At 59.2% G+C, this 67,758-nt stretch overlaps 3 protein-coding genes across 4 annotated transcripts in view; 2 read left to right on the forward strand and 1 right to left on the reverse strand.

The window, feature by feature from the left end:
- Window positions 1–16,515: 16,515 nt before the first annotated feature.
- Window positions 16,516–18,417, reverse strand: LOC122419650 (translation initiation factor IF-2-like). The gene is made up of 2 exons (XM_043434397.1): window positions 17,791–18,417; window positions 16,516–17,072 (listed from the first exon to the last, which is right to left on the reverse strand). The coding sequence occupies exons 1-2, from the start codon at window positions 18,294–18,296 to the stop codon at window positions 17,045–17,047; spliced, it is 534 nt and encodes a 177-aa protein (XP_043290332.1). The 5' UTR covers window positions 18,297–18,417; the 3' UTR covers window positions 16,516–17,044.
- Window positions 18,418–30,411: 11,994 nt separating this feature from the next.
- Window positions 30,412–54,637, forward strand: CEP170B (centrosomal protein 170B). Its single transcript, XM_043434609.1, has 20 exons — window positions 30,412–30,558; window positions 33,143–33,274; window positions 39,890–39,979; window positions 41,051–41,129; window positions 41,865–41,923; window positions 43,358–43,494; window positions 43,874–43,923; window positions 44,045–44,149; window positions 44,281–44,757; window positions 45,001–45,719; window positions 45,805–45,975; window positions 46,461–46,551; window positions 46,678–48,420; window positions 49,690–49,828; window positions 51,314–51,473; window positions 51,653–51,796; window positions 51,895–51,983; window positions 52,394–52,487; window positions 52,640–52,691; window positions 52,852–54,637. Exons 2-20 carry the CDS (start codon window positions 33,158–33,160, stop codon window positions 53,085–53,087), a joined length of 4,752 nt encoding a protein of 1,583 aa, XP_043290544.1. The 5' UTR covers window positions 30,412–30,558; window positions 33,143–33,157; the 3' UTR covers window positions 53,088–54,637.
- Window positions 54,638–65,241: 10,604 nt separating this feature from the next.
- Window positions 65,242–67,758, forward strand: part of PLD4 (phospholipase D family member 4) — a 6,982-nt gene continuing 4,465 nt past the window's right edge. For both annotated transcript variants that reach the window (XM_043489917.1, XM_043489918.1), the window contains exons 1-2: window positions 65,242–65,399; window positions 67,581–67,758. The exon at window positions 67,581–67,758 is cut by the window's right edge and continues 28 nt beyond it. In XM_043489917.1, the coding sequence (XP_043345852.1) occupies window positions 65,253–65,399; window positions 67,581–67,758 (325 nt within the window). In that variant the 5' untranslated portion in view covers window positions 65,242–65,252. The remainder of the gene's footprint in view (window positions 65,400–67,580) is intronic.

Consider the following 67,758-nt stretch of genomic DNA (forward strand, 5'->3'; position numbering starts at 1 on the left):
CACGATTTCGTGCCAGCCACCTCGGGGTCCAGCAGTTCCCCTGTTAGGGCTGCCGGAGGCTCCCCCCAGAGCCCCCTCTTCTCCGGCATCTCAGCAGCACCAGCCCCAGTGGGTCACGAGTCCCAAATGGCAGGGTGGCCTGGCCCCTGCCTGGCCCCACGGAAGAGCTCTCACTCCTCTTGATCCGGCCCCCCTCGAGCCTGGAAGCCACGTGTCACTCAGTTAACGTGGCTCCTGGGAAGCCAAGAGGGGCGCTGCAGGTTAAGCTCTGTGAACTCTCTAACAACACGATGTGATCAGTTTCTGGGTTGGGGACACATCCGGGTGCTGGGAGGGTTCGGTTCAGTTCAGTCGCTCAGTCGTGTCTGACTCTTTGTGACCCCATGGGCTGCAGCACACCAGGCTTCCCTGTCCATCTCCAACTCCTGGAGCTTGCTCAAACTCATCTCCATTGAGTCAGTGATGCCATCCAACCATCTTATCACCCCCTTCTCCTCCTGCCCTCAATCTTTCCCAGGATCAGGTCCTTTTCCAATGGGTTGGTTCTTGGCATCAAGTGGCCAAAGTATTGGAGCTTCGGCTTCAGCATCAGTCCTTCCAATGAATATTCAGGATTGATTTCCTTTCGGATTGACTGGTTTGATCTTTTTGCAGTCCAAGGGACTCTCAAGAGTCTTCTCCAGGACCACAATGCCAAAGCATCAGTTCTTTGGAGCTCAGCCTTCTTTGTGGTCCAGCTCTCACATCCACAGATGACTACTGGAAATTAGTAAAGGTAAGGAAACATCCCCCTCAGCTGTGTGAGCCAGTCTACCAATTACTGAACCTGAAGAGAGCACCATGGGGCCCCTGACAGAGAAGCCTCGGATTCAGAAGCACCGGTGACAAGCTGGACTTGGGCTTGGTACACAGGGGATGGGGCCGTCTGGCGAACTGAGCCCTCAAGCTGTGGGATCTGTGCCATTTTGGGCAGACAGTATCAGGATCAAGATGAACAGTGACACCCAGAGGGAGTCCGCCGAAACCCGGAGAGAACAGCTGGGGCCTGGAGTGCTGAGACAAGACCCGAGTTTCCCTAAAGTGGCTTCTCCGCTCTGCTTCCCGGGAGCAGGGCCCACCACTCCTGTGCCGAGTCTGCCTGAGCCCCGCACGCCCAGCAGCCGGAGGGGTGACCGCGGCCCGTTGGCCTCACCCTGAAATGGACTCGGGCCAGACTCTTCCATCACTTGAGCTCCCAAAGCCTCCTGTCTGACACGGCAGCACGTGGAGGCCCAAAAGGGCCAGCGTGTGGCCACCCCCAGGGCACGAGCCTGTTCTTCCCCAGCTCACGTGGTCGGTGGCCCCAGTCCTCTGGACAGGCCTGGGGAAAGCTCTGTGGTGGACACGTGTGGCCCTACAGCAGCAGCCTTCCTTGGGGGGACCCAGACCCTCCCCATCACGGAGCTTGGGTATCTACAGCCTGATTCAGGGCGGGGGGCTGGGTGAGGGTCTCAAATCCCCAGCCTGGTTCTGCTTTGGCCAACAAACTGTCAGAGCTTCCCCTGGCCACCCAGCCTCAAGGGCAGACCCCAGCCCTGCCTGCGTGCACCCACTGGGGGCACACGGCTCCAGCAGCGTCACATCCGGCCCTCTGCAGCCCCACCCCCGTGGTCTCATCCTTCCATGGACAGACTGATTCCTGCCCATGTGAGCTGGTGAGTTCTGGCGACTCGTCTGGTGTCCCGTTAGCTCCTCCTGGACCACGCCTGCAGGGGTCCCTCCGACGTCTGGGGTGACAGTCACAGTGGTGAAGCAGGGAAGTGGGGGACGGTTCCCCCGGGGACGCCATCGGAGGGACGTCACTGCAGAAGGGTGGCTCCGGCTGACACATCTCTGCTGACCGTCTGAGTGGCGGAGGTCGCTGTGCGCCGTGGAGTCTCGGCCTCTTCACGGGGCTCGGGCTTTCATCAGTGCTGAGACCCACCGGCAGGTCTGTTTCCTGGGGATACTCTTGTAGCCAGCACCGGTTACAGGATCAGTTGGGAAGCCGTGTTCATCCCAGACATTTTGGATACAGACTGTTTACCAAAGGCACTATTTATGGAGGAGTGGAGCTGCCTTGGGAAGCAAAGGGGAGGTGGAGGGGCACTGGAGGCTCGCAAACAGGAAACTGTCACCGTCTTATGAGCTGGAAGGATGAGGGTAGCAGCTAGTGTTTCTGGAACCCACGAGGAGCTGGGCCCATGGAGCAGGGCTCCCCCACGGCCGTGGTCTCGGCCGCGTGGCGGCTGCCAGAGGCTTGGCGCTAAAGCTGGGCGGGAGCTTGGAAAGATGACCTAAACTACCGAGGAGTTCCCCGCTCTGGTCACTCGTTCGTGTCTCCCTCGGGCTGATCCAGCCGGAAACTGGCTGGTGTGGGAGCCAGCCTCCGAGGGCACAGAGCAGGGTGGAGGCCTGTGAGGGTAAAGGGAGGCTGGAGATGAGAGCCTCGGGGGGTCAGGCTGTGACTGGGGGCTGCCACCTTGGAGAAGGGCCTGCAGCCAGGGACTGCTTCTGGGGGCTTAGCAGAGGAGGGGTCCAGCTGAGGCTGACCGCTGCCCCAGGACAGTCACCAATGGCCTCCACTGCCGCAGGGGCATCAGACTGCAGGGATGATGAGACCTGGCCAGAGCCGGGGAGCAGGACCAGGCCCCCACTACAGTGTTCCTTGCTTCCCCACCTCACCTTCTTGCCCCCAAACAAGAAGGCCAAGGCCCAGGAGAGGGAGGTGAAGGCCTGTCCGAGAGGCAGGTCACTGCTCTTCTCCTCGTGCCAGTGCTGGAGTGAGTGAGCAGACCCGACCCCACCCCAATTCAGTGCCTGTGGGTCACAGATGCGGTCAACAGTGAGATTCCCGAGGGAAAGTGGAGGGCTGAAACTGGCTATGAGATGGACATTTTAAACTGTCGGGGATGTTTTGATGCCTGAACGTTGTGGACCCTGCCTGAGCCTGAGATAAAGTTATGGGAGAGAAAGGGGGATTGGACAGAGCACAGGAACTGAGACAGCTCATTACACCCTAATGAGCTGAGATGCCTCAAAAAAAACCTAGTCCAGGTGGAGATTGGATGGATGGAGGATAGATGGATAAGTGGGATGGACAGATGTTTGGATGGTTGAATGGATCAGAATTGGATGGGTGAGTGGGTGGGTGGCTGGATGGATGTTTGGGATTGACGCATGGATGGGAAGATGATTGGATGGATGGAGGACAGATGGATGGACAGGAAGATGAGTGGATAGAAGGATGAATGAATGTGCAGGTGGACGAAAGGACAGGAAGATGACTGGATGGATGGATGGAAGGAAGGATGGATGGTTGGATGGATGGATAGAAGGATGGATGGATGGATGGTTGGATGGATGGATAGAAGGATGGACGGATGGATGGATGGTTGGATGGATGGATGGATAGAAGGATGAATGGATGGATGGATGGATGGATAGAAGGATGGATGGATGGATGGATGGATAGAAGGATGGATGGATGGATGGATGGATAGAAGGATGGATGGATGGATGGATGGATGGATGGATGGAAGGAAGGAAGGATGGATGGATGGATGGATGGATAGAAGGATGGAAGGATGGATGGATAGGATGGATGGATGGATGGGTAGAAGGATGGATGGATAGATAGAAGAATGGATGGATGGATGGATGGGTAGAAGGATGGATGGATGGGTAGAAGGATGGATGGATGGATGGATGGATGGATGGATGGATGGATGAATGACTGTGTGGCGTGGATGACTGGACAGCAAGATGGTTGGATGGAGGATCAGCAGGGGTGCCTCCTGAGAGCTCTGGGAGGCTCAGAAACCTGGACCAAATCCTCCAGTGGACTACTTTGCTGCTCCATCTGCTGCCCTCTACCCTCTGCCTCTGTTAGTGAAACCCTGACTCAGTGACGTGTTGGGGGGGTTGAGAAGGCAGGGGTGGGGCAGCTTTCTCCCAGCCAGGTTGGGGTAAAGGGGAGGCACAGATCAGAAAGAGGTGCAGGTAGGCGCTGAGGTTTGGTCTGGGCTCTGCCTGGGAAGCTCACCTGGGCCCTCCAGGTGTTTATGGAAGGCCCCAGGGCCCTTCTGGATGGGGCTCATGAGGGCAGGTGGCAGAATTCCGTGCCCCTGTCAGCAAATAATGAGGTAAATACTGTGGATGCCAGATCGGCATTTCAGTGGGTGGGGCAGGGCTGCTGGCTGACCGGGATGTGTGAGCAGAGAGAGATCCAGGCAGACATCGCTGGTGTGCTGGGGGCGCAGCAAGGCGGCCAGAGTGTCTGGAGATGAGGGGGGAGAGGCGGAGGGACGGGGCGGGGCGGGGGGCACACAGGCCTGGCGGCCATTGCAGCGATTTCGAGTTTGAGTGGATTCCATGCCCCGAGTGACAGGATGCGCCCTGGGTTCGGGCCCGTCTCTGGCCGCTGCGTGGACAGCACACAGCGCAGGGCAGGGGGAGCAGGGGTCAGCCACGAGGGCACCGCAGCGGTGCGGAGCAGGGCAGGGGCTGCCCAGCGGAGGGCTGGGCACCGGGGCTGGAGAGGCCGCGGACGGCCCTCGGGACGCTCGGGCCGGGGCGGGCACGCCCCCAGGCTGGGCCGCAGCTCGCTCAGTAAACTGAGCGCCTTGGTGTCTCCACAGGAGGGCTCCTGATCTGGGAGGCTGCGGGCACTGGGACGGTTGGGCGGCGCGTCCCAGCTACTCCTCTCGCTCCTCGCCCGGGAGCGCCGGCCTGGAGCCGGGTGTCCGCGTGGAGGGCGCCCTTGCTTCCCGCACCCTCGCGCTCCCCGCCCCCCGCGCGCTTCGTGGCGCAGCCCAGCCCGCGACCAGCGCGCCCCCTGGCGGCAGCGAGCCGTAACGGCGCCGCGTGCGGCCTGCCCGCTTTCCCCGCGGTAACCGGCTTCTCCCGCTTCACAGTCACAGCCCCGCCCTGGGCAAGGGGCTTGCGCACTCACTGAAGCTGTGAGCCACGGCGTCCGGAAAAAAAACCAAGATGCACGGGTTGTAGTGAAGAGTTCTTACAAAACGTGGTCCACTGGAAGAGGAAATGGCAACCCACTCCAGAGTTCTTGCCTGGAGAACCCCATGGACAGTATGAAAAGTCAAAAAGACACGACACTTGGAAGAGGAGCCTCCAGGTGGGAAGGTGTCCGGGATGCTACTGGGGAAGAGCAGGGGGCAATTGCTAATAGCTTCAGAAAGAATGAAGAGGCTGGGGAAAGCGGAGGTCCGTCAGTTGTGCATGTGACTGGTGATGGAAGTAAAGTCTGATGCTGTAAAGAACAATATTGCATAGGAACCTGGAATGTTAGGGCCATGAATCAGGGTAAATTGGAAGTGGTCCAGCAGGAGATGGCAAGAGTGAACATCATCATCTTAGGAATCAGTGAACGGAAATGGACTGGAATGGGTGAATTTAATTCAGATGACCATTTTATCTACTGTGGGCAGGAATCTCTCAGAAGAAATGGAGTAACCCTCATAGACAACAAGAGAGTCCGAAATGCAGTACTTGGATGCAATCTCAAAAACGACAGAATGATCTCTGTTCGTTTCCAAGGCAAATCATTCAATATCACAGTAAACCAAGTCCATGCCCCAACCACTGATGCCAAAGAAGCTGAAGTTGAATGGTTCTATGATGACCGACCTTCTAGAACTAACACTAAAAAAAGATGTCCCTTTCATCATAGGGGACTGGAACACAAAAGTTAGAAGTCAAGAGATACCTGGAGTAACAGGCAAGTTTGGCCTTGGAGTACAAAATGAAGCAGGGCAAAGGCTAATAGAGCTTTTGTCAAGAGAACATGCTGATCATAGCAAACACCCTTTTCCAATAACACAAGAGATGATTCTACACATGGACATCATCAGATAGTCAATACCAAAATCAGATTGATTATATTCTTTGCAGCTGAAGATAAAGAAGCTCCATACAGTCAGAAACGGTGTAGAAACAAGACCTGGAGCTAACTGTGGCTTAGATCATGAGCTCCTTATTGCAAAATTCAGGCTTAAATTGAAGAAAGTAGGGAAATCACTAGGTCATTCAGGCATGACCTAAATCAAATCCCTTATGATTATACAGTGGAAGTGACAAATAGATTCAAGGGATTAGATCTGGTAGACAGACGGCCTGGAGAACTATGGACGGAGGTTCAGAACACTGTACAGGAGATGGTGACCAAAACCAAACCAGTGAAAAAAAAAGCAAGAAGGCAAAGTGGTGTCTGAGGAGGCCTTGCAGACAGCTGAGGAAAGGAGAGAAGTCAAAGGCAAGGGAGAAACGGAAAGATAGACACCAACCGAATGCAGCGTTCCAGAGAATAGCACGGAGAGGTAAGAAGGCCTTCTTCAATGGACAGTACAAAGAGGTAGAGGAAAGCAATAGAATGGGAAAGACTAGAGATCTCTTGAAGAAAATTGGAGATATCTAGGGAACATTTCATGCAAGGGTGGGCACAACAGTGAATAGAAATGGTAAGGACCTAACAGAAGCAGAATAGATTAAGAAAAGGTGGCAAGAATACACAAAAGAACTATACAAAAAAGATCTTCATGATCCAGATAACCACGATGGTGTGATCACTTGCCTAGAGCCAGACATCCTGGAGTGTGAAGTCAAATGAGCCTTAGGAAGCATCACTATGAACAAAGCTAGTGGAGATAATGGAATTCCAGCTGTGTTATTCCAAACCCTAAAAGATGATGCTGTTAAAGTGATGCACTCTATATGCCAGCAAGTTTGGAGAACTGAGCAGTGGCCACAGGACTGGAAAAGGTCAGTTTCCATTCCAATCCCAAAGAAAGGCAGTGCCAAAGAGTATCTCAACTACCGTACAATTGCACTCATTTCACATACGAATAAGGTAATACTCAAAATCCTTCAAGCTAGACTTTAGTAGTAGGTGAACTGGGAGCTTCCAGATCTGAGTTTCAAAGAGGCAGAGAATCAGACGTCAGATTGCTAACATTCTTTGGATCATGGAGAAAGCAAGGGAATTCCACTTATACTTCATTGACTACACTAAAGCCTTTGGCTGTGGGGATCCCAACAAACTGTGGAAAATGCTTAAAGAAATTGGAATACCAGACCATCTTACCTGCCTCCTGAGAAACCTGTATGCAGGTCAAGAGGCAACAGTTAGAACCAGACATGAAACAACTGACTTTCAAAATTGGGAAAGGAGTATGACAAGGCTGGATATTGTCTCCCTGCTTATTTAATTTACATGCAGAGTACATCATGAAAAATGCCAGGCTGAAGGAATCACAAGCTGGAATCAGGGTTGCTGGGAGAAATATCAATAACCTCAGATATGCAGATGACACCACTCTACTGGCACAAAGTGAAGAGGAAACCAAAGAACCTCTTGATGACGGTGAAAGAGGAGAGTGGAAAAGTTGGCTTAAAACTCAATATTCAAAAAACTAAGATCATGGCATCTGGTCCCATCACTTCATGGCAAATAGATGAGGGAAAAGTGGAAACAGTGACTGATTTTATTTTCTTGAGCTCCCAAATCACTGTGGATGGTGGGTACAGTCACGAAATTAAAAGATGCTTGCTCCTTGGAAGAAAAGTTATGACAAACCTAGACGTGTATTAAAAAGCAGAGACATCACTTTGTTGACAAAGGTCTGTTTAGTCAAAGCTATGGTTTTTCCAGTAGTCATATCTGGATATGAGATTTGGACCATAAAAAAAGCTGAGCACCAAAGAATTGATGCTTTTGTTTTTTGTTTTTTAATTGATGCTTTTGAATTGCGGTGCTGATGAAGACACTTGAGAGACAGCAAGGAGATCAAAGGAGTCAATCCTAAAGGAAATCAACCCTGAATAGTCACTGGAAAAACTGATGCTGAAGCTCCAATATTTTGGCCACCTGATGTGAAGAGCTAATTCATTGGAAGAGACCCTGATGCTGGGAAGTTAGTTAAAGTTAAGTAGCTCAGTTGTGTCCGACTCTGCGACCCCATTGACAGTAGCCTGCCAGGCTCCTCAGTCCTTGAAATTTTCCAGGAAGGATACTGGAGTGGGTTGCCATTTCCTTCTCCAAATGCTGGGAAAGACTGAGGCAAAAGGAGAAGGGGCCCCAGAGGACGAGATGGTTAAATGGCATCACCTACTTAGTGGACACGAGTTGAGCAAAGTTGGGAAGATAATGAAGGACAGAGGAGCCTGGCTACAGTCCATGGGGTTGCAAAGAGTTGGATGCAACTTAGCGACTGAACAACAACAGTGGGCTTCTCTACAGAAGCCCTCATGGCCTCCAGAGTCCAAACTGTGGGCAAATGCAGCCCTTCGGACACACTCGACCCTGGTGGGACCAGAATCACCACCTGCCAGTGGGGAAGGGGTCCTCGCAGGATTAGAAGACCTGGGGCGCCTGGGGTCACCCTCACTGTGCTGTGAGGGTCCGCGGGGGCGGGGAGTGCTCAGAGGGGCACGGAAGGGCAGAGCTCAGCTCTCCGGGAAGGGCCAGGGCAGCTGGGGCCCTGGCCACAGCCGCTGAGGCCTGGCACCCTGGATGCCCAGTCCCTCCTGACCCGTGGGCAGCAGCAGCCCTGGGGTGGCAGGAGGCATGAGAGGAGCAGGGTGAACGGGGGCTTAACTGGAGGGTCTCAGGAGAGATGGAGGAGCACCGGGGATGTTGTAAGCAGGAGGACTGCTCAGTGTGTTGGGGGAGCTGAGAGCTGGGGGCGGGCTGCTGCCCAGATTCCCGTGAAGAGGCGGTCTGGACCCCTCCCAGGTGGTGAGGGCCTCCTCACCAGCGGGTGGAGGGAGGGAAGGGGCGGTGAGGCAGGTCCTGGGGGTGCTGCCCCCCCGGGGTCTCTGGGACCACTTGCGCCTCCCAGTGCCCCAGACCCTGTCTCAGGTGGCCCCAGGTGCTGTCGGAATCCCTCGGGGGTCCCTCTGCCCACTACTTCTCTGGGGGTTGGGTCCTCGGGGCAGGGGCGGGGGCCATGAGGATCACTTCCCCCTGCAGCCACGGGCGGGTGGAGTGGGCAGCAGGCTGGGGCCCGAGCCGGCGGAGGAGAGCTTGGGGACCAGGGCCCGGTGGGTGATGGGCCGGGCCAGCACGCGGAGCTGGTGATACCCCCAGGGCACCTCTGGGCTCCCAGCTCCGCGCCTCCCACTGTTTAACCGAACCCCAACCCTCCAGCCTCGGCAGCCCTCAGGATAAAGGGTGCATGGTGGTTAAAAAAGTGTTTAAGCTTGTTTCCTGTGTGCGTGTTTCAAACTTACAGGAGTAGCAGTATGCTAAAAAAAAAAATGCTGTTTCTTCATGTTACCTGGTTTTACAGAGGTATCCTGTGCCCTAAGTACCTGCCCACACCTTAACTGGATAGTTACTGTAAGTTTTACTTGTGAAGAGTCTGTCTGCGATGAAGGAGATGCAGATCTGACCTTCGGTCGGGAAGATCCCCTGGAGGAGGAAATGGCAACCCACTCCAGGATCACACAGACATCCCTGTAAACACCCACGGTCTCCATGTCCCTGCTGGCACAAAACCCTGGGCCTCCAGAGGCCCACAGCCTAGCAGGCAGAGCAGACCAGAGACAAGCAGCTGTCCTGACTTCCCAGGAGCTGGAAATGCAACCATACCCCAGTTAAAAATGAAATCTGGTCCTCATAAGGCTTGGGAAATAGAGCGCACACAGGAGACCCTTCAATAGATAGGTACACAGTGCAAGGCTTCTGGACGTGAGACGCTGTGTTCCTGATCACCTGAGTCATCTCCGTGAGCTCCTTGTATTTGAAACCAAATTGTATCCCTCCACCATAAGTCCCGGGATTTCTGTATTGAGCTTCTTCACGTGTTTTGGAAAAAAACTTGCAGGCCTTTCACTTACTTACAGCTGATTTGTCGGTCAGATGGAGAATTTTTTGTGCTTTGTACAGTTAAATTTCGGATATTAGGTATTCATGGAAAGGGCGTTTACAGTAGATATTCCTGTAACATTTCTCTCTTCTTTAACATTGATATTTACTTATTTGGTTGTACTGAACCACCAGGGAAGCCCCAGCATTCCTTCTTCAGGAGCCATCTTGCTGCTCATTCTTAGTGCTCGTGAGACGCTCACACCTGGGGGCCTGCAGCCTCTAGCCCCCCGCCGCGTCCGTGTGCCTCTCTAGCCCAGTGTTAAGAGCTCCCCATCCATGGAGTAATATCTGCCCTCAAACGTTGAATCTTTCACTTTTCTGCTTAGTTTTCATCTGTTTTCCCTTTGAGACCTGGTCTTAATCTGGATACAGATTCTAATAAGAGGCTAAAGTAACTTCTGAGCTTCTGTGTTTTAGAAGATAACTCGTGTGCTATGCTGTGAGTCACTCAGTCATGTGCAACTCTTTGCAACCCCATGGACTGTAGCCCGCCAGGCTCCTCTCTTCATGGGATTCTCCAGGCAAGAATACTGGAGTGGGTTGCCACTTCCTACTCCAGGGGACCTTCCCAACCCAGGAATCAAACCCAGGTCTCCTGCATTGCAGGCGGATTTGTTACAGTCTGAGCCACCAGGAAAGCCCTAAAAGATGACTCTACCCAAACTCCATTTTTTTTTACCCCATCTTTATTTGGTTGTAGTTCTAATTCCCAGTGTTGATGGATCACAGGTTTGATTTAAAACTTTTTTTTCCTTTCCTAGGTTACTATTATTCATTGGAAGGACTGATGTTGAAGCTGAAGCTCCAATACTTTGGCCACCTGATGTGAAGAACTGAGTCACTGGACAAGACCCTGATTCTGGGAAAGATTGAAGGCAGGAGGAGAAGGGGGTGGCAGAGGATGAGATGGTTGGATGGCATCGCTGACTCGATGGACATGAGTTTGAGCAAGCTCCGGGAGATGGTGAAGGACAGAGAGGTCTGGCGTGCTGCAGTCCGTGGGGTCGCAAAGAGTCGGACAGGACTGAGCGACTGAACAGCAGCAAAGGTTACTATTAAATGCAACCTTCTTGCACTTCATTCCATGCACCTGTTGTTGTTCTTATGTTTTTTTCCTTTATTTTTTTTTTGAGGTATAATTTACAAACAATGACAGGCACAGATCTCTGCTGCAAAACGCCCGTGGAATATTGGCTATAACACAATGCCTCAACCTCTTTTCATTCTTTCTTTTTAAGAACTTTAAACTGAGACATAATTCACATACCACAAAATCCTCCCATTTAAACCATATAATTCTGTGGTTTTCAGTATATTCAGAGTTGTGTGAGCGTCACCCATCAGCAAGACCTCATTTCAGAAGCTCTGCTCATTGGCCGTTTGTGTGTCTTCACTGGGGAAATGCCTCTTCAGACCCTTCGCCCTGTTTTAATCAGGCTTCTTATTGTTGCCGGGTCGTAAGAGTTCTCGATGTATTCTGGTTATCAGGCTTATCAGACACAAGACTTGCAGATACTTTTCTCTCATCTTGTGGGTTGTCTTTCAGTTTTCTTGGTAGTGTCCTCTGCAGGCAAACGTCCTAAATTTTTCGGAAGTTAAACTGATGTTTTCCTTTGTGGCTTGTGATTTTGGTGTCCTATTTAAGAAAACTCTGGCTGACCTCAGGTCATGCATATCCCCCTCCATGTTTTCTTAGAGGCCTAGCTCTTACACTGAGGTCTCTGATGCGTTTTGAGTTAATTTTTGTATATGGTGTAAGGTGAGGGTCCAGCTTCATTCATTTGCATGTAGCTATCTGATCTTCCCAGCACCATTTGTTGAAAAGTCTGTCCTTTCCCCAGTTAAATGGTCTGGGCAGTTTTGTCAAAAGTCACTTGACCTTATATGTGAGGGTTTGCTTCTGGGCTGTCCATGCTTGTATTCATTATCTGTTCCTGTGCCCGTACCAAACGGTTTTAATTACTGTAGCTTTGCAATAACTTTTTTTTTTTTTTTTTTAATAATTTTTAAGTCTTTATTGAATTTGTTACAATATCGCTTCTGTTTTCTGCTTTGGTTTTTTTTTTTTGGCTGTGAGGTGTGTGGAATCCTGGCTTCTCAACCAGGGACTGAACCTTCACCCCCTGCAGCGGAAGGCAAAGTCCCAACCGCTGGACGACAAGGGAAGTCCCCTGTGGTATGTTCTGAAATGTGGATCCTCCAACTTATTCTTCTTCAAGAGCGTTTTGGCTATTTGGAGCCCTTTGCAATTCCATATGAATTTGATGACTGGCTTTTCTACTGTGGGAAAGGGCTGTTGGACTTTTCAGAGATTGTGCTGAATTTGTAGATTGCTTTGGGCACTGTTGACATCTTAACAATGTTGAGTCTTCCTGTCTGTGAATAGGGGATGCCTTTGCATTTATATCGTTTCTTTTCAATTCTCTTCAGCAGTGTTTTGTAGTTTCTAGCATACAAGGCTTTCATGAAGCAGGTGCATTTATTCCTAAGTATTTAATTCTTTTAGGTGTTGTTTTAGATGGAACTGCTCTCTTAATTTCCTTTGAAATGTATTTATTTATCTATTCTTTTTGACTGTGCTGGGTCTCGGCTGCTGAATGTGAGCTTTTCTCCGGCTGCGGCGAGTGGGGGGTGCTCTCTGGCGTGTTCTAGGGGCCTCGCGCTGCGGTGATTTGTCTTGAGGCGGAGCACAGGCTCTAGGGCGCGCGGGCTTCAGGAGCTGTGGCTCCCGGCTCCAGAGCACAGGCTCAATAGCTGTGGGGCATCGGCTTAGCTGCTTCTTGGCATGTGGGACGCTTTTGATGCTTTTGAACTGTGGTGTTGGAGAACACTCTTGAGAGTCCCTTGGACTGCAAGGAGATCAAATCATCTCCATCCTAAAGGAGATCAGTCCTGCATATTCACTGGGAGGCCTGATGCTGAAGCTGAAGCTCCAATTCTTTGGCCACCTGGTGCGAAGAACTGACTCACTGGAAAAGACCCTGATGCTGGGAAAGATTGAAGGCAGGAGGAGAAGGGGATGACAGAGGATGAGATGGCTGGATGGCATCACTGACTCGATGGACATGAGTTTGAGCAAACTCCGGGATTTGGTGATGGACAGGGAGGCCTGGCGTGCTGCAGACCATGAGGTTGCAAAGAGTCAGACACGACTGAGCGAGTGAACTGAACTGATGTGGGGTCTTCCCCAATCAGGGGTCAAACCCGTGTTTCTTGCACTGGCAGATGCATTCTTTACCAGGGAAGCCCTTAATTTCCTTTTATCGCCTGAATTATTTGTGATCTTACTGCTTCCTACTACCTAACATTTTAATGTTATGTATTTGCTTGTCTTCTGTCTCCTTTACAAGAATTAAACTTCCATAAGGGCTGCAGCTTAGATTTTATTGTCATGGTATCTTAACAGTGTCAGGCACATAGTTCAGTACATAACTCTTGAGAGCATAGTAATGACAGAACCATTCACCTATATCAGCATTCGCTTCGTTTTCCATAGCTTTTGTCTTGGGCCACAACAAAGAATACTGCACAAGAGCTGTGACCATGAATTTCCTGCAGTGAAGGTTTTATTTTTATGGCAAAAATTCTTCATCAGGGAATTGACATCCACTTGTCTTTTTAATCATATCTGCAGTTTTCAGACTGCTTTCCAGGGTGATGCAATGATTCCCCTCTCTGCCATCAGCGTACAAAGTCCCCCACCCCTCATACTCCCGGGACCACCAGGCTCGTGTTCAGAGTCAGCAGCCTGGGGGTGGAGCCTGTGTCAGCATTTCCCCCCAGGCCTGCGAACTTAAACACCCTCACGTGTTTGTTGATGAACTGCTCTCCTGTGAATTGCTTATTTCCTTTGTCCACTTTCCTACTGGCTCTTAAAAATCTGTTTTTTGTCAATTTCCAGGAGCCTTTGGTCTATTATAGATATTTATCATTTGTCTGTCATCTGCTTTACAAATATTTATTTTTCCAAATTTATTATTTTCATATTGTTTGTTTACAGCTTCTTTTTCCACAGAAAATTTAATATTCTACAAAGTCACATAGATCTACCCCTCTCCTATAGCTCCAGGGTGTTCGGCTTGAGGCAAGACATTCTTGACTCTATATTACCTACGTGTTGATTATGTATGTGTTTTTTTTCAGTTCTTTGGTTTCTGCATTTAATTACTTAATCAGTCTGGCTCTAACACTGACACAGTATGTACATTTTTCTTCCAGATGGTTATCTATTGTAACAGCATCACTTAGTAACTAACCCATCCTTCCTACTGAATTTACCTGCCTCTTCTGTCACGAATGAAATTCTCCCCCAAATGGGAATGACTTCTAGCATTTCTATCCCGGTGCAGGGTCTGTTTGCTTATTCCTAAATCAATAGTGTATCCATCAGATCAGTGTTCAGAGACTGGCCTCATGTCTGGGGTGGCAGATCCTCCCTTGCTCCTTTTCAGCCTTTTCTTGCCTATTATTGGGTATTTATGCTCACATATCAGATCGTGCACTCCTTACTGCCAAATTCAGACTTAAATTGAAGAAAGTAGGGAAAACCACTAGACCATTCAGGTATGACCTAAATCAAATCCCTTACGATTATACAGTGGAAGTGAGAAATAGATTCAGGGGATTAGAGCTGATAGAGTGCCTGAAGAACAATGGACGGAGGTTCGTGACATTGTACAGGGGGCAGTGATTAAGACCATCCCCAAGAAAAAGAAATGCAAAAAGGCAAAATGGTTGTCTGAGGAGGCCTTACAAATAGCTGAGAAAAGAAGAGAAGCAAAAGGAAAAGGAAAAAGGAAACATATACCCATTTGAACGGAGAGTTCCAAAGAATAGCAAGGAGAGATAAGAAAGCCTTCCTCAGCGATCAATACAAAGAAATAGAGGAAAACAATGGAATGGGAAAGACTACAAGAAAATTGGAGATACCAAGGGAACATTTCATGCAAAGATGTGCTCAATAAAGGACAGAAATGGCATGGACCTAACAGAAGCAGAAGATATTAAGAAGAGGTGGCAAGAATACACAGAAGAACTATACAAAAAACATCTTCACGACCCAGAGAATCACGACGGTGTGATCACTCAACTATAACCAGTCATCCTGGAATTCGAAGTCAAGTGGGCCTTAGGAAGCATCACTATGAACAAAGTTAGTGGAGGTGATAGAATTCCAGTTCAGTTCAGTTCAGTTCAGTTGCTCAGTTGTGTCAGACTCCTTGCAACCCCATGGACTGCAGTACACCAGGCCTCCCTGTCCATCACCAACTCCCGGAGTTTACTGGGAGTACACTGGAATTCCAGTTGAGCTGTTTCAAATCCTAAAACATGATGCTGTGAAAGTGCTGCACTCAATATGCCAGCAAATTCGGAAAACTCAGCAGTGGCCACAGGAATGGAAAAGGTCGGTTTTCATTCCAATCCCAAAGAAAAGCAATGCCAAAGAATGCTCAAACTACCACACGATTGCACTCATCTCACACGCTAGTAAGGTAATGCTAAAATTCTCCAAGTCAGGCTTCAACAGTATGTGAACTGTGAACTTCCAGATGTTCAAGCTAGATTAAGATAAGGCAAAGGAACCAGAGGTCTAATTGCCAATATCCATTGGATCATCAAAAAAGCAAAAGAGTTCCAGAAAAGCATCTACTTCTGCTTTACTGCCTATGCCAAAGCCTTTAACTGTGTCGATCACAACAAACTGTGGGAAATTCTTCAAGAGATGGGAATACCAGACCACCTGACCGGCTTCCTGAGAAATCTGTTTGCAGGTCAAGAAGCAACAGTTAGAACTGGACATGGAACAACAGACTGGTTCCAAATCAGGAAAGGAGTATGTCAAGACTGTATATTGTCACCCTGCTTATTTAACTTATATGCAGAGTACATCATGAGAAATGCTGGGCTGGAGGAAGCACAAGCTGGAATCAAGATTGCTGGGAGAAATATCAGTAACCTCAGATATGCAGACAACACCACCCTAATGGCAGAAAGCGAAGAAGAACTAAAGAGCCTCTTGATGAAAGTGAAAGAGGGGAGTGAAAAAGCTGGCTTTAAGCTCAATATTAAAAAAACTAAGATCATGGCATCTGGTCCCATCACTTCATGGCCAATAGATAGGGGAACAATGGAAACAGTGACAGACTTCATTTTGGGGGCTCCAAAATCACTGCAGATGATGACTGCAGCCATGAAATTAAAAAACGCCTGCTGCTTGGAAGAAAAGTTATGACAGCGTATTACAAAGCAGAGACATCACTTTGCCAACAAAGGTCCATCCAGTCAAAGCGAGACTACTGGTTTTTCCAGTGGTCATGTATGGATGTGAGAGTTGGACTATAAAGAAAGCTGAGCGCTGAAGAATTGATGTTTTTGAACTGTGGTTTTGGAAAAGACTCCTGAGAGTCCCTTGGACTGCAAGGAGATCCAGTCAGTCAATCCTAAAAGAAATCAGTCCTGAACCTACATTGGAAGGACTGATGCTGAAGCTGAAACTCCAACACTTTGACAACCTGCTGCAAAGGACTGACTCATTGGAAAAGACCCTGATGCTGGGAAAGATTGAAGGTGGGAGGAGAAGGGGACGACAGAGGGTGAGATGGTTGGATGGCATCACTGGCTCAATGGACATGAGTGTGAGCAAGCTCCGGGAGTTGGCGATGGACAGGGTAGCCTGGTGTGCTGCAGTCCATGAGGTTGCAAAGAGTCGGACACGACTGAGCGAGTGAGCTGATTCTTACATACAAGTTTTAAGATTATTTTGGCCATTGAAAAGACCTGGGGCTCTCCCTGGTCCTCATTTCTTTTGTTCAGATCATGCTTTATATGGCTCTGTAGGAGTTTCCAGCTTTCTTCATATAGGTCGTGTGCCTTTCTTTGTGTACTTAAAGTTTTTGTTTTGTTTCCCATCACTGTAGGGAATGCAATAGATTCCCCATTTCTAGAAGCTCATTAGTGGAATAGAAAAAAAATGATGGATTATTCCATAGTCTCTCTTCCTGCCTATTCACCAGATTATTTTATTCACACCAGTGGTTTTTACTAGTTTTTCATTCTTCTTTTCCAGTGTTTATGCTGATCCTCTCAGTCTCATCTATATTCATAAGTGGGATGGCTATTTTTCTGTACCATCTGTTATCAGCTGGTGGGGGGGCTCCGCCTTTTCCTGTGGGATGGAATAGAGCCGCACTCAGACTGGTCTCTAAAGGCGGGCAGAGGGCTGCTCCTCCTGCGGCCTGCACCCCCACCCCGCCCCGCATCCTCCCCACCCCACCCCGCATCCTCCCCACCCCGCCCCGCAGCCTGCAGGACAAACCAGCTACGGCTGCCCTCCCCTCATGGGGGAGGTTTGAGGAGTCGGGGGCCTTTGGCTGACGGCACCTCTCAGCCTGGGGAGTAACTGCTCGGCCCCCAACTTGTAGGTCTGGGGGCGGGGGAGGAGAAGCCGGGTGACGGCCCACCAAGGCGGGCAGGGGGAGCCAGGCGGCCCGCTGCTGGGTGCCGGCATCCTCAGAGTCCCAGAGACCTCCCAGCAGGGCCCTCTGGGAAGAGACGACCGCCTGTGCAGGGCAGGCCTCCAGGGGCCGGCCCTCAGCACAGAGGCGCCCAGTCCTGGAGGGCTCCGCGTCCGCCTCTCCTCACCTCGACCCCAGGCCCCCGGCCTCCCCGCCACTTTCCTGCGGAGCCCGGGCTCCCATTCTCGGGGAGCGCCCACTCTGGGCACCTGCACCCTCTCCATGGATGCCCTTGACGGCTCCTCCATCCCTTAAAGGAAAGGAAGTTGACCCAAGCGTGCCCCCACCCGGCCTCCTCCATCCTCCCCTCCCCGCGGGGCTCCTCCTTAGTCGGGGTGGGGGTCGGGACGGGAGGGGACGCTCACGTACTTGACACCGGGGTCCTCCCGGCGCGCTGGCCGAGCGCAGGTCCCGGGATTGAGTCCTCGGGCTCTGAGTCCGGCGGGGACACGGCGGCCAGCGACCCAGCACGGAGCTTCCCGAGCCGCCTCCGGTGCCGCGTCCCCGCTCCCTGTGGTGACCCCAGGGCCTGTCCACCGTGGGCCGCCCAGGCCCGGCCCCTGAAGCGCAGAGCCGTGTGGCTCGATTTCAGAAGGCCCTTCCCTGTGGCCGCTGGAGAGGAGAAGCGCGGGGGCTCTGAGACGGGGGTCTCTGCCGGCCGGCCCCTCAGGACCAGGAGAGGGGCCGTCTCCCCGGGGCCCCTCCGCCGAACACGGGGCTGGATGGGCTGCGAGCCTCATAGTCCGGTTCCCTCCTTCTCCCGGGGCGGGAGCGGGGAGAGCCCACGCTGGAAAACTCGTCTGTCCGCTTCCTGCTCGGCTTCCGCGCGTCGTCCCCGGTCGTGGTCTCCCACGTCCCCTCCCTGCTCCGTGCATCCCGGCCCTGCTGCCCCGGGGCTCCCCTCCTCTGCCGCCGGTGCGGCCTTTTCCCGGGGTCCAACCCCCCTCCCCAGGGTCCCGGCCTTTTCTCGGGGTCCGCCCCCCACAGGGTCCCGGCCTTTTCTCGGGGCCCGCCCCTCCCGCTCGGGCCCACCCTCTCCTCACCCGGCCACGCCCACCTCCGGGGAAGAACCTGCTGGTTGACCACAGGGCGCCCCCTGGTGGGCTAGTGGAGCGAAGGGCAGGGTCCCCCAAGGGTCGGTCAGCAAGGCCTGGGGGACCAGCCTGGTAAGCTGGGGCAAACTCGGGGACACGGCCCTCCAAGGGGAGGGAACAGCCTGTGAGAAAGCTCAGAGCCGAGTGCCGGCGGGTCTCGCAGCTTAAAGCATGCAGGGGGCTGGCCCGGCAGCTCGCCCAAGGGGCTCAGGCGGCTGCTTGACCTGAGGGCCGGCAGAGCCTGCCTGTGCTGGGGGCGCCACCCTCTGTGGGGCAGAGACGGCGGCCAGAGCACAGGTCAAGGAGAAGGGGTGAAGGAGGCCAGGCCCCTGCCACCTCCTTACCCAGGGCCCCAGGATCTGGGAGCCGGAGGTGAGCTGCTGTCCTTGGAATGGCTTCAAGGGAGGCGGTGGGCTTGGATCTCAGGGAAGGGGAGGCAGTGGGGGGTTCTGGAGAAAACAGGAGCGGGGGCTCCTCCTCCACGCACTCCCCCTCCCCAGACAGCCCCCCTCCTGCCCGTCAGGCCCTTCAGACCCTGGGGTTCTCATCCTTACCCCGTCCACCCTACACAGTGATGCTGGGGACACCCCAGGGCTGTGGGGTGTCCCCGGAGCAGAAGCAGTGAGGACCAGAGTGCACACTGCGATAGGGGGTGGTGAGGGGGCTGGGGGTGGGAGCCCAGACCCCCAGGAGCCTGGGGAGGGAGCTTCCTGGGAGGGAGCGAGGCTGCTGGGGGAACACGGGCGGCCCCCTCCAGCTCACGGGTGAGAGCTCCCTGATGCATCTCCTGAAGCTACTGGGCTGGTAGGCTCATCTGTCATTGTCTTAATTTCAGTTATTTTTTTTCTTTTCCAGTTATTTTTTAAAAGATGTATTTATTTATTTATATCAGCTTCCCTGATAGCTCAGTTGGTAAAGAATCCGCCTGCAATGCAGGAGACCCCAGTTCTATTCCTGGGTTGGGAAGATCCCCTGGAAAAGGGAAAGGCTACCCTCTCCGGTATTCTTGGGCTTCCCTAGTGGTTTAGCTGGTAAAGAATCTGCCTGCAATGCAGGAGACCTGGGTTTGATCCCTGGGTTGGGAAGATCCACTGGAGAAGGGAAAGGCTACCCACTCCAGTGTTCTAGCCTGGAGAATTCCATGGACTGTATATGTCCATGGGGTCACAAAGAGTCGGACACAACCGACTGACTTTCACTTTATTTATTTTATCTTTGGCTGTGGTGGGTCTTTGTTGCAGTGTGTGGGCTTCTAATTGTGGTGGCTTCTCTTTGCTTCTCTTTGGATCTGGTGACTCTAGGCGCTAAGGCTTCAGTAGTTGCGGCCCATGGACTTAGTTGCACCACAGCATGTAGGATCTTCCTGGACCAGGGATCGAACCAGTGTCCCTGCATTGCAAGGCAGATTCTTAACCACTGGACAACCAGAAAAGCCCTTTTGGTTATTTTTAATTTTAGAATTTCCATCTGATTTTTTTTTCATGGACTCCGGGCCTCTGGTAAAATTCTCCATCTTGTCGTTTGTTTCTCGAATGTTCTAATAATAATTATTTAAAAAGCCAACTTGATAGCCCCAATATCTGGATCACCTGTGAGTCTGTTTCTTTTCTTTTCTAAAAGCTGTTCCAGGTCTTCGTTGCTGCACGCGGACTCCAATTTGTGGCATGTGGGATCTCGTTCCCTGGCCAGGCATGGAACCCGGGCCCTCTGCACTGGGTCTTAGCCACTGGACCACCAGGGAGGTCCCTGCTTCTTTCTTCTCTAGGTTATTTCACTCCTTCTTCCTTCCCTCTTTTGTCCCTGTGCCCTGGCATGCTCTGTAATTAGGGGGTGAATGTTGGACCTGCTCAGGATGGGGGTGGCGTACGTCTCATTGGCTGGAGACTCACTTGCAGGGGCCTCAGCTGAAGGCTTGGGTGTTTCCCACAGCTCTCTCCTCCATGCCGGGGTTCTGGTTTCTCTCTCCAACACCACCAGACTGCTAAGCATTTCGCTTAGCCTTCTAGGCTTTTAACTGCCATTTTCCGCGTGGCTTCTTAGTCCTTCACCCCAAACAGCATGAAGTGAAGTGAAGTGAAGTCACTCAGTCATGTCCGACTCTTTGCAACCTCAAGGACTGTAGCCCACAAGGCTCCTCTGTCCATGAGATTTTCCAGGCAAGAATACTGGAGTGGGTTGCCATTTCCTTCTCCAGGGGATCTTCCCGACCCAGGGATTGAACCCAGGTCTCCCACATTGCAGGCGGACGCTTTACCCTCTGAGCACCAGGGAAGCCACCAAACAGCATAGAAATGGGCAAATACCTCCAGGGGCAAGAGGCTCTTAGATGGGGTTTCATGCTGGCGTTTCTCTCCCTAGGCCATGAGGATGTGGAGAGCTCAGGCGCTGTGTTCTCCTTGGCCTCCAGGGACAGCATCTTCCACAGATCAACAGGCTCCCAAGGGGGAGAGTGGCCGAGGACGTGGCTCATCTCAAGGTGATCCTCTCTGGTAAGGGCCTCAGCCCCTCAAGTCTTGGCTGCCTCGGTTGCTCACCAATGCCTTCAAACAGTTGTGTATTTTTAAAAATCTTTCGGCCATACCATGCAGCACGTGGCAATCTTAGTTCCCTGACCAGGGATCAAACCTGTGCCCTCTGCATTGGCACTGTGCAGTCTTAATCACTAGGCCGCCAGGGAAGTCCCCAGCTGTGTATTTTTAAATGTGGCTTTTAAAGTTGCTTTTGATGCAAAGTTTTGTCTGATGTTTGCTATTCATCATAGTTGGAAGCATGATTAAAAATTAAATAGTCTTATAAACTATAATGAGTGCTATGGATTTGCTTGGTATATGGTCAGAACAATCTACTGGATGATTTAATTGACTCAGACATTATCAGGGCTTCCCAGGTGGTTCAGTGGTAAAGAGTCCGTCTGCCAGTGAAGGAGACATGGGTTCAATTCCTGGTCTGGTAAGATCCCACATGCCATGGAGCCATTAAGTCCATGTACCGCAGCTACAGAGCCGGTGTTCTAAAGCCTGGGGGCCGTGACTCCCAGTGAGGGAGTTTCGTAAGCCTGAGTGCACAGGCCACAACTGCTGGGGCCCGAGTGCCTGGAGCCTGTGCCCGGCAACGCGAGAAGCCGCAGAAATGAGAAGCCCTCGCACCGCAACTAGAGCAAAGCCCGAGCAGCAGCGAGGACCCAGTACAGCCATAAATAAATAAATTAAAAATTTTTTAAACTGTCGAAATTATGTGTTTTAAATTTTATAACAAAAATAAGAGAAATCAGGTTGCATTATTTTAGTAAGAACCACATTAAGGACACATATCAAGATAGAGTATGTGGTTTTCTTTTCTTTTCCTGCTCATGAAATCTGACACTAGAAACCACGAGAAACTTAAGCCTGTGTGACTCCCCTGGTGAGTGGTTTCTGTGTGGGAATCGTACACCTAACTTAGCCAGTTCCTCTTTAGAGGAACTAAAGAGCCTCTGGATGAAGGTCAAAGAGGAGACTGAAAAGCTGGCTTAAAACTCAACATTAAAAAAACTAAGATTATGGCATCTAGTCCCATCACTTCATGGCAAATAGATAGGGAAAATGTAGAAAGAGTCAGATTTTATTTTCTTGGGTTCCAAAATCACTGTGGACAATGACTGCAGTCACAAAATTGCTCCTTGGAAGGGAAGCTATGATGAACCTAGACAGTGTATTAAAAAGCAGAGATATCACTTTGCTGACAAATGTCTGTATAGTCAAAGCTATGGTTTTTCCAGTAGTCATGTACGAATGTGAGATTTGGACCGTAAAGAAGGCTGAGCACCCAAGAATTGATGCTTTCGAACTGTGGTGCTGGAAAAGACTCTTGAGAGTCCCTTGGACTGAAAGGAGATCAAACCAGTCAGTCCTAAAGGAAATCAACCCTGAATATTCATTGGAAGCACTGGTGCTGAAGCTCCAATACTTTGGCCACCTGATGTGAAGAGTTGACTCACTGGAAAACACCCTGATGCTGGGAAAGATTAGGGGCAGGAGGAGAAGGGGACGACAGAGGATGAGATGGCTGGATGGCATCACTGACTCAATGGACGTGAGTTTGAGCAAACTCAAGGAGACAGTGAAGAACAGGGAAGCCTGGAGTGCTGCACTTCATGGGGTCACAAAGAGTTGAACATGTCTTAGTGACTAAACAACAACAACTCAGCCAGAGTCCCACTCTAGAATCGTCGGAAAGCCCGTTCATCTCCCATGAGAGGAAACAGCATGCTAGCCACATGCAGTGTCTTGCTCTGATACCTGGGAGTTGGTTCATCTGGTCCTTCCCGCCCAGGGAGGCTGCAACCACTCTTCTCTACTTGGAAGAATTCTGGTTTCTGCTTATGTGACTCGGGTCCAGTTTGAGATCATAAGGCCTTGGGACATTTTAATACGTTCTTGTTTGAGCCATCAAATCAGAAGGAAGAAGTCTGCATAGTATATGTATTTGGGGTGCAGCAGACACTGAAGCGCATCATGATATGGGCTGAAGCTGTAAAGCAAGGATCTGGGCTTGGAGTAGCAAAAGCAGGCGGGGCTGTGGGTGCTGCCAGGGTCGGAGCAGACGCCAGGCGACGGTCAGCGTGCATGCAGGACGCCAAGGTAGGCTGTGGTGTGTAGCAGTGTCGATAGAAACTGATGTGATGCAGCTCAAAGATGTTGACTTTTAATTAAACTTTACAATTATTCAAAGAGCACATGTGCATGAGTTAAAATATACAAATGAAGTAAGTGTCCAGAGTTAAAAAAAAAAGTCTTTGGTTAGGGCAAGGATTTAAAAAAATATTTTAAAATTTATTTAGCTATTCTCGGTCTTAGTTGCTGCAAGGGGGATCTTCAGTTGCGACATGCAAACTCATTTGCAACACGTAGGTTGAATGGTTAAGACTCTGCGCTCCCAATGCAGGGTGCAGGGGTTCCATCCCTGGTCAGGGAACTAAAATCCCACAAGCTGAGCAGGCAAAAAGAAAAGAATAACATGTTTATTTCGGGTCCAGTTCAGCAGCAGTGACAGGGATCTGGACTGGCCTTGCTGCTCAGCTCCCGGTCTTCTCCTCTTGGTCATATTATGGCTGCTGCAGCTCCAAGTATCACATCCTCAGCCAGCAAAGGCAGTGTGCAGACGGCAGCGTCTTCCCTCACCTCATCTCTTCCATGGGAGGTTCAGCATTCCCAGAAGCACCCTTCCCCACCCTCTGATCGAAAGCAGAAGCCCTGTCACTTGTCAAATACTGGGCATGTGCCCACTCCCAGCACTGGCCCATCCCCTGGGAGATCAAGAACTCTGCACCAGGGGCTGAAAGCACCTGGGTCTGCTGGCAGGAACCAGGTGGGAGGTTTCCAGGCAGAGTCACTGAGGTGGGAGGGCTGAGGCAGCACTGCAGACCAGAGCAAAGCCCTTCCCGTCCCCTGGGGTTCCGGGGGTGACCCTAGGTGGGAGGAGGTAGTCCTGCAGCCCTCCCTCACCCGCCTTGTCTGTAACGGATCTGCAGGGTTATGTGGGGGCACATGAGGACCTGGACCCCGAGACGGAGCTATAGGATTATGGGGGCTGGGTGGAGGCGGCGCATGAGAGCCTGGACCCGAGCAGAGGTGGGCTCTGCCCGCCAGCCAGAGGGTGCAAGCAAACACCCAGGGCTCCCGAGCTGGACCTGCTCCTAGCTCCTGCCCAGTCCCAGAGCACAAGAGGGCCCCTGGCTAGGGCGTGAATGGGGAGGGGCCGGGTGCGGGATGGATGCAGCACCCACCTGGTGGGGCGTGGCCACAGCCCTCCCCACCCTTGGGTTCCCTTTGTAGGAGTGACTTCTGTGGGGGGTGTAGGCAGACACTCCTTCAATAGGAAGGCTCAAGGTTCTCGGGGACCCAGCCGCCAGCAGCCCCTCCCACCTGCCCTCAGGTTTAGGGGTGCAGGGGCTAATGCCTGGCCTGCCACACCCAGCATCTGCTGCTCCCAGGCCAGGCCCAGCAGGACGGGGTGCCCCCCTCCCCCTCAGTGGAGGGGCGCCCCTTCAGCTGGGGTCTCAGCTGGGCTGAATAATTAACCAGGGACACCGTGTGGCCCAGGCTTTAGGACCGGCCTTCCTGCCGTCTGCGGGTAATTAGGATAATTACCCGCTGCTCAGACAGGGGGCCAGCAGACCTGGGAGAAAGGCCAGGGGCCTCCCTGCCTCTGACCCAGCTGCCCTGCCCGCTCTCAGCCTGCGTCCAGGCCTGAGGGCCATCCCTGTTGGCCCAGGGCCGGGCAGGTCCACACAGGCCTGGGCAGACACGCGGGGAACACCGAGGGGGACGCCGGCCCCTCGGGAAGTCCCACTAACCCCCCCCACCCCCACCCCCCGCCCCCGCCGCCGGCTGCAGCCGACCTTTGGCTCAGGTCCGAGGCTGCAAGGCCGGACAGACTCCCAGAAGGGGCCTGGGGCTGGGGCTTCATTCTGGGTCAGGAGTTACCACAGCCCTGAGGCTTCTTTCTCATTTCACAGCAAATGCCTCGTGAAACGAGCGGCCGTGTGCAAACGTCCAAATGCAAAGGATGGCCACTCCCTGACCCCCGACCCCGGAGAACAGGGCAGCTGGGCTGGCAGACGCTCAGGTTATTTGAGTTCTGCCAGAGAACCCCAGCCTAAGCCCGAGGAGCAGGGCGTGGGGCTCAGGGGGGGCCCTGACCAGAGCGGGGCTCTAGGCCCAGCCCCGCCCGACAATGCCGAGTCCAGGCTTCAAAGGGCAGCAGGCCCCGGGCCAGGAAGGGCAGGGAGGCCTCTGTCCCTGCGTTATCTCTCTTCTGCATCCCCGGGACCCACTCCAACCCGCAAGGGTGTCTGCAGTCTCCGCCTCAGGCCCTAGGGACCACTCAGACCCTACCTGGCCCTGGAGCCAGGGGTCCACAGGGCGTGCTGGCCGCTCCCTGCCACATTCTGCAGGGACCCTCCCCCTCCTGTTGTGTCCAACTCTGTGACCCCATGAACTGTAGCCCACCCGTCAGGCTCCTCTGTCCACATAAAAAACATGAAATCTATTATTTAAAAAAACCTTTTTTTTTTGCCACTGCAACCATTTTTAAGGGTACAGTTCAGGGGCATTAAGTACATTCGTGTCGTCATGCAACTATCATCACCATCCACTTCCTGAACTTTTTCACCTTCCTTCCTGAATCTGAAACTGTCTCCATTAAATATTCACTCCTCATCCTACCCCCGCCCTCAGCAATCACCATTCTACTTTCTGTCTCTAAGAATCTGATTACTCTAGGAATCATAAAGAGTTTGCTTTTTGTGACCGGCTTAATTCTCTTAGTGTACTGTTTTCAAGGCTCATCCATGTGCCTTTTAAAGGCTGAATAATATTCCATTGTATGGATGGACCACATTTTGTTTATCCATTCATCTATGGGTGGACATTTGGGATACAGCCATCTTTGGGCTATTGTAAATAAAGTTGCTGTGAACACAGGTGTACAAATACCTATTTGAGTCTCAGCTCTCAACTCTTTCAGGCATATATTCAGAAGTGGAATAGCTGGATTGTATGGGAGTTCTATCTATATAGAAGCAACACCATCTTGCATTCCCACCAACAGGGCACAGGGTTCTAATTCTCCACAGACATCCTCCCCAACACTGATCATTATTAATTTCTAACAGTAGTCATCCTAACAGGTATGAAGTGGTATCTCCTTCTGGTGTGGATTTGTATCTCCCTAATGATTTGTTTTTTGGGGCTTCAAAATCACTGCAGATGGTGACTGCAGCCATGAAATTAAAAGATGCTTACTCCTTGGAAGGAAAGTTATGACCAACTTAGATAGCATATTAAAAAACAGAGACATGACTTTGCCAACAAAGGTTCATCTGGTCAAGCCTATGGTTTTTCCAGTGGTCATGTATGGATGTGAGAGTTGGACTGTGAAGAAACCTGAGTGCCGAAAAATTGATGCTTTTGAACTGTGGTGTTGGAGAAGACTCTTGAGAGTCCCTTGGACTGCAAGGAGATCCAACCAGTCCATCCTAAAGGAAATCAGTCCTGGGTGTTCATTGAAGGGACTGATGCTGAAGCTGAAACTCCAGTACTTTGGCCACCTCATGCAAAGAGTTGACTTATTGGAAAAGACCCTGATGCTGGGAGGGATTGGGGGCAGGAGGAGAAGGGGACGACAGAGGATGAGATGGCTGGATGGCATCACCGACTCGATGGGCATGAGTTTGAGTAAACTCCAGGAGCTGGTGATGGACAGGGAGGCCTGGCGTGCTGCGATTCATGGGGTCGCAAAGAGTCAGACACAACTGAGTGACTGAACTGAACTGAATGACTAATGGTATTGACCATCTTCCTATGTGCTTGTCGGCCATTTGGGTATCTTCTTTGGAGACATGTCTATTCAAGTCCTTTCGGGCTAATTATTCTTGCATCTTTGTTTTTTTCATGGACTCCAAGATTGGTTCACATAATTATTAGAAAAAAAAAAAAAGTCCTGTAGCTGCTAAGGTTGCTTCCAACGTACAGGTCACCTTGGGGGGACTATGGCCTCACCCTCCTCCGGTTTCCTTTCCAGCCCTTACTGCAGGTTCCCGGCCAGTCTACTTGTTTTTCCTACCCTCTCCCTAGGGCTCCAGGTACTGCCCCCGCCTTAGGATGCCTCCAGATGCCCCAGTTCTGTCCTGAATCCCAAACGCTCCTGGACAGCTCCCCTAAGTGTCCTTAGGTCTCTCCACCATTCCACGTCAAACTCAGCAGCTGACCCCTGCACACACGCTCTCCTGGCCCGTCCGCCTGCTTCCAGTGCCAGCAGGGGTCCAGGTGACCACTGGGCATCCTCCTTGCCTCCTCTCTCCCTCACCTTAGAGGAAACCAGGGTTCTGGCAGGAGAAAGATGCAAAGAGAGAAAAGGACTTTTATAAAGCTCCACTTACCAAGGTGCAGGTAAGGGGGAGGTGAAACCAACAGGGTGGTGAAGGTAGGGGCTGGTCCCAGAGCCCTCAGTTCATTTCAGTCGCTCAGTCACATCCGACTGTTTGCGACCCCATGGACTGCAGCATGCCAGGCCTCCCTGTCCACCACCAACTCCCAGAGCTTGCTCAAACTCACGTCTATCGAGTCAGTGATGCCATCCAACCATCTCACCCTCTGTCGTCCCCTTCTCCTCCTGCCCTCAGTCTTTCCCAGCATCAGGGTCTTTTCTAATGAGTCAGCCCTTCGAATCAGGTGGCCAAAGTATTGGAGTTTCAGCTTCAGTCCTTCCAATGACTATTCAGGACTGATTTCCTTTAGAACTGACTGGTTGGATCTCCTTGCAGTCCAAGGGAGTCTCAAGAGTCTTCTCCAACACCACAGTTCAAATGCATCAATTGTTCAGTGCTAGCCTTCTTTATGCCCCAACTCTCACATCCATACATGACTACTGGAAAAACCATAGCTTTGACTACATGGACCTTTGTCAGCAAAGCAATGTTTCTGCTTTTTAATATGCTGTCTAGGTTGGTCATAGCTTTTCTTCCAAGGAGCAAGCATCTTTTAATTTCATGGCTGTAGTCACCATCTGCAGTGATTTTGGAGCCCCCCCCCCCTCCGAAATAAAGTCTGTCACTGTTTCCATTGTTTCCCGATCTATTTGCTGTGAAGTGATGGGACTGGATGCCATGATCTTATCTTATCTTGGTTTTTTGAATATTAAGTTTTAACATTTTCCAGCACCTTTTCACTCTCCTCTTTCAGTTTCATCAAGAGGCTCTTTACTTCTTCTTCGCTCTCTGCCATAAGGGTGGTGTCATCTGCAAACCTGAGGTTATTGATATTTCTCCTGGCAATCTTGATTCCAGCTGTGCTTCCTCCAGCCCAGCGTTTCTCATGATGTGCTCTGCATAGAAGTTAAAATAAGCAGGGTGACAGTATACAGCCTCAACACACTCCTTTCCTGATTTGGAACCAGCCTGTTGTTCCATGTGCAGTTCTAACTGTTGCTTCCTGACCTGTATACCTCCTGGGATTTCTCAGGAGGCAGGTCAGGTGGTCTGGTATTCCCATCTCTTGAAGAATTTTCCACAGTTTGTTGTGATCCACACAGTCAACGGCTTGGGCGTAGTCAATAAAGCAGAAGTATATGTTTTTTTGTAACTCTTGCTTTTCTGATGATCCACCGGATGTTGGCAATTTGATTTCTGGTTCCTCTACCTTTTCTAAATCCAGCTTGAACATCTGGAAGTTCACGGTTCATGTACTGTTGAAGCCTTGGAAAATTTTAAGCATTACTTTGCTAGCCTGTGAGATGACTGCAGTTGTGTGGTAGTTTGAACATTCTTTGGCATTGCCTTTCTTTGGGATTGGAATGAAAACTGAACTTTCCCAGAGTCCTAAGAGGGTAGAAAGGGCCTCAGGGCAGGGCCTGGGGCCTCAGAGAGAAGACAGGTGTGTGCCCAGCCAGGAGGAAACTGGGGAAATTCTCCAATTTCTGGGCTGGAGTCCAAACTCACTGGAAGCCAGGGGAGAGTGGGGGATGGGGTCACCGATGCAGTCCCAGAGCACAGGGCAGGGAGGGGGGAAGAGGGTGGGTCTGGGGGCAAATCTGGAACACCCAGCCCAGTCCTCTGCCCCACCTCTTCTCTTCCAGGGCTAGGACTGGACACTTGACCGGTTTCCCCCTCCCCGCCCCCCAGTCTTGTTCTCTCATCCACGCCCTTCGGGAGCCGCAGCTCTCGGAAACCCTCATCTGAGTAGGTCTCGGCCAGCATCAAGCACTCCCTGGGCGCCGCTCCGTCCTTGGGATGAAGCCCAAGCTCCCCGATCACCTGGCCACAGGTCCCTCCCCTGCCCCCTTGGACCCCTCGCAGTGCAAGCTCCCTCCTTCCGCTGAGCCGGGCGCAGGTGGCACCGCCCACCGCCGGGTGCAGTGCTGGGACCCTCCTCGCCCTTCCCTCTGCAGGTGCGTTTCCCCCAGAGCTGCCGTGGCGCTCCGTCTGTACCGTAGGGTGCGGAACCCCCCAGGTCAGGGCCTGGCTCTGTCCGGGGGCCGGAGACCGTGGGGCGGGGCGGGCCCAGGAGCTCCGAGTGCCGAGCAGGGGGGGGCCCGGTCGCGCCCGTGAACCCTCCGCGGCTCCGGCCGCCCAGGCCCTGAAGCTCAACTCCCAGAGCTTCCCTCGCTCTGGCCGCACGCCTCTTCCCTCGGCCCAGGCCTGCCATGACCGTGAAGGCGAGAACGCCTACCTGCCGAACCCCACCGCGGCGTCTGCCCCGGCCGCGCCCGCGCCCCGGGCATTAATCCCTCTTGCCTGGAGCTCCTGGGGCACCGGACACCTCTGTGGTAGTGCCCAGCGAGGGGCGAGCGGCCCGGGGGGACTCTCTCCCGGACCCCGCGCCCCGCCCCGGGTGGGACGGAGGAAGCGCCCGCGACCCGCCGGACCCCGGCCCTCCGAGTGAACGCCTGGGGTCGGGCGCCGGGGGCTCGCGGAGGCGGGGCGCGCCCTGGGGCTCCCCCCCACCACCACCCCGCCTCCTCCCTCCAACCTTCACTAGGGCGGGCGGGGCCGAAGGTGAGGGGCCGGGGGTGCGGCTCGAGCCTCGGGCTCCCGGAGCTGGGTTAAGCGTTAACCGCGCGCGGGCTCGGAGCCAGGACGCGGGGCGGCTGCGGGCACCGGGTTGCGCCCGGCACGCAGGGGCGGGTCCCCAAGGCGAGGCGGGGCGCAGAGCCGGAGGGGAGGGGTCTGGGAGCCCACGGGGGCCGGGGGGCGAGGCGGAGGGCCCGGGAGGCGGAGGCGGGGCGGGCGCGGGCGCGGGGGCCGCGCGCACCTGGCGCCCGGGGCCGCCCCGACCTGGATTTCCGGGGGGCGGAGGCGGGGCCGGGGGCGGGCCGGGGCGGGGCGCCCGCGGACGTCAGGGACCCGCCGCCGAGGCCCGGCGCCGCTCCGCCCGTGGGTTCGCCCGGCTGCCGCGAGCGTGCGGGCCGCGCCGGGCATGTCCTAGGCGGCGGCCCCGCCCAGCGCTCGGCCGGCCGGGCGGGAGGGCCGGGGCCGAGCCGGGACGGAGCCGGGGCTGAACCGCAGGTAAGACGCGCCGATCTGCGCCCGCGGTGGCCGGGCCTCCCCGCGCGCGCACCTGCGCGCCTGCGGAGCCGCGTGGGCGGCGGGCAGGGGGCCGAGGTGCGGGGTCCAGTGGGCCGGACAAAGGCGCGAGGGTGGGGGCTGCCGACGCACCTGGCCGGGCTGGTCCCCGCCGCCGCGGAGGCGGCCCGGGTCTGCGCCAGGCCGGGAGGGGCCGCTGAGGGCGTCTGCGCGGCCTGGAGAGAGGGGTCCCCGCCCAGGCACCGGCTGGTCCCCGGCAGTCCGCGGCGGGCGCTGATTCAGAGACGGCGCCGCCCCCTCCCCCTCCGGGCCCGGCGCTCCCGCCGGCCGCCTCCCGGCCTGGCCTCCTCTCCGCGGTCCCTCCCTCCGCCTTCCTCCTCCTTCTCCCTGTCTCCTCATTTCCCTTCCCCGCCGCCTCCGCCGCCGCCTCTCCGCCGTCCCTGCCTCCTCTCCCGGCCCGGCCCCGGCCTCGGCCTCGGTTCCGTCTGCCCCTTCCAGCCGCCGCCGCCGCTCCCAGCCCTTCCCAGCCCTTCCCAGTCCCTGCCCCGAGCGACTCCTCCTCCCCGCACCCCTGGGCGGGTGGCCCTTCTGGCTGTGGCGGCCGAGGGGACAAGTTTGGGGTGTTTATTATTCTCCCTCCTAGCAACGATGGCCAGCCCAGCTCCGAACCGGCCGCAGGCTGCTGGGGAGCGTCCACTGCTCCAGGCCTGGGCCTTTTTGGGATGGGCTGGCAGTGGCAGGGGCGGCCTGGCTCCGCCACAGCCGCATCACGGGGTTCTGGGGGTTTGGCCTCCCTTTGCCAGCAGAGGCTGTGGCCTTCTCTGGGTGGGGTCTCCGTTCCCAACTGCTGGTGGGGACCTAGGAGCAGGTGACGGCAGAGGGCGGGAGCTGGGCGGGGTGGGGGCTGGGAAGCACCATGACGGGGTGGGCATGCCCCTGGAGAGAGCGCTCCCAGGGCTGCAGGGGCTCGGAGGTCCCCACCCCCTCTGCCTCCAGCATCTGCCCCTCTGGCTGGACCCTGAGGAAGGGCAGGGGTCCCAGGATGAGGGGGCTCTGGCCGGCTGGGGCCATCTTCTGGGTGGATTTTGTGTATCTTTCCACCTGCTTGCCCGAGGTGGCACGGGGTATGCCATGGATTACACGGTCACTCGGGCCTTCACCGATGGGTGGGGCCTGGTGTTGAGAGCTGGCTCTTAGGAGCCTCAGGCAGAGGTCTGGGTGTGGGCGTTGCAGGGAGGAGGCCTGGGGGTGCTCCCCCAGGCTGCCAGCACCTTCTCCCTCTTCCTGGTTAGTGGCTCACCGCTCACCTAGTCCCCGCCGCCCATGGTGAGTCAGGTCAGGGACCTGGGAACTCCAGGGCTGGCCTCACAGGTGTGTGACATGCGCTCAGACCCTGAGCTGGGTGTAGCCATCTGCTCTTCCTGTCCTGAGCGCCTCCGTGACTTTGGAACAGGCCAGCTGCATTTCATCCCACACTTAGCACCCAGGGTGACAGCATGTCCTAGGCCCTCCAGGGCCTCTGCTCTGCTCCTGGACCAGCCACTGGACTCCCAGGCACGCCCAACCCAGCATCTGGGCCCCGGCCCGTCCCTCTGCCTGAAGCCCAGCCCACGGGGCTCGTGCACCTGCGTCCCCACTGCCCGCCTTGGATGGACCTCTCCCCCCAGTGCGGCCACCCACCCCTGTTGCTCTGTGTTGCTGGCACCTTTGCACAAGCTGCTCGCCTCCTTGGCACCCGCCGACCGGCTGGAAGGAAGCCCCACGATGCGGGGACGGCGTGCGGCTCCCAGAGCCCAGGATGCCGCCTGCCTGTGTGCACGCCCACTCCAGGAGCGTGGCTTGGGTGCTTGTGGGCGGTGCTCCGAGTGTGTTTGGAAGCTGTGTGCACGCGTGTGTGGCATGGGTGTGTCTGCACACTTGGTGCCCGGGCCCTTGTGCGGGTGTGGTGACACGTCTCTGGGCAATGGGCGTGGGTCCCCCCCAGGACCTCAGGCACTGCAGCACCACCCGCCTCCTGGGCCCTGGAGGGGCTGCCTGCTGCCCTGACCCTGGCCTGGCCTGGGGGTGTCTGCCAGAGGCGTTGGTGCCCCCTCATGGCAAGTGCACTGGTGGCTCTGGGCGCTCGCCTCCAGCCTGCGGTGTCCAGCTGCGGGAGGTGGGGCCTCTGGTTCAGCGTCTGTGTCCGGGGCTGCGGACCTGGCCTCATGGGGCCCCTCAGGCTGCTCGCGGAGTCCCCCCGGAAGCAGGTCACGGGAAGTCATGAGGGTCCACGCACAGGCAGTGTGGCAGAGGCCCCGCATGCCTGACCCCTGGCACCCAGACAGAGAAGAGGGTACACGTGGGCCCAGAGCATCAGGGGGGACATTAGCCTGGGAGGGGGTCCGGAGGACAGGCACGGTCCGGGAGGGGCTGGTCTGGAGCCCAGCATTTCCGAAAGCGGCCACAGTGGTGGCACTGTGAAGGTGCTTGAGGCCCAGTAGGTCAGGTCCTGCGTGGGCCTTTGGGGTGCCCAGGGGCCGGGGCCCAGGCCGGGGAGCCCTTCTCTGATGACGCCTCCCACCCCCAGGGCCGGACGGGCCTCATGAGCGCCAAGATGAGCGTCACCTCATGGTTCCTGGTGAGCAGCAGCGGCACCCGCCACCGGCTCCCCCGAGAGCTCATCTTCGTGGGGCGGGACGAGTGTGAGCTCATGCTGCAGGTGAGTGTGGGCACCTGCGCCGGCCGGGGCGGGGGGCAGGGAGAGCCCGCCCTGCTTCCTGCGGGCTCCCCGCGGAGGAGGCCCTGGGCCCACAGCGGGCCCACGGGTCTTGGGTGGGCTGTGTGCTCAGGGGCAAGGGGCCTGGGCCTCTTCTAATGGGAGGTGCTGATGCCGTCCGACTCTGAAGGCGTCAAGCCCGCCTTTGGAAGGTGCCTGAGAGCGGATCTGTGCACATCCCTTTCGCCCGGGGGCCCCAGATGGGCGGGAATCAGGGGCCACAGGGCTGGCTCTGACCAGGGGAAGCCCAGTGCCCCCCGGTGGGGCTGGAGAGGCCTGCAGGGCACTAAGTGCCAAGATGCCAGGCACTCGGCAGTCAGGAATTTCTGTCTGGCCCTAGCGTGTGTTGCGCTGACCTTGGCTCCTAGGATCAGGGAGGGGAGGGCATGGGGCCGGAGACCTGATCCTGCAGGGTCCACAGGGTTCCCCAACGCTAATGGTTGTCACTGAGTCAGGCTCCCTGCAGCCCCGAGCCCTCCCTGGCATGGGGCCTGGGCCCCTGTCCCCAAGGCCTCCAAGCTCCACAGGTCCCACCGTGGGACTCTCAGGAGGGACTCTCCGTGGGCTGCACTGCTCGGTCCAACCAGGGGCCCGCTCAGGGCCAGGTGAGACCCTGTTCCCTGTGCTGCCCCCTCACTCCCTGGGATTCGTGAGGCTTGGGGCAGCCGAGGATCCCAGCCAAGTGCGTGTCCACTTGGGCAGCAAGTGCAAGGCCTGTGCATGTCCAGACAGCTGGCTTCTCTAACGATTTGCCTGCCTTCAGACCCAGCAGGACCCTGCCTTGTTGCCTTTGCTTGTTTGGTCTTTTCAGTATCTCTGATCTAGAGTAGCCTCTCCCTTTTTCTCCGTGCATCTTGCCTTTGGAAGTTGCCTTTGCAAGGCTCTGTGCCGGCCTGGGCAGGTGTTTTCTGTAAAGGGCTGGGTACCAGGTTGAGGCCTCGCGGGTCACATGCCTCCATCACAGCCCCTCGCCTTCGCTGTTGCCACGAAGCCCTGTGCACAGTCCAGCGGGCGCCAGTCAGACTTTGTGATGTTGAAATGTCAGTTTCACGCTATTTTCACCTGTCCTGAAAGAGTCTTTTCGTTTTTTTTTTTTTTTTGACCGTGTGAAATGGAAAGACTGTTTCTCAGGCCCACATAAGACAAGCAGAGGCCGCAGACTGTGCCTCCAGGGATGGCTGATGGTGGTGTCATGTGCCATGACCCCTGTTGCCTGTCAGTGCTGAGAGGTCTGAAGGGCTCGCCGCCTTTGGCCCGGACCCCTGGCAGGGGGCTGTGTGTTCCCTGCTGTGACCAAGTGTGTGGCCCACCGGGGTGGCCCAGAGGGCCTCTCATAGGAGGTGGCACCTGATGGGAGCCTGCAAGGACCTGGGAGTGCTGGGGGGGGCCAGTGTGCTGGCTCCTCCCTCCCCGGCCCCGGCCCTGTCCCTGCACCAGGCCCTCACTCTGCCTGCTGCTTTTCCCCAAGGTTGGAGCAGAGGCTCCCGGTGCAGTGGCGGGCAGGGTACTCAGAGTGAGTCTGGGGTCCGACTCCCAGTTTCTGGGCCAGTTGGTGGTGGAGCCCTGAGTAGGGTGGAGGGCCGGACCAGCTCCTGGCCTGGATGCACCCTCATTTCTGCCCTTGGCTGCCCTGGGCCTTGTCTCCATCACACAAGGAAACAGGCTCCAGGTGGTTGTGTAGCTGGAGAGTGACGTGGGAACGCCGCCTGCGCCACCCACCGGCCCCTCGCTCAGGACGCCCCACGCCCTTGTCTCCTGGGCTGTGTGGTCCTGCCAGCCCCCTTCACCCGCGACCCTCTGTGGAACCCCTGCTAGGGAGCTCCTCACCGGCACACCCCTGCCCGGCCTCAGTCCCCCACCCCCCACTGCCCGGACTGAGCCCCCCACCGCCCAGCCCGAGTCCCCCCGCCCCGGTGCCCGGCCTGAGTCCCCTCTTCTGCCTGACCTGAGTCCCCCTACCCGGATGGGATTCCCTTCAGCTTCTCCCCGGGGGCAGCTCCAGGCTCCCCGGCCTCCTGGCTCCTGCCTGGCGGCCCCCGTGGCCACCCCTGGGCCTGGGCCCTGGGCACACAAGGCCTCTCCCTGGAGGCCGTCCACACCCACAGCCTCGGTCCCCGTCTCCGCGCGTGTGATGCACACGGTGACTCTCGCCACCCTGTCCCCAGCCCCCCATGTCCCCAGCTCCTGGGGTCTCAGAGGCAGCCCCGGCCTGCTGCTGCTGAACAGACCCCTTATCCTCTGACCCGCCGGTGTCCAGGGCAAACCCCGACCTTCCCTCTCCCACCTTGCGCCTCGGGTGTCCCTGAGCGCCCCCCAGCCTCCAGGCCTCCGTGGGGCCCCGCCTGTCCCCGCTCTCTGGTACCCCCATGCCTGTCCCAGCCCCTCCACTTAGCTGCCCTCTTCCGTCCCATCCTCACCCTCTTCCAGCTGCGTGTTCCTGGAGCGCCCGGGCCTGCCCTCTGCATCCATTCCCACACTTGTCGCTTGAGGGTCACTGGCCCCGTGCTGGAGCCTGGGGTCCCCATGGCAGGGCTGGGCCGGCCACAAACACGTGGGAGGAGCCAGACGACCCCCCAGGAGACAGACCGAAGGTGGCGCAGGGGTTGGGACGGGGGCTGTGTGACATGCTGGGAGCCGAGGAGGAGGAGCCTGGGGGTGCTGCTGGAGATGGGGGGTCCTCTCGGGGGACGGAGGAGGCCGTGTGATGAGGGGAAGGCTGGGAGCAGGGGGCTGCCCCGAGGCTGTGCTGCCATCCAGGCAGGGGCCTTGGAGGGGGTGCCCGGGCGGGGGCGCTGTGTCGCGGGGGCGGCACTGCCCGCCTGGCCTCGCTGCCCCCAGACTCTCTAGCCGGCCACCCATGCACCTCAGGGCATGGCTCCCGGGCTGAGCCTGGCTCCCCCCGGGCCTGAGTGAGGATGAGAGCGGGGACCCGGGCCCAGGCCTCTGGCTGTGCGTCCTGCACTTGTGGCCCAGGCTCTGGTGCAGGGCGTGTGTCATTAGGTGTGCACACACGTGTACACACACACAGGCGTGTAGGTGCACGTGTGTGCATGCACGCAGGCATGTTGGATGTGTCTCTGTGTGGCGAGAGGTCCTCTCTGCTTCTGCCCATTTGCCCCTTGGGAGGGCTCCGTCTGCTCCCGTCCTCACCCAGAGACCCGGCCCGGGAGCCCCTGCACACACACCCCACAAAGGCAGGCCATGGGCGCTGTGGCCCAGCTGGGTGGCGCTGGGTATGAGCTGGCAGCAGGGTGTGCCCACAGCCCAGGGTTTTGGCCACTGCTGGATTCCAGGCGAGGCTTCCACCCATGGAGGGCGTCAGGCACGAATTTTGGAAGCACGTCTTTACTCCGTTTTAAAGGGAGTACAATTAGGTCCCCTCCCAAAGGTCCCTGTGTCTGGAACTTCTCTAGTCTATTTCGCATGTGACCCACCCGCTCCACTTGCCACGCCCCCTGCTTTGGGTCCTCTTAACTCTGAAGGCCCAGGCCCCCTCCCTGTCGCCTGTGAGCGGCTGGCCTTGGTGGGGGTGGGGTTGCCTCTGGCCTGGGGCATCCGCCCGAGGGGGAGGGGTTCTGGATGTGGGGCCCCTCCTTGCCTGGGCCCAGGGGGTCCTGGGGGTCCCCACAGTCTGGGGAGGGGCTTTGGCAGGGGCTGTGCTTGGAGTGGAGGGGGCCTGGGAACTGGAAGGGGCAGCCCAAGCTCTGGATGCAAATGAGGGGGGCTGTGCCAAGTCCTGGGAGCCAGCAGATGGGCAGGGCGGGGCATCTTGTCCAGAGAGGGAAGGTGGACCGAGGGAGGGGGTGGTCCTGGGCAGAGGACCCAGGCCCAGAGTGGGCAGGGCACCTCCAGAGCCTGCATAGTGGTCTGGCCGAACAGGCGGGGAGGGGAACATTCAGGGAGGGCTGTGGCTTTCGGGGAGTCCAGGAAAATTCAACAGACAAGTCAGGGTCAGGTGGGGGGCTGTGGGAATGGATGCGGGTGGGCTGACTGGGGTGCTGACCCGGAAGGTGGGGGCCTGGGGGCGTGGCCGGAGCAACTGGGGGTCGTGGTTGGCGGCAGTCCCGAGGGAGGCTGCAGGGCCAGGTGGGCGAGGAGGAGGAATTGGGTTTGGCCAGGCTGGGCTTGACCCACCCGGAAGGCAGCCGGGCGGTGGAGGTGGGGTCTGAAGCTTGGAGAGGGAAGAGAGGTGTTCAGGTCAGAAAGGTGGGTCTGGAAGACCCTCTAGGGGCCACACCTCGGCAAAGGTGGTGGCCAAGCCTGAGGGGCAGTGTGCTCTCTGCCGCCCACCCCTGGGGCCTCAGGCCGGGCAGAGCCCCCCAGGTCCCATCACGTTCCAGTGTGCAGCTTCCAGCAGCCTCTCCCTAGGCCCACGGTGCTGGGAGACCTGATGCCCGGCTAGGCGGAGGGTACAGTCCAGCCCCCAGTGGCATCCAGGTGTTGGGCAGCTGGCTGGACATGGAGAGTGTGTGGGAGGAGGTGAGCCTCAGTCCTCCCAGCTGCCCTCTGGACTCCAAGGAGTGCCCGACCCGTGGGGCCTCCCATGGGGGCAGTGGCCTGCCTGGGAGAGGGCGGGCAAGCCTGAGCAGCCTGGAGGCCTGGAGGAGGGGGCGGGGTCCCCCGTGTGCCCACCGACCCCCCCACCCGGGCCAGGCCATGGCAGGGGCGGCCTCGGGGCCCAGTGGGGAGTCCAGTGGGGGAGCTGGTGCCTGTGTCCAGGCACAGGCCGCGGCCAGGGTGGCCAGGAGCCGTCTAGCTGCGGGTGCCAACTCTGCCTGAGAAAGTTAGGGCCAGGGCAGAGACCAGGCCTGGGGTGCAGGGCAGTAGGTGTCAAGGTCAGACTGAGCTCACCTGAGACTCGTTACTTGGGGAGGCAGAGCTGCCTGCCCCAGCGCCGCCCGTCTGAGCCCGGGGAAGCTCGATGGTCCTCCCTGGGAAGCGCCCAGGTCGGGGCTGGGGCTCTGCGGCAGGTGGCTCTGTGTCAGGGAGGCCCCGGCTGGCCCCACGGACTCTGCGCTGCCCTTGAAACCACCCTTGCACCCCCACTCCCTCCAGGGGCCCGAGGGTCCGTGGCGGGATGAGGTGGGGGCCCAGCAGCCCACTCCGGGGCCCCCACCATAGCAATGCCATTGTGCCCCGACCGGCCAGAGCCAGGCTCAGCATCCAGGACAGGCCCAGGGCTGTGGCCCCCGCGAGCCCGCCCGCTGGGTTCTCCTTTCCAGGCCCTGCCTCGGTGCCTTGGCCAGGCTGTGTGACCTTGGGTGCAGGCAGGGCTGGGCCGGAGCCCACGTCCGCCTCTCCCTTGCCTGCGCTGGTCTCCGGGTGAGGGAGGAGGCCCGGCCCTGGGAGCTCCCATCCTGGGGGCAGGTGCTGGAGCCTCCCCTGGAAGCTGGTTGCTTCTGGATGATGCTGGAGGGGCTGGGTGGGCAGAGCCTCAGAGAGGAAGTGGCTCCCGGTCGGCGGGACAGCGCTGGCAGGGAGGGGCTCTGGGCCCTCACCTGTGAGACCTGAGAAGCCCAGAGGGTGGTGACGCGGGGGCTCAGGTGCTGGGCCGCCCTCCCCAGGGCCAGGCGGTCCTGTCCTGGTGGTACGTGGGCCCCGTGGGCCCCACGAGTGTGCTCTGGATGTAGGGTGTCTCGTGGGCACTCCTGGAGGGCTGAGTGGCAGCGCCCCTTGGCGGCCGGTCCTGCCGGTCACTCCTGAGGCTGGACCTCGGAGGGATACAGCTGCCCCTGGACCCGAGGGGTGGGTCTCCTCACTGAGGTGTGGCCGCGGGATGGGCGGTGATGCTCTGTGCCGAGACCGCCAGCCCCTTGGCCGGGCAGGGCGGCCTGTGCTGGCGCTTCCTGACCGAGCAGAACGTGACCCTGTGACCTCGTCCCTGCCTCTGTCGCCCGGGGTGGAGACTGCAGCTTGACCATGTAAGGGAGCTGGGCGGGGTCCTGGTGAGCTGGTGGCCAGGGCGGAGGCACCTGGGCGGCAGGATGAGCGCTCAGCGTGTGCGAGCCCGGCGTACGCCAGCAGACGTGCGCGTTCATGTGTGTGCGTGTCCCCCACTCTGAGAGGTGTGCGCTGTGGGATTGGCTGGGTGGGATCGGGGCTCCCCTGAGCCCCCCAGCCCTCCTTTGGTCCTCCCTCTGGGCTCTGGTCCTCCCCCGTGCCCCACCCCCCACCCCCGCCCTTGGGAGTGAACAGCCTGTCCCGGAGCATTGGAGGGTGTCCATCCTTCCCACGCTCCCCCAGGAGCAGTGGCGGGGAGGGCATTGGGCGCTGGCCTGCTGGTGCCCACTGGTCACAGAGGGAGGGCCCAGAGCGGCAGGTGGGGTGGGAGGAACCCGAGGCTCCTCGGTGCTGGACGGGCTGACTGGGTCCGGCCCGCATGGGCTTTCTGGGGGGAGCACTCCCCCCAGAGACGTGACTGAGACCTTTGTGCTGCGAGGCCCCAGGCCTGGTCGGGGTGTGATCTGGTCGGGGCGGGTGGATGCGGGGCCACCTGTGGGGCCACTTCCCTTGGGTCCCCTTCCTGGGAGGCCACCTGAGGGCCTCCGTTCTCTCCAGTCCCGCAGCGTGGACAAGCAGCATGCTGTCATCAACTACGACCAGGACAGGGACGAGCACTGGGTGAAGGACCTGGGCAGCCTCAATGGGGTGAGTGCGGGGCTTCTGTGCTGGCCACGCCCCTCCCACAGGCCCCACCCACACCCGCCCCGCCCCCTCACCTTGGCCCCGCCCCTGTCCCACCCCCATGCCCCCATCCTCCAGGACCTCCTGCTCTGGCGGCCTCCTTGGGAAGGCTCCCTCTGGGCAGGGCCCCTAGGAGGAGGGGCTGCCTTCTGGGAGGAGGGGAGTCAGGCTCTCAGGAGGGCAGGGGAGGTTCGGGGACCTCCTGCAGGCTGGAAAATGGGCTCCTAAGATGGATGGATGCTGGGTGTCCTGTCCTAGGGGCATATGTGAGCTCTTCTGTGAGTTGGGAGTGGCAGGTCCAGAGAGGTGAGCAAGAGGACGTTCCTGGCTGCAGGAGCAAGTGAGGGGGTGGGCAGAGACCATCAGGGAGGGCAGGAGGGGCCCTACGCAGGGCTCGGTGTCTGTCTGGGCGTCTTATTCCTTCTGTGTTTGGTTCCTTGCCCTGGAGGCTGTTTCAGTAAGAAAGCAAACCACCAGCCTCCCTCCAGCCAAGGAGGACCCTGCCCCGCCCCCAAGCCATGAAGTCTGGCTCCCTCCATCCTGAGCTGGGGGTCCCACCGCACCCTCAGGCCCACCCTGCCTCCACCAGCTGCTGAGTACCACCCACCGCGTCCCCCTCTGAGTGCCCCCAGCCGGGGGTCTCGGTCTCTGCTGGAGTCTGCCCCCTGAGACCCCTCTTCCCTCAGCCCCCCCGTCAGATGAGCCATTCCAGCCCCAAGGGGCCTGCACAACCTGAGCAGCCTTGCACAGGGCCACCCCGCAGGTCTGGGGGCCGCCACCCAAGGGCCTCGGGCGCTGGGGCTGGCAGGAGGCCCTGTGTATCTGTTTCACAAGGGTGTCACGGGCTCTGTGCTCGAGGGCTGTGTAACGGTCCCTGGGTGCTGGGTGGGCCCCACGCCTTGGCCCCCCTTCCAGCCATCTGACCTGTTGTCCCTTTGGGGCGTGACGCTGGTGTGCCCTTCCGAGCAGCACAGAAGGGCCGGGTGTTTCACGGCCCCACGTGCCCTGGCTCAGCGCCCCATTGCCTCCCGGCAGACGTTCGTGAATGACGTGCGCATCCCAGACCAGAGATACGTCACTCTGAAGCTCAATGACGTCATCCGGTTCGGCTACGATATCCTTCCGGGTGCTCACCCTCCTCCCCGCCCCCTCCATCCGCACGGCCACCGTCGCCCTGTTATCCTGGAAGCAGGTGGGGGCCCCTTGGTCCCAGCCAGGACCCCAGGAGCATAGAGGCAGGACGGTGAACCTGGGGCGGGGCTCGGGCCTGACCATGGGCACGTCTGTCCACTCGCCGGCCCACCGGTGTGCGCTCACACAGGCCTGAGGAATGATACAGCTTTCCTGGGACCCTGAGTCCGGTGTTGCTGGGGGACCCCAGGAGTGACTTTCTGTGCTGAGAACGCGGGGGGTGGGGCCATGCCTCTCCTTAATTGGGCAGCCGGGGACCCGTACGCCTAGGAGTGCAGCCCGTCCCCTGCCCCCCCATCCTCGGTGCCCCCACTGAGCCCTCCCCACTGGTGGAGCCTTGGGAACCCGGGGCTGAGGGTAGTCTGGGATGGGAGCCGGAGCTGGATGCGTGTGGCCTGCCCTCCGGAGGCCCCTGGGCTCCTGGGCTGTGCGTGGGGTGGAGGGGGGTCCCTGTAGCCCTCAGGCACGTAGTTGCGATGACCGGGGCCAGCACAGCCCGCAGGCGGCCCCTGCAGTGTGGACATGTGCCCGGGACGGCCCGCCGGCGTCCACCCTCATGCCCGCGTGCCCTCCCCATCCACCGTGCTGGGAGTGGAGGATGCCGTCCGTGGGCCCGGCTCGTCCTTACTGCCGCCCGTGCTCCTTAACGCGCTGTCACATCCCAACATGTATGTGCTGGAGCGCGTGCAGCACCGCGTCCCGGAGGAGGCACTCAGGGTAATTGCTGCGCGGCCAGGCCCCGCCCCCGGCCCCCTCTTCCCGCTGCTCTTAGCCCAGGCCTCTTGGCTGCCCCGCCTGGCCGCCGTGCTGTGAGTCAGCCCGGTCTGGCCTGCTCCGCCGGATGGCCTGGTCTGGCCAGCGGGGAGATAGCCACCCCCCAGCCACAGACGGGAGGGCGTGGCTGGAGGCAGAGAGGAGGTTTCTGGGCCCAGCAGGACGGGGGAGGTGGGGTCGGGAAGAGGACCCACCCTCCTGGCATCTCGGGCACCAGGAGGACCCTCCTCCTGGGTGGGGGTAGGCAGGGAGGGGTAGCCAGAGGCCAGCAGGGGGCAGCCTTGGGGAAGGTCCTGGGTGGGGTGCCCTCCGGCACACTTCCGTCTGCTGGGGCTGGGGGGGGCGGGTCACAGCAGGTGAGCCCCCACTTTCCCCTTGCTCAGCTGTGCGGGCGTCAAGGAGCGGACTCAGGGGACCCTGTGCACAGCCCACCCAGGAGCCCCAAGATAGGAGTGAGGGGAGGTTCGCTCCCATTTTCCAAAGGAACTGTGGGCAGTGCAAGGAGTGGGTGGCCTGCCCAGAGGCCCGTGACCAGTGAGGAGCAGCGGCCCAGTGAGCCCGGCTCCGACCACCACGGAGCTCAGCTGGAGGTGGGGGGACCGTGCACGCAGGCACGACCAGGCACGTGTGTACACACGCACGGGCACCAGGCAGGCGCTGCTCCCCACCTCCCACGGCTCCTGGGGGCTGACCCCACCCGTCTCTAGGGGCCTGTGGGTGGTGGTCCCCCTCTGACGGCTGCTGCCCACTCCCTCCTGGAAGCTTGTGGACCCCCAGCGTCGAGCTGTGTGGCCCGGGGCAGGTCTTAGGTGTCTGCCCAACACGGGTAGTGAGGGAGACCGCATTCTCTGTGGGGCCGGGCCAGGCAGGGCGGGACCGGCCTGAGGTGGGGGTGGGAGGTCCTGGGGGGGGTGCTGTCCTCGGGGCGGGGGGGGTCCTCAGGGGGCGGGGCTGTCCTGGGGGGGTGTCCTTGGGGGAGGGGCTGTCCTGGGGTGGGGTGTCCTGGGATGGGGGTGGGAGGTCCTGGGGGGGCGGGGCTGTCCTGGGGGGGTGGGAGGTCCTGGGGGGCGGGGCTGTCCTGGGGGGGTGTCCTTGGGGGAGGGGCTGTCCTGGGGGGGCGGGGGGTCCTGGGGTGGGGGGGGGAGGTTTCCTGGGGGGGGCGGGGCGTCCTGGGGGTTGTGGTGTCCCCTGGGGGAGGGAGGGGCCTGTCCCCTTTTCGGGGGCGGGGCTGTTCCTGCGGGGGGTTGGGATGTCCCTCGGGGGGCCGGGCTGTCCTCGGGGGGGGGGGCTGTCCTGGGGGGGTGTCACTTGGGGGATGGGCTGTCTTCGGGGGCGGGGGCGGAGCAGGCCCGCACTCACCCCCGTGCTTGCCCACAGCATGAGAAGTACGACGAGCCAGCTGCAGGTGGCTCAAGACCCCCGCACCCAAGGAGGCCTGAGGCTGTGCCCGAACAGGTGCCCCTACTGCGAGCCTCGACCCCCAGGCCAGAGCGGGGGACCGGAGACCAGGCCAGGTAGACGGCGGTGCTGCGGGGCAGGGGGGCGGGGCGGCAGCCAGCACCAGGCCCTGGCCCCTCACCAGGGGCTGGCCTTTGACCCCCACCCCCGACGACCCCGCCCATGTGTGCCTGCCTTCCTGGGCCCCCATAGGCACGCCTGTCCACTCAGCCCTGTCGACACTCCCTGTGCCCCCCGGGCGGTCCAGTCAGACTTAAGGGGCCCTCAGCTCCCGGCTCATTCATCTGTGGCCAGAACCAGAGCAGGGCCTGGGAGAGGCGCCAGCCCTGGGCAGGCCTGATGGATGGTCCATCGGGCAGAGGACCGGGACCGGGGACAGGCCTCCCCTGGAACAGCTGCTCCGCAGAAGGGCTCTCTGCGCCACCACGGGTGCAGAAACGGGGCTCGGGATGGTTGGCTGCTAGCAAGGGTCCGGGCGGCTGCAGGTCGGAGCGGGAGGCAATGGCAGGGCCTCGCGCAGACCCCAGCATCTTCCCCAGCTGCGGGTCTCCCCTCCTGTCAGCGATGGGGCCGCGTGACCCAGGGTCAAACTCTCTCCCTCTGCAGAGGCGGCCAGCTACCGCACCCCTCTGTACGGGCAGCCCTCCTGGTGGGGAGAGGACGATGGGGGCGCCCTGCCCGAGGACCGGCGCCAGGACGAGCCCTGCTCGGGTGAGCCCTGGGGGGCAGCCTGGGCCCGGGGTGCCTTCTTGGCCGTGGGGGAGAGCCGGGGGGGTGGGGGGTGGGGTGGCGGAGCTGACCGTGCCGCCTGTGGTCCTGAGCCCGCGTCCCTCCCGCCCCAGAGCGGCCCAAGGACCTGGCTCAGCAGGACGGCGATCTCACGGGGACGCCGGCCGGCTTCCGGGGCCCCTCGGAGCCTCAGGTCTACTCCTTCCGGCGGGAACCCAGCTACTTCGAGATCCCCACCAAGGAGGTGCCCCCACCGCGGCCCCCAGAGGCGCCGGCGCACGAGGCGCCCACCAGGGAGGCGGAGCCCGGCGGGGGCGGGGCGGCCCCCGTGCAGAGCCACGCCTGCTTCACCATCGAGTTTGACGACTGCAGCCCCGGCAAGCTGAAGATCAAGGACCACGTGACCAAGTTCCTGCGCCAGCGGCGGCCCCCAGGCAAGGAGGCCGCGCCCGCGGAGGTGGTCTCCGCCGAGACCAAGGTGGCCGACTGGCTGGTGCAGAATGACCCGAGCCTGCTGCCCCGGGCCGGCCCCGGCGACGACCGGCACAGCACCAAGAGTGACCTGCCGGTGCACACGCGCACCCTGAAGGGTGAGCGCGTGGCCGCTTGCCCTGGCCTCCTGGCCTTGTCCCCGGCGATGCGTCTGCGTGTCCCGGGAGATGCCCGCCCGGGGCGGGGCCCTCCCGCGTTTTCTTGCTGCCCGTCTGGACCGCATGTACAGGGTTTCCGGGGTGGGTAGGGGGGGCGCCGTGTTCCGCCTCTGGGACCGCAGGGGTCCTGTGTTTCTTACCCTCCATCTCACCCGTAGGGTACTCCCCCCCCCTCCCCCGCAGGCCACAAGCATGAGGACGGCACCCAGAGCGACTCGGAGGACCCCCTGGCCAAGGTGGCCGGGGCCCCCGGGGTCCCCGCGGAGGCTGGCGGGGACCAGGCGCGGCTGCAGAGGCAGATCAAGCGGGACCCCCAGGAGCTGCTGCACAACCAGCAGGCCTTCGTCATCGAGTTCTTCGACGAGGACACGCCCCGGAAGAAGCGCTCCCAGTCCTTCACGCACACGCCCCCCGGGGACCCCAGGCTCGACCGGCGCCGCGGCCCTGCGCCGGCCGACAGGGACCGCCCGGCTGCCCCCGCCCCGGCCCGGGGGACCGGCAGCGGTTCGGGGCCGCAGCGGGCCGGCTCGCTCAAGCGGGAAAAGACAGAGGAGCGGCTGGGCAGCCCCTCGCCGGCCGCCCGGGTCCCCGCCCGCCCCTTCGGCAGCGTGGGGCGTCGCTCCCGCTTGGCCCAGGACTTCGCTGCCCAGTGTCTGCGGGACAGCTCCCCGGCAGCCCGGCAAGGCCCCGAGAAAGCGCCCCCGACGCTGCCGGCCCCCCTGACGCCCCGTGGGGCCAGCCCCGCGGCCCCCTCACCGCCGCCGCCCCCGCCCGCCGACCCCCAGGTGACGAAGGCCCGCAAGCAGGAGGAGGATGACAGCCTCAGCGACGCGGGGACCTACACCATCGAGACGGAGGCGCAGGACCAGGAGGTGGAGGAGGCCCGCAAGATGATTGACCAGGTGCCGCGCAGGGGGCGGGGCGGGGCGGGGGGAGGGGGTCCGGCCTGGGCATGGGCTCTGACCTGGCGCCTGTTCCTCCCCGCAGGTCTTTGGGGTCCTTGAGTCCCCTGAACTCTCCAGAGCGTCCTCGGCCACCTTCCGCCCAGTCATCAGAGGGGACAGAGAAGAGCTTGGAGACGGGGTGGCCCAGCGAATGGCCCTGCTGCAGGAGTTTGCCTCCCGGCCCACGGGCGTGACCCCCCAGGTGGAGCTGCAGGTGTGGGGCTGAGCCCAGATGCTGCCCAGGGAGGAACTGGGCCGGGAGGGAGCAGCACCTGGCCAAGGTCCCGGGCACTGGGTCCCAGTCCTGGTCTTGATCCTGCCCAAGCGGTGGGCTCCAGGCTCCAGGGCCCACCTGGGCTGAGAGGTCCAGGCCTGGAACCCTGAGTCAAATTGAGTGCCTGGGTGCGTGTGCCCCCAGGGCAGGGCTTGGCTGAGTCTAAGGGACATGGCAGAGCCTACCTGCTGACCGCTGGGCCACTGGACCAGATTGAGATGCGGGTGGTCAGGTCAGGGTCCTATGAGCCAGGCGGGGCCACAGGGGGCCTCTCCGCTGATTCTCTGGGGGAACAGGGGGCAGGCACTGGGAAGGTGTGGGAGCCGGGTGTCAAGCTGGGCTGCTTCACCCCGCGCTGCCAGCGGACCTCCTTGCGGTGCTCCAGCCTCTCCCCAGCCTCACGCCCTTCTGCCCTCCCCTCCTAGGGCCTCCCGGTACCAGGCTCCCCTGGGGGTCAGAAGTGGGTGTCCCGCTGGGCCAGCCTGGCCGACAGCTACTCAGACCCAGGCCTGTCAGGTAAGTGGCTCCGGTGTTGCAGCGGCGACGGGTGTGCGTGCATGGCCGCCGGAGGAGGGCCAGCTCCCTGTGTGCTCAGGGGGCCTGTGGGCAGCGTCCGCTCCAGCTGGCCCCTTGTCTCCACAGAGGACGGCCCTGGGCGCAGAGCCGCGGAGCTGGAGGGGATCCCGCCAGCGCGGCCACGGCGGCTGCTCCCGCAGCTGCCCAGCGACAGGGCAGACAGCCCCGCCGGACCCGAGGTGGCCAGGAGGAGCGGTCCCGGGCCGCCGGAGGTGGGCGGCGAACAGGCCGGCCTCCTCTTGGGTCAGGAGGACCTGGAGCCCGACAGCCTCAGTGACGCCAGCGGCTCAGACGGCGGGCGGGGCCCCGAGCCCGGCGGGGGCCCCCAGGAGGAAAGACGCAGGAGCCCCCAGGAGGGGCCAGTGTGGACCAGGGGCCGGCGCTCCCCAAGGGGTCCCGGGGAGCCAGCCCCCACCTCTTTCTTCATCGGCGACCCGAGCGCGGAGGTGGCCCTCCCCAGGAAGGCCCCTGCGGCTCCGGGGCAGGTGGAGGGCCCGGGGCGGGCCCAGCCCAGCGCCCCCACCCCTGCCCCCGCCCGTGACGGCACATACGTCAGCGCCAGCGGGAGGATGGTCATCCAGCTGCAGACAACGGGGAAGCCCCCAGAGCTCGAGGGCCCTGCCCCAACCCCCCCCAAGGAGGCCTTGGCGTTCGTCCGGCAGGAGAGCTTCACCAAGGAGCCGGCCAGCAGCCCCGCGGCGCCCGGCCAGCTGCCCCAGATCCCCAGCCACCCCCTCCTGCAGGATCTGGTCGCGGCCCGGGCCGCACGCATGGACCTTCACTCTCAGGACACCCACCTGATCTTAAAGGAGACTGAGACGGCGCTGGCCGCCTTGGAGGCCCGGCTGCTCTCCAAGTCCCTGGAGGAGCCGGAGGGGGAGGTGGGCAGTGCCCCCGGGCCGCCGGACGACTCCCTGTCCGGGGACTCTGACGTGGACACGGCCAGCACCGTCAGCCTGCTCAGCGGCAAGAATGGGCCCAGCCCAACCGGCTCCCAGCCTGCGGGGCTGCAGAGGGAGAAGCCGCCATCCCCAGCAGCTGTGCAGGACCCGGGGGGCGTCGGCCTGAGCAGCGCCCGTGAGCGGCTCTCGGAGAAGCAGCGTCGCCCGCTGGGCCCGGTGGACGCGGGCCGCGGAGAGCCAGCAAGACGCCTGGCCGCACGGCGTGGCCACGGCCCCCGGGGGTCCCTGGACTGGCCCGACGAGGACCGCGGCTCCAGCCTCGCACACCCGCCCGGCACTGACACGGTCACTTCTGACCACGAGACCCCTGGGACCACGGGCGCAGCTCGGCCGGGGACACGCCGGAAACCCATGGCCCCTCCGCCACCGACTGCCGCTGCCCGGGAGGAGCAAGGCCGAAGCTCAACGAGCGTCCAGAAGGCGCAGCAGGCGCTGACCCGCTCCAACAGCCTGTCCACCCCGCGGGCCACACGGGCCTCCCGGCTGAGGCGGGCCCGGCTGGGGGACGCCTCGGACACGGAGACGGCAGACGGCGAACGGGGGCCCCCGGCCAACCCGGAGCCCGCGGGGCGGCTGGCGGCCGAGCAAGCCAAGAAGCTGTCCCGCCTGGACATCCTGGCCATGCCCCGGAAGCGGGCTGGCTCCTTCACGGGGCCCAGCGACTCTGAGGCGGCCCCTTCCCGCGCTGGCTTCTCGGGCCGCAGCGTCGAGCTGTACTGCCCTGGACGCAAGCCCACCATGATGGCCGAAGCTCGGCCCACTGCCAGGAAGGCCGCCAATGCCACTGCGGTCCCTCGCCAGCCCTTCAGCAGGGCCCGCCCGGGAAGCGCCCGATACTCGTCACCCAGTGAGTGCCGGGAGCGGGCGGGTGGTCCCGGGCTTGGTCAGTGTGGGCGGTATGTCTGCAGCTTCCTGTGTGGCAGCCTGGCCGCAGGTGTCGGGCCCAGTGCTGGCCCTGGAGGAGCCCCCTTCCCATCAGCAGATGTGTGGGCCCCCAGCCGGCTGTGCAGAGCGGTGCGCCTCCCACCAACCCCAGCCCTGGCCGTCCTGCACACGCAGGAAGCCCTGCCCGTGTCCTGGGTGGAGGGGCCCGCAGGCGGAGGGCCAGGTCCGTCCACTCCCTCCTGGGGTCCGGACCCCACAGGTGCAGTGGGGAGGGCTGGCCGCCGTGACTCCGGAGCTGGCCTCCTGCCGGGGTGGATCCCCGTCCGCAGGGGCTGACCGTCCTGAGTGAACCGTTTGGAGGCGTTGGCTCTGCTGTTTCCTCACTGCCCGGCCCTGGCCCTGCGGGCACCCCCCTGTGGACTTAGAGCCCCTCCCTGCCTGTGGGTCTGCTGGGGGCCGAGGCGGTGGTGGCTGGTCGGGGGTGAGGGGTGAGAGACCAGTTGGGGGTGCTGAGGTTCTGGTGGGGCCAGGATGGCTGCGGGCTGGGGGCCACACCTGCTTGGCCCCCGCCCTCCCGGGCCTGTGCGTGTTCGCGGCCGCCTCGGGGGCTCCGTGCCGGGGTGGCCAAGGAGGGGGTACTCCGACCTGGCAGCTGTAAGGGGGGGCTGCAGCAGCTGAGCTTGGGATCTGACCAGGGGCTGTGCGAGGCCACCAGCGCGGTCCAGCCCAGGGCCACGGCTGATCTACCTGGAGAGGCTCCCCCTCACCTAGGCTGTCTGTGGGCAGCACTTCTCTATCACCAAGGACCCACGGGAACCATTCCCGTCCAGTGGGCACAGAGCTACCCCCAGACAGAACACGGCCCGTCCCAGCGCTGACCGGCCGCCACCCGGGGCTGCTCTGCAAGGGCCCTTGGACGCACCCAGCTGCCCGTCCAGGCTCATGCCTCTGAGCCGGCGGGGATCTGCTGGCGCTTCAGCCGAAGGGCTTCTGGGTGCAGGGGCGCCAGCTGCAGCTCGGCTCACCCTGCCGCTCCGGGCCCTCGCCCGGAGGCCTGGGGGCGCCCGCGGGTGCTGAGTGCTGCTCTGTTCTGTTCTTGCTTCTGGAACCAACTCACTCACCCGAGACACGCGTCGCCGGCAACAGGGCTCCGATTGCACGTCCACTTCGGAGGAGGAGTATGGCTCCCACCACAGCTCCCCCAAACACACACGCTCCCGTGCCTCCACAGCCACGCAGACCCCACGGGCTGGCGGCTCCGGCCGGGCGCGGCCCCGGGCCCCTGGCCTCCGGGACACGGACGACGAGGATGAAGAGCCTGATCCCTACGGTTTCATTGTGCAGACGGCCGAGATTGCAGAGATTGCCAGGTGAGGGGTGCCTCTCCTTGGGACTGGCTGGGGGTTCAGTTCCTAAAAGGGTTCAGAAATGCCGGTCGCGTGGATGGGTAGCTGGGAGTCAGGTGGGTGGATGATGGATGGATGGATGATGGTTGGGTGGACAGGTGAATTGATGGAGGGTTGACAGTTGGGTGGTTGGATGGATGGTTGGGTGGTGGGTGTTTGGATGGGTGGTGGGTGGTTGGGTGGGTGGTGGGTGGTTGGATGGATGGATGCATGAAGAGTGGTGGGTGGTGGGTGGTTGGATGAACGGATGCAGATCTGCCCATAACAGCATGGGGAGGAACCTTGGGCACAAGGAAGGTCTCCACAAACTTTTTATCGAAGGTGAATGCCTTCGCGCAGTCATTCAGTGGAGGGCGCCTCCCGGTCAGGTGCTGAGAGGACTCTGCGGTTGGGGGCAGAGACTGGCTTTTGGCCGGGCGGCGGTCAGTGCTGTGCCGGCCGTGAGGAGGGGCCAGGTGAACGGCTGGGCTGATGAGTGGCGCATTCGGTGCCCAGGATGCTCAGCTTGGCCGGGGAGGCATGTGACTGGGGCAGGCACCTCCGAGGACAGTGGCCCACGTGGGGGTGGAGGCCCGGCGTCGTCAGCACAGAGACGGCAACCCAGGCTGTGGGCGGCGTGAGGTCATGAAGAGAGGGCTGGGGACATCGTGCTCAGGACGCCTGCAGGGCAGAGGGAGGCGAGCTGCCTGCAGAATGACGCGGGCAGGAGCTGGGGGGCCGGCCCAGAGGACAGGGCACGGCGTCCTGGAGGGGAGCCGCCTCGGGTGAGGAAAGGGAGTGGAGGCGGGAGGAGAGGACGGGACGTGGGGGCCCCGCGGGGGCTCCCTGCGTGCGCGAGCCCAAATGCACCAGCGTGTGGGGTGCTGGAGGCGCAGGAGGCCAAGGGGAGGCGGGCGGGGGGCAGGGGCGCGGGTCACGGGGGTGCAGGGGGCACTTCTGTGTGCAGCTCTCGCCCCGGGGCTTTGCAGGAGGCCTGGGGCAGGGAGCTGGTCCCCAGCGGTCCCCCGGCCTTTCCCTCCTCAGGGCAGAAGGGACGAGGAGTCTCGGCTGGCCCAGGGGCTGTGGCTTGGCCCTGCTGTCCTATGGGGAGGTCCCTGGCCTCTCTGGGTCGACCTGACCCTGACCCTTGTCGGTGGTCCTGCCTCTGTGTCCCGTGGAGCAGGGCCTGTGTGGCCCCGATGGCCACAGGAGGGGGGCACATGGCCGGGGCCTGGGCGTGCCTCTGCCCACCTCTCCCCAAGGCGCCCAGCGGGGCCCTGTCCCTCTGTCACTGCTACTGCGGGAGGCTCTGTGCCCCCGGCCCCTCACCCAGCGGCCGCCTCCTGGCAGGGCCTCCCGCCCCCGCCTGGGGTATTGTGTCCCCCCTGGCTCCTGTCCCCAGCGTCCCCCCCAACGGGGCCGGGCCTGGGAGGAGCCCGCAGGGACCCGTCTTCTCTCCTGGGTTTGCAGGCTGAGCCAGACGCTGGTGAAGGACGTGGCCACCCTGGCCCGTGAGATCCACGATGTGGCTGGCGACGGTGACTCCCCAGGCTCCCCGGGGCCTGCCCGCAGCCCCTCCCTCAACAACGTGCCCAGCACCCCTGCCTCCACCATCTCTGCCCGCGAGGAGGTGAGCCTGGCCCTTGGCGGCCCCTTCCACGCCCCTCGCAGGCGGGGCCTGGGGGTCGTGGCAGGGAGCCCTCAGTGGAGGCCGAGGGGAGGCCGGGGACCCCGAGCCGCTGGTGCTGTGGTCTGCTCTGCCTGCGGCACGGCGGGCGTGGGCCACACCCCTGCTCCCTTCCTCTGTAGCTGGTGCAGCGCATCCCCGAGGCCAGCCTCAACTTCCAGAAGGTGCCACCTGGCTCCCTGGGGCCTCGGGACCTGGACCAGAACATGAACGACCGTGGCGAGGACGCCCTAGCCAACAAGACACGGCCCCGGAACCGCGAGGAGGCAGGCGCCCCCCGCCCCCCAGGGGAGCCCCCTTGGGGTGTGGAGGGGCAGGGCTCCCTGGGTGAGCGGGCGCCGTGCTGACGCCCGGGTCCCTGCAGGTGATTTTCGATAACCTCATGCTGAACCCAGTGTCCCAGCTGTCCCAGGCCATCCGCGAGAACACGGAGCACCTCGCCGAGAAGATGAAGTGAGTCATCCTGTGGTCCTCCCCCCCGGGGAGGGGCCAGGGAGCCACCACTGCTTGCTGGACGCCCAGCCTGGGCCCCGGACATAGGTACCGACACGCACCTGTGAGCCAGGACCGTGCCGGGCGTCTGCAGACACAGGCCTGTGCTCTGGCAAGCAGACCCGTGGTCTGGGGGACAGGGCCCCCAAGCGGCCTGCCCCGCCCTCCTCCCAGCCCTCCCCACGTCAGGCGCAGAAACGGGACGCTGGTGCCACCAGCCTGGGTCCTGCTCTGGGTCTCAGTCTTCCCTTGTGCCTGGTGGGGGATGGCGTGGGCCTCCCCGTGGCTGGCGGGGTGGCCTGGGAGGGTCCATGCAGGGCCCCGTGGTCACTATCCTCTGCCTGCTCCCGCCCCCACTCCTCCGGGGACAGGATCCTCTTCCAGAACTCAGGGCGAGCGTGGGAGGACTTGGAGGCCAGGATCAACGCCGAGAACGAGGTGCCCATCTTGAAGACATCCAACAAGGTGAGGGCCCCCCGCTCCCAGCCCGCTCGGCTCCGGGGAGACCCGGGGAAGTCACTGAAGCCGGGACCCCGGCTCCTCGCCCACCCCGGTCCCTGGGGAAGGGTGAGGCTGGGCGGTCCTGCTGTACCTCCTCCTTGCTCTTCCGCCTCTAGGAGATCAGCTCCATCCTCAAGGAGCTCAGGCGCGTGCAGAAGCAGCTGGAAGGTGAGTGAGGCCCCGACCTGGGGGGGCAGGGGGAGGGCTGCTGGGGGCCTTGGCAGGGCCTGACCCACAGTCACGGCTAAGTGGCTGGAAGGACCCCCAGAGGGTGGGCCCAGGCAGCAGGGCCGGGCCTCCGAGCAGCCTGACGCTCCCACCCCCTCAGTTATCAATGCCATCGTGGACCCCAGTGGGAACCTGGACCTGCTGACCGGAAACCGCGGCCCCGTGGGCTCGGCCCAGCTTGGGCGAGGCCGGGCAGCCGCCCAGGGCCTGTGCTCGCCCTCCTCGGCCCTGCCACCCCGGAGCTTCCCGCAGCGGACGAGCTGCGGGACCCCTGGCCTCCCCGAGCCCCCCTTCTGCCCTGACTTCCTCCCGGACGCCGAGAAGTTCCTGATCTAGGCAGCGGGGCCTTCCCCACCCGCTCCACCCGCTGCCGCGGCCTCTTCCGGCTTGGACAGGTCACTGCAAAGACCCCTACACGTGCCATAACCCTGTGGGTGCCCAGGCCCCCTCCTCAGCTCCCGCACCGCCCCCCCCGCCCGCCCGCCCTGCTGGCCTCCTGGCCCAGCCCCCGCTGCGGCCGCCGCCAAGGGCCAGCGCCCCTCCATCCCCGTTGTCGTGTCTTTAGCTTTGAGGAAAGAGTCATTGAGCCATTGCAGCCGCGCCCCTCCCCAGCCTGGAAGGGCCCCATCCCTGTCGTGGGCTGGGGGACACCTGCTTCCTGCCAGTCCCTCCGTGCTGGCTGGGACCAGCTGGAGAGGAGGGGCTGGGCGGTGTGGGCTTTCAGTGCCAAATGCAGGGCCAGGGGTGGGCGTGCCCCGAGATGCCCCAGGCCTCGGGGCGGGCAGAGTGCAGGCCAGGCTGGGCAGGGTGCAGCCCGCGGGGACGTTTGGGGCGGCGACCCCACTGCTGTGAGCCTTTGGTGCCAACCCAACTGCCAAACTCAGCGTGTGGGCCGGGTGGCCACGCACACAGACGCACACGCCAGGAGCATGTCCGCACTCACGGCAGGCCCAGGCTCGGCCAGGGAGGGTGGCAGGCCCTGCCCCCGGCCCCTGGGGTCCAGGTGAGCCACCAGGTCGGGAGCAGCTGACCAAAGCAGCGAGAACCCCGGGCTTCCAGAAGCTCCCTGGACTGTGCGCCCTCCCCCGTCCTCTGGACGCTGCGGGCATTAAGGGGGTGGCCCTCAGGCCTCCGTGTGCCGGGGGTTGGTGGGTGGTGGCATGGGGGCAGCCCCCCCAGGAACAGTTCATTTCTCAGGATCCTCTCAGCTGGGAACGAGCCAGGCAGCAGAGCGCGGCCCCTCCTTCCCGGGGGGCTGGTGTGTCTGGAGCCTCTAAGCCAAAGAGCCTGTTGGCTGTGGCGGGTGGGCATGCGGCCGGCCCGCCTGGACCATCCTGGGGTGGGGGTGTGCCCCGCCTGGCGTCTGCACTGTCAATGGCGAGCGGGGGTGGGGGCGCCGGGGCTGGGTCCCCGAGGCCAGTGGGTGCGGGCCTGGGCCGTGGGGGGTGATGCCTGTCTGTGTTTCTGTCCCGCTGACATGGTGCCCAGGCCCTGCGCCCCTCCCCGACGTTTACGTGTGTGAGTGCGGTGGGGCCCCCCCCCGGCCCCGCCACGAGCCTGCTGCATCCGCACGGAGGAGGTGCTAGTCCCGGGGCCCCCTCCCTCCCCGCATGCCCACACGGCTGTCCCCCCAGAAGCGAGCAGTGGCCGTCCACCCCCCTGCCCCGTGGTGATCACTGCACAACGTTTCTATTCACGAATCCACGCTCCGCTCCCCTCCAGCCTTCACCCAGGGATCCATAACTTATTTGTCTGGCTTCTCGGAGGCACCTCTGTGCGTTTGTCCTCAGGTGGTCTTATGGATGTCTTTCAAAAAATGGTTATTTTATATGATTTGTCATGGAATATGTTCTAATAAATCATTCTTCTATCATGTGGCAACAGGCCGCTGTCTGTCGCTGTGGACTCATTTCTCCAGCAGTGGTGTTTGGGGAGGGAGGGGGCCCCCTGCAACCGGGAGGTTCATGCCAGGGTCTCCCTTCCTGGTCTGCTGCTGCTGCTGCTGCGAAGTCGCTTCGGTCGTGTCCGACTCTGTGCGACCCCATAGACGGCAGCCCACCAGACTCCCCCGTCCCTGGGATTCTCCAGGCAAGAACACTGGAGTGGGTTGCCATTTCCTTCCTTCCTGGTCTGGATAAGCTGTTTCAGCCTCCAAGTCAGGCGCACTGCAGGACAGACACGCTGCCACCAGAGGGCGACCTAGGCAAGAAAGCAAAGCTGGGAAATGTCTGCGGTTTGCTTTGGAAAAAACGTTATTCAAGCCGTTCAGTGATGCAGCATCCAAGAGCACCCTTCACAGCGGGCCCTGCCGTAGCCAGAGCCCAGGAGGGACGCAGACCCTGGGTGCTGGGTGTCTGCTGCCCCCAGTCCGTCCCCCTCCTCAGGGCTCAGAGGGGTCTCTGACCTTACTTGCTGACCCTCCCGCCCAGGAGTGATATGTGCCCACCTACAGGGAGGACTCGGAGAAGGCAATAGCACCCCACTCCAGTACTCTTGCCTGGAACATCCCATGAATGGAGGAGCCTGCAGTCCATGGTAGGCTGCAGTCCATGAGGTCGCTAAGAGTCGGACACAACTGAGCGACTTCACTTTCACTTTTCACTTTCATCTGCTGGAGAAGGCAATGCCAACCCCCTCCAGTGTTCTTGCCTGGAGAATCCCAGGGATGGGGGAGCCTGGTGGGCTGCCGTCTATGGGGTCACACGGAGTCGGACACGACTGAAGCGACTTAGCAGCAGCAGCAGTAGCTATGTCTCTTATGCTCTTTTCTATATCTCCTATACATTTTTTCTCTTCATGCTTCAGTCTTTATTTCTACTGCCCTAAATTATGGTTCAGGTGTCCCCGGTGGCATCAGTGGTAAAGAACCCACCTGCCATTGCAGGAGACAAGATACATGGGTTCGATCCCTGAGTCAGGAAGATCCCCTGGAGGAGGGAATGGCAATGCACCCCAGCGTTCTTGCCTCGAGAATCCCATGGAGCCTGGTGGGCTACCGTCCAGAGGGTCACAAAGAGTTGGACATGACTGAAGTGACTTAGCACAAACTGCAGTTCACCAGTCCTCTCTTCGTTTCTCTTCAGCTGTCCAGTAGCCCATCTCTTGCTCTATTTACTTTAGTTATTTTTAGTTCTAGAATTTCCATTTAATTCGTAAAAAAATAATTTCACATCTCTAAGTAAAAATTCCTGACTTGTCATTTATTGTTCTGAACGTATTAGTCGTGTTTATCTCAGAAGTTGTGTTCAATAGCTCCAGAACCTGGATCCCCTGCTTTTATGATTGGTTCTATTTCTTGATGTGCCTGGTGACTCTTGACATAAAAAAAGTGCAGTAAAGTAAAACAGTGAAATAAAGGGACAGATATTGTGAGCGGAAAAAAAGGGCAGAAGGACTTGCCTTGTGGTCTCGTGGCTCCATGCCCCTACTGCAGGTTTGACCCCTGGTTGGGGAACTAGATCCCACATGCGCAACTAGGAGTTCACATGCCATCACTACAGATCCCATGAACCTCAACCAACGTGGCTGCCCAGTTCGCCACGTAAACGTATAAATAAAAATAAATAGGGACTTCCCTGGTGGTCCAGCGTTGAGAATCTGCCTGCCGACGCTGGGGATACTGATTTGACCCCCGGTCCGGGAAGATCCCACGTGCCGTGGGGCAGCTGAGCCCGGGACCCACAGCCACTGAAGCCCACGTGCCCTGGAGCCTGCGCTCCGCAAGGAGAAACCCCCACAGTGAGCAGCCCGCGCACCGCTCCTGGAGGGTAGCCCCCGCTCGGCAGCCGGAGAGCGCCCTCGTGCGGCGGCAAAGAACCTATGCACCACAGCAGGGACCTAGCGCAGCCAAACCGTTTCTGTTCATTTAAAAATAAAGATTTTTTTGAGGAAAGTAGAGTCTCTAAACAATGCTCTATGTGATCAGTGGGGATCACCCTGTCCTCTGCTGGAGGGACTGAGCTGGCCTGAAGCTGGACTGAGATGCACTCAGGCTGGTCCACGTCCTGACTGCCGGTGGTTCTGGGCTCACCTCCTGGGATCCCAGTGGAGAGTCAGGTGAGCGACCAGCTTTCTCCTCCTCTGACGAGGATACCGAGCTCAGTTTTGTCTTCCTGGAACGATAATACTACTGTGCGTGGTTCAGCTTTGCATCCCCTCCAGGCTCAGCCTCGGAGCCCTGTGCGGCAGGGGAGTCCCCAGTGCTGAAGGAGGACAGCGCAGGCTGCCGGCTCTCTCCCCGGCCTCCCCCACCCAGGAATCTCGGCCCACAAGCCCTGGTGGCCCTGGCAGGCCTGAAGGCTGGTGCCCTGCTAGCTTTGCGAGTCTGCGCAGACCAGCCTGTCCACTCTGAATCTTTGCAGCCACCCTCGCCCAGCTGCTCCGCCTCTGCCTCACAGCTTCTCTACCAATTGGGAAGCCCAGAAGTGCTGCTGAAAAGAAAATGAAAATTAGGCACAAAGCTGAGATAAGAAGACAAAAAGGGAAGCCCCCATGTCCCAGAAGTTAGGTGGGAAACAAAAGGCAGAATGGATAAAGAAACGGATAGTGCACCGCTTCCAGGGGGCCGTTAAAAGGTCCATAAAAACCCTTAATGTCAAAGCAGGTGATGTTTTCTGTCCATACAGAGTCAGAAGATAAGGCTTGTGCCTGGTAAGAGGAGAGTTGATATTAAGAATCCTGTTCATAGCTGGGTGTTCAAAAGTTTGTACACAGAGGGAAAGGGGTCAGAAAAACTCTCCCCATGGCCCCAGTGATAGGGCAAGGAGGCTTGTCTGTTCCCAGGTTCTGGGTGAGAGGGGGGAAAAGTCTGCAGTAAGAAGCTGAGACCCTGGGGAAAGTTGACCAGCTGATAAACAGCTTAGAAACAACCAGTAAATGGGAAAGTTGGTCACTGGAAATCAGCCAGATTCAGAAATGGAGAAGGATAGATGTAGCATGTAACAGGAGGTTGTGAGGCATGGAAGCTACAATGTGAAGCTTCTGCATACAGTTAATCCGACCTTCAGTGTGGGGATAAAGAAAATGCAGAGCAGGGATATTCAAAGAGACAGTAGCTGAGAGCTTTCCAGAAATGATCAAAGGCATAAATTCTCACAGGTCCCAAGAGGGATGTATAAGAATAAACTTTGGTGACTTCCCTGGTGGTCTAGTGGTTGAGAATCTGCCTCCCAGTGCAGGGGACACAGGTTTGACCCCTGGTTAGGGGAGATTCCACATTCCGCGGGGCGACTAAGCCTGTGTGCCACAAGTACTGAACCCACATCACTGCAGTGACTGAAGGTCGTGGGCCTAGAGCCTGCGCTCCTCGGGAGAAGTCACAGTCACGAGAAGCCCAAGCCCCACAGCTGGAGAGAAGCCCCCTGCTCTCCACGACTGGGGGAAGCCCTTGAAGCAATGAAGGCCCCGTTAGCAAAATACATATGCATATATTAAAAATAAATTAAAGCCAACATATTCAAACTATTGAAAGAAAAGGATTATCAGCCAACAACTTTGTACCCAGAGAAACTACCCTTTGAGACTGAGAGAGAAAGAAATGGTTTCTGACAATAAAGCTTGAAGATTTACTACTCTTAGCACCACAATGAAAGAACTATTTAAGGATAATCAGGAAGAAAAAACTGAGTTCAGAAGGAAGACGTGGCATACAAGAAAAAATAGTAAATAAATTGGCAAACATGCAGTAAATCTAAGTAATGTTGACAGCTAAAAAATTATAGTGATTGTGAAGGGTTACCCCCAAAAAGAGGAAACTAAAATACTAGAAAATAAGTAAAACGGAATCCTTGAAGAAATGGTTGGAAGAAAAAATTCCCAATCTCATTTTCTTGTTCAAAAATGTGGAGGGATCAATGAATTCTAGACTTTGAAGTCAAGTACTGAGTGAAATATTTAAGGCAGCCACAAGAAGGATAGGGGGCTTCCCAGCTGGCACTAGTGGTAAAGAACCTGCCTGCCAATGCAGGAGATGCAAGAGATGCAGGTATGATCCCTGGGTCAGGAAGATGCCCTGGAGGAGGGCATGACAACCCACTCCAGTGTTCTTGCCTGAAGACTCCCACGGACAGAGGTGCCTGGTGGGCTCAGTCCATGGGGTCTCAAAGAGTTAGACACAACTGAGGCGACCTAGCATGCACAGAAGGATAGGACGATGAGGGAGCTTTTCTTTCAGCTGCTTGGTGGCTTAAGAAAGTGGAAGTCAAGATGTTGGATCAATGACAACAAAAATATGTTTAAATGTTTCGCTGAACGCCAAGGAACATATTCAGCTGGAGTTGGCCTATGGCTTGATGACCTCTGGCCCAAGGCCTGATGACCTCTGGCCCACGGCTTGATGACCTCTGGCCCACAGCTTGGTGACCTCTGGCCCAAGGCTTGATGGCCTCTGGCCCAAGGCTTGATGACCTCTGGCCCACGGCTTGATGACCTCTGGCCCACGGCTTGATGACCTCTGGCCCACGGCTTGATGGCCTCTGGCCCAAGGCTTGATGACCTCTGGCCCACGGCTTGATGGCCTCTGGCCCAAGGCCTGATGACCTCTGGCCCACGGCCTGATGACCTCTGGCCCACGGCCTGATGGCCTGTGGCCCACGGCTTGATGGCCTCTGGCCCAAGGCCTGATGGCCTGTGGCCCACGGCCTGATGGCCTCTGGCCCACGGCCTGATGACCTGTGGCCCAAGGCCTGATGACCTCTGGCCCAAGGCCTGGTGACCTCTGGCCCAAGGCCTGGTGACCTCTGGCCCAAGGCTTGATGGCCTCTGGCCCAAGGCCTGATGACCTGTGGCCCAAGGCCTGATGACCTCTGGCCCAAGGCCTGGTGACCTCTGGCCCAAGGCCTGGTGACCTCTGGCCCAAGGCCTGGTGACCTCTGGCCCAAGGCTTGATGATCTCCGGCCCACGGCTTGATGGCCTCTGGCCCACGGCTTGATGACCTCTGACCCACGGCTTGATGACCTCTGACCCACGGCTTGATGACCTCTGGCCCAGGCCCTGGCCCACCCAAGTGGGGTGGGGGTGCACAAAACCGGGCCCTCTGTAGGGGCTACATGCTCTGTGTCAGGCTGCAAAGGCAGAAATCCACCTGTCTTCAAAGTTGAAGAAACCTGTCTGTCTCTTCCCCAGCTTTGGATGGGAAAAAAAAGAAACCCGAAACGCTCTTGTGTAGATGGAGTCAGACAGAAAGTCTCAGGCCCTGCCTGGTACGTGCGGGAGATGGCGGAAAACGGGACAAACACACGTAAGGAGGAACACGGCAGCCCGTCCTGCAGGCACCCACAGACCTGCGGAGAGGCGAGCTCGGTGAGTACTGCTGGGCTGGTGTGCTAGAGAACGGGGTCTAACAGCCCGGGGAGGGTGTTAGCCACGCATCGCTGTCTGTGAGCTGATGCTTTATCATCCCCCCTGAGGGCCTGTCAGCCATCTCTGAGCACAGGAAGACTCACCTGAGGATACCTGGGATCCTCACACGGCTGCGAAGTGTACACTCATCTCACTCACATGAACCCGCTTCCGGGCTGGGCCCTTGCAGACACGACTGGCCTGAACCTGCCTGCTCTGCCTCACCCCTCCGTCCTGCGGAAGCCGCAATCACGGCTCTCCCTCACAGTTCACTCCCTGCCTGTGACTGGCCGGGTACCTCCTGTGTGCCCTCTGGGGCATGCTTTCCTTGCCCCAGGGAGCTGGGGGCATAGGTTCGAACTGCTGGGTATAAAATGAGTAAGTTATGAGACTTTCTGGTGGTCCAGTAGTTAAGACTCAGCGCTCGCAACACAGGGGGCCCAGGTTGAATCCCTGGTTAGAGACCTAGATCCTGTACGCTGCAACTAAAACTTCACCTGCCGCAACTAAGACCCAGCACAGCCAAATAAATATTTTTAATAAAAATATAATAAAATGAATGTTATAGGGATGTTATGTACAGCATAGAGAATTACATTACATTGTAATAACTTTATATGGAGTGTAATCTATAAACTTATTGAATCACTATGTCATACACCTAAAATTAATGTAACATTGCAAGTCAACCACACTTCAATTGAAAGGTGACTGCAGCCATAACATTAAAAGATGTTTGCCCCTTGGAAGAAAATCTATGACAAACCTAGGCAATGTATTAAAAAACAGAGACATTACTTTGCTGACAAAGGTCCGAATAGCTATGGTTTTTTCCAGTAGTCATGTATGGATGTGAGAGCTGGACAATAAAAAAGGCTGAGTGATGAAGAACTGATTCCTTAGAACTGTGGTGTTGGAGAAGACTCTTGAGAGTCCCTTGGACGGCAAGGAGATCCAACCAGTCCATCCTAAAGGAGATCAGTCCTGGGTGTTCATTGGAAGGACTGATGCTGAAACTGAAGCCCCTAATACTTTGGCCATCTGATGTGAAGAGCTGACTCATTGGAAAAGCCCCTGATGCTGGGAAAGACTGAAGACAGGAGGAGAAGGGGACGACAGAGGATGATCTGGTTGGATGGCATCACCGACTCAATGGACATGAGTTTGAGCAAGCTCCGGGAGATGGTGAAGCCTGGAGCACTGTCGCACATGGGGTTGCAAAGAGTCAGACATGACTGAGTGAACACCAACGACAAAAGTGGAGGAAAATAATACAAGAAAAAAGAAAAAAAAGACGACCTTGTAATGTCACGTATGAGTTGGGAATAATCAACAGGAACTTCCTTACAGAGGACTGTCAGGAATAATGTAGAAGAATGATAAACTCAGGAGACCAAAGTGTCTGAAGCCGTCTGACACAAGCTGGAGCATGGGGAATTGTGGGGCTCCCAAGTGCTTACCCTCAGGCTGCTCACCAGGGGCAAGGAAGGAGATCCTGATAACCACCAGGCTTCGCGTCACTGACAGAGTGGGGGCCGGACCCCAAGGGGACGCCGAGCTCGGGGACGGCATCACGCAGCACCTCCCGCCGGCATCCTCGCCAGGGCTCCGTCCGCCTGAGACTGGAAGTGGTAGGTGAGAAGTGACTCATTGAATAGGACGCTTGTGCGGCCGATGAGCAGGAGGGCGAGGAGTGCCGTGCCCCGAGCACTTACTGGGCTGCAGTTTTATCATCAAAGGAAGAGTGGGGAAGGGAGAAGATCATCTTTATCTTTTTTGAGTAGACGTCATGCTTCCATTATTGGCTCTGCCTCCAGGTTGAGCAGGGGAGTTTTCCTGTCCCTACATGGTCAAGCTAGGTCCACAAATTACCAGTTTTCATGGGTGGAAAGAGCACGTCCTAGGGCTCATTAACTGACTGAGCTCCCTGGCAGGATGTGGGCCTCAGGCCACCGTGTTTTATTGTGTGAGGGCCTGTCCCAGGCTTCTGCTGAATGGTTTTGTTGCTAAGCCAGCCTGCTTGGTTTTGTGGTTAAGCAACCCTGCTTTCTTGGCTATCATTAACTTACAGGGGTCTCTCAAATTTCCTATTTACACTTCCCTAGTGGGAGTAACTATTTAATCACCCATTTTGTCCCTTCATTCTATCCCTGTCATAAGCAGGCTTTACGACTCACTTCTTGGTACAGGAGCCTGGGCAAGAGGAACAGAGACTCCATGAGCGGAAGGGGGGGCAGTGGAAAGGTTGTCTCAGGTGGGGTGAGGGTGAGGAAGTGATTTAAGGGACATAAAAACCAAACTCAGTGTGGGGATCTCAGCTGGATGCAATAGCAAGTCAGCTATAAATGACAACTTGGTGACAATTAGTGAAAGTTGGTGAAAGTTTTAACATCACTATAGACTGATGTCTAGCGTCCCCCTAAATTCCTATCTTTAAAACCTAACCCCCAATGTGATGCTATTAGGAAGTGGGGCCTTGGAGAGGTGATTATGTCTTGAGACTGGAGCCCCTGGGAATGGGATTAGTGCCCTCAAGAAGAAACCCAGGGAGCTCCCTGGCCCCTCCCACCAGGAAGGAGGAAGACAGTGAGAAGTCCAGCCACCCACCATGCAGCAGCCAGAACCAGACACCAAATCAGCCAGTGTCTTGACACTGGACTTTCAGCCCCCAGAACTGAACAAGCACCTCAGTCTGTTACAGCAGCCGGGATGGATGAAGACAAGACTGAACCATTAAATTGATAAAATTAAGGAATTGTTGATTTTTTTAGGAGCGATCCTGCAGGAAATTTGTTTATTTAGAAAGGCACACTGAAGTATTTAGAAGTGAAATGTTCCCCATGTCCTCTGTTCATTTATTTATCTTTATTGAAGTATAGTTGATTTATAACACAATATTATATAAGTTATGGGCTTCCCTGATAGCTCAGCTGGTAAAGAATCCGCCTGCAATGTGGGGGAGACCTGGGTTTGATCCCTGGGTGGGGAAGATCCCCTGGAGAAGGGAAAGGCTACCCACTCCAGTATTCTGGCCTGGAGAATTCCATGGACTGTATAGTCCATGAGGTTGCAAAGAGTCGGACACAACTGAACGACTTTCACTTCATTATATAAGTTGCAGGTGAATAATATAGTGATTCACAACATTTAATGGTTATAATCCACTTGTTGTGTTCATAAAATTTTGGCTATAGTCCCTGTGTTGTATAATTCCTCTTTAATTTAAAATTCCTTCCTGGGGGCTTCCCTGCTGGCTCAGTGGTAAAGAATCTGCCTGCCAATGCAGGAGACATGGGTTTGGCCCATGGGAGGCTCCCACATGCCATGGAGCAACTCAGCCCGGGTGCCACGACTCCCGAGACTGTGCTCCAGAGCCCGGGAGCTGCAGCTACCGAAGCCCGCGCACCTCACAGGCCCTGCTCCCAGTAAGAGAGGCCACCACGACGAGAAGCCGCGCACTGCAACGAGGGAGGAGCCTCACTTGCTGCGGCTGGAGAAAGACCCGGCACAGCCTCAAATAAAGAATAAAATAAATGAGCAAATAAAATGAAAATTCCTTCCTGACGCAGAGGCGGTGCATGTCGGCAGTTGTGGAGTCGTGGCTGCTCGTTACGCTCTCCCCCCAGTGTCCGTGTCTGAGACTTTCTGCAGAGAAAAAGTCTAATGAAGCAGCAGAGAAGAGGAGATGCTGCTACACTTGTAAGACTGATGACTCAGAAGATACGGCAAGCCCTTCAAAACTATGAGACAACGTCAACAAATCTTCATTAAAAACAGCAAAAATACAAACAGGGCTTCACAGAGGAGGAGACCCCGTGACCGGCAAGCACGCTTCGTCGTCAGGGGCCTGCGAGCTGCAGCCACACTTGATACCACTGTGTCTCCAGATGCAAAAGCCACAGAGCACGGTGGGAAATGCTTCTGAAAATACCCAGCATGGTCTTGGAAAGTGAAGATGTTACTGAAGGGAAATGGGTCAGTAGACTCAGGTGTCCAGTGACCCTACCCGGGAGCAGAGGCCACCTCGGCTGTGGTCTGGAGAGGAGGGCAGACCCCCAGGCTGAACTGGGACAGGGTTTCTGGAAGAAAGCGCAGGGGCCTGGGGGCAGCCAGCGGCATCTTCCCCTTTCACCTCTCAGCCCACTCACACCAGCCCCAGGAGTCTGCCCGGGAACCGATACCCTCTCCCTGGTCACCCAAAGGTCAGCACCCTGGACAGGGCCCCTGCAGCCCCATCCTGCTGGGGTCTTAGAAGCAGGGCCTGGGCACCCACCCAGTCCAAAGAGGACTTTGAATGAAGGAGTGGGAAAGGGTCCTGTCCTCAGAGAGTCCCAGGCAGACGGGAGAGGGGGTGGGGCAAAGGAGGCAGACAGCCGTGCTGGGAACCCAGGCCGAGCAAACTACAGCCAGCCTGCCTTTTCAGACAGCCCAGGGAGCGGCCGGCCTGCATTCTCCAGGACGGAGGTCCCAGCTGCCTCCATTTCCCAGACTCCCTTGTGGCTAGATGCAGCCGTGTGACTAGGTTCTGAATCATGAGACATGAGTGGAAGTGCCCTGTGAGACTTCCAGGATGTCTTCCAGGATGTCTGCCCTTACATCCTGTTCTGCTAGGAACAGGAGGTGATGACTGAGCTCCGGCAGTCACTGTGCAGCCATGAGGCTGCCGGTTAAGCCTAGGGATTGGGAACTGAGAGCTGCAGGGACCTGGTTCCCAGTGGCTGCAGGGCCAATACCATCCCTAGGCGGCCAGTACTATGGAGAAATAAACAATGTTGCTCAAGACCTGGTTCTTTGAGTCTCGATGCATGTGTGCATGCCAAGTCACTTCAATCATGTCCAAGTCTGGGCAACCCATGGGCTGTAGCCTGCCAGACTCCTCTGTCCATAGGATTCTCCAGGCAAGAATCCTGGAGTGGGTTGCCATTCCCTTCTCCAGGAGATCTTCCCAACCCGGGGATCGAACCCACATCTCTTAAGCCTCTGGCATTAGCAGGCAAAACACTAGCGCCACATGGTTTGCACCAAACCTAACTCGGATGCACAGGCCTGTGACTTGGGGGTGGGAGGTGGGGAGGGATTTTCTCCGGCAGTGAAAGTTCTCAGCCCCACCCTCTAGCTGGCTCACCCGGCTCCAGATGTCTGTCAAGGGTACAGAGGGAGGTATGCAGGACGAAGAGGAAGTGGCCAGAAGGGGAAGCAGCAAGCTGCAGAGAGGAGGCAGGTGGGAGGTAATCGCAGTAATGGCCTGCAAGCTGAGGGCCTGCGTCTGTGGCAAAGCCAAGATGAACGCCAAGGCGGGACCCTCAGAGGTAAGAGCCAGCGAGGCCAGATGGGAGGGCTAGACTGAGGGCCCTGAGAAGGGGGGATTTCTGTCCACTGCCTCCTGACCGGTGCTGCCAGCTGCCTGGGCCCAAAGCGCCACGAAGCTCCAGCAGGGCCTGCAGACCATCCCTCCCTCTGCTGGTTTGTGCAGCTGGGCCCACCAAGGTCTGGGGTCTCCTGGCGAGCTCAGCCTGGGTTGATCCTGCCCAGCACAGGGCATGGGGAGCTCGGAGCTGCCCCCCGGGGGTCTCCCAGCCCAACACAGCCTTGAGATGCCGGCGCTGGTGGGTCACCCTCTCCCAACAGCCAGTCCTACCCCTGGACACACGGGGTCCTCAGGGTCAAGCTGCCTAGAACCCCCTGGATGGCGAGCCTCCCCAAGCCCTTGTAGTTCACAAGGGGGTAGGTGGCCTGGCAGGCGCCTCAGCTGGGCGCCCCCTGGATGGGGCTGCGGGGGCAGGGCATACCCACCTTCTCCTGAGCTTGGGGCCCCCGGGCGCTGTAGCAGGGCACACGGCCCTGGGCCCCGTGCAGGACTGCACCCCGATCGCCTCTCCTGAGCATCAGGGAAGGGTCTGGGGAGCCCACACTGGGGCAGGGAGGGGGATGGCAGGCCCCCAAGCTCCCCTCTTCAGGGTGCAGGTGAGGACCCTGACTCCTGTCTGAAGGGGCCCCTGAGTTCTGAGCCCCGTCTCTCACTCCGGGGATCCCACCACCCCGTGATGGTTCTGCTTAAGGCAGACTGCCCCCCCGCCCAGGCCCAGCTCCCAAGGCTGGCCCTCCCCCATGGAGGTGGGCTGGGGGCCCTGCGGGAGGGCACCCCCAGAGCCCGGGGCCTGTGGGACAGCCTGGCTCCCTGGGCCCCTGGGCCCAGCCGAGCTGTGCTCACAGGCGGGCAGCGTGACCCCAGCCCCAGACCCCAGGCGGCGGTGTCCACTCGCCATCAAGGCCAGGAGGGAGGGCTGCACCCGCCCCTCACGGAAGCCTCAGAAGTTGGCTGGTGGTGGGCGTGGGGGAGCGGGTTTGGGAGGACCACATCATTGTGCACGGACCCCGCCCCGCACTCCAGGGAAGGCAGCCTCAGCTCAGAGCTGGGGAGCGTCCCGCTTGGGGTGGCAATTGAGTCTGCTCTGGGGACCAACTCCAACCAGGATCCAGTCCACCTGGCTTCCAGCTCCTCGTGAGAGTGACCACTCTGAGGGGACAAGACCCCCGTCCCCAGCTGGCTGCAGAGTTCTGGGACAGAGGGAGACGCCCGCCAGCATCGAGGGTCCTGACTCAGCCTCAGCCCCCAGGCAGCACCACGGGGCCCAGCTCAGGCCCTGGCCCTGGCCCCCAGAAAAACAGCCCCCTCTCTGTACCAGGCCCCCCATCCAGGACCAGGGCCATTGCCCGGCTCCCAGGAGGGGCCAGCATAGGGCCAGGATGGGGGGCCCAGCCCGGGAAGGGAAGCAGCTATTTATGAACCACCCTCGAGAGGACCCAGCCTGAAAGCAGAAATGGTGGCAGACTCGCTGTGGTTGAAACGAGGAACTGAGATTCAGACGCCCACACGGCCCTGGGGGGTTGCCGAGAGGGGAACCAGCAGGTCATATGTGCCCCAGGCACACACAGGACACGCGTGTATACGCACATGCAGTAGTGGTGGGTGACGGACTCAACAGTGTCAGGCCAGGCCAGGGTGAGGCCCCACCAGCAATGAGGTCTGCAGGGTCCCCACGAGGTGGCCCCCCCGGTGCCCAGCTGTCCAGGAGCGTGGGGTCACCGCGCCCGGGCCCAGAGCTGCGGGTGATGCCAGTCACCCCGCCCAGGGGCTGAGGCCTCTGCTGAGTACACGGGTGGCCTCGGCGTGGCCTGGCTCCACACCGCCCCAAGGCCCGCAGGACAGGGCAGTCAGCACTGCGAGGCTGGGGGCCCACGGGAGGGGCTGAGCCGCGGCACAGGACCCCTGGGCCAGAGCGGCAGGGGCAGCAGGAGCCACGAGGGGCCAGGACTCCCCGCCCAGGGGCTGCTGGCGCCTGTCTGGAGGAGCCTGGGATGCGGCCAGTCCCTAGGCCATGGCCTCAGGCCTGCCCTGGCCAGCCAGGGGAGGTCTGTCTCAACTAGAGCGGCCAGGACCCGCTCAGGAGAGTGTGGCCCCCGGGGACCCGGGTGATGTCTTCCTCCAGCTGCAGGTGCGGGGGACGGTCCTGCTGCTGTGCCTGGGCGCTGTGACCCTCACCTGCCTCCTGGGGCTGGGGTCCTCCCCTTCCTCCTGGAGCCGGGGCTGCCTTGAGGAAGGGCCCGCCAGGCCTGGGGGCCTTGGCTCCCGTGTGGATTGGGATCCTCCAGGCGGGGAGGCCCGGC

This window comes from Cervus canadensis, chromosome 17, assembly GCF_019320065.1.
Source record: "Cervus canadensis isolate Bull #8, Minnesota chromosome 17, ASM1932006v1, whole genome shotgun sequence".
Taxonomy (NCBI): domain Eukaryota; kingdom Metazoa; phylum Chordata; class Mammalia; order Artiodactyla; family Cervidae; genus Cervus; species Cervus canadensis.

Coding starts and splice junctions, on each gene's coding strand:
- LOC122419650 (XM_043434397.1), bottom strand. CDS start 18,296: ATGCACGGAGCAGGGAGGGGACGTGGGAGACCACGACCGGGGACGACG. Junction 17,073..17,790: donor CGGGAGGACCCCGGTGTCAA/GTACGTGAGCGT, acceptor TCCATCCCACAG/GAAAAGGCGGAGCCCCCCCA.
- CEP170B (XM_043434609.1), top strand. CDS start 33,158: ATGAGCGCCAAGATGAGCGTCACCTCATGGTTCCTGGTGAGCAGCAGC. Junction 41,924..43,357: donor TCCCGGAGGAGGCACTCAGG/GTAATTGCTGCG, acceptor GCTTGCCCACAG/CATGAGAAGTACGACGAGCC. Junction 43,924..44,044: donor AAGGGTCCGGGCGGCTGCAG/GTCGGAGCGGGA, acceptor CTCCCTCTGCAG/AGGCGGCCAGCTACCGCACC.